The sequence below is a fragment of the Pelmatolapia mariae genome, linkage group LG12 (genome assembly GCF_036321145.2).
Source record: "Pelmatolapia mariae isolate MD_Pm_ZW linkage group LG12, Pm_UMD_F_2, whole genome shotgun sequence".
Taxonomy (NCBI): Eukaryota; Metazoa; Chordata; class Actinopteri; order Cichliformes; family Cichlidae; genus Pelmatolapia; species Pelmatolapia mariae.
The window spans coordinates 24,728,163-24,789,110 of record NC_086237.1 but is presented as its reverse complement, the minus strand read 5'-3'; the positions used below and the strand labels follow the sequence as shown (position 1 = coordinate 24,789,110).

General features: G+C 39.7%; 2 protein-coding genes across 5 annotated transcripts; both read right to left on the bottom strand.

Annotated features, from left to right (window-relative positions):
* Positions 1 to 947: 947 nt before the first annotated feature.
* vps13a (vacuolar protein sorting 13 homolog A) lies at positions 948 to 48,909 on the bottom strand. Of its 4 annotated transcripts, XM_063490447.1 has the most exons (76): positions 48,755 to 48,909; positions 47,946 to 47,989; positions 47,805 to 47,847; positions 47,609 to 47,704; positions 47,229 to 47,330; positions 45,907 to 46,016; positions 45,649 to 45,708; positions 45,501 to 45,560; positions 45,106 to 45,186; positions 44,755 to 44,800; positions 44,238 to 44,365; positions 43,941 to 44,047; positions 43,610 to 43,781; positions 42,872 to 42,934; positions 42,248 to 42,380; positions 42,035 to 42,129; positions 41,745 to 41,887; positions 41,437 to 41,638; positions 41,227 to 41,341; positions 40,739 to 40,875; positions 40,511 to 40,643; positions 40,001 to 40,118; positions 39,537 to 39,681; positions 38,743 to 38,851; positions 38,468 to 38,643; positions 37,963 to 38,119; positions 37,747 to 37,826; positions 37,582 to 37,641; positions 37,172 to 37,370; positions 36,854 to 36,970; positions 36,578 to 36,681; positions 36,212 to 36,379; positions 35,684 to 35,991; positions 35,421 to 35,568; positions 35,122 to 35,293; positions 34,708 to 34,835; positions 34,329 to 34,576; positions 33,928 to 34,184; positions 33,446 to 33,630; positions 33,133 to 33,276; positions 30,164 to 30,373; positions 29,923 to 30,066; positions 29,732 to 29,833; positions 29,479 to 29,631; positions 29,130 to 29,388; positions 28,718 to 28,878; positions 27,351 to 27,454; positions 26,889 to 27,201; positions 25,929 to 26,065; positions 24,845 to 25,139; positions 24,588 to 24,692; positions 23,994 to 24,140; positions 23,559 to 23,690; positions 23,265 to 23,398; positions 22,329 to 22,397; positions 20,291 to 20,423; positions 12,888 to 12,945; positions 12,388 to 12,559; positions 11,629 to 11,782; positions 11,301 to 11,447; positions 11,051 to 11,132; positions 10,881 to 10,950; positions 10,520 to 10,634; positions 10,272 to 10,385; positions 10,022 to 10,167; positions 9,811 to 9,892; positions 9,601 to 9,714; positions 9,423 to 9,498; positions 7,281 to 7,444; positions 7,033 to 7,078; positions 6,729 to 6,852; positions 6,468 to 6,582; positions 3,105 to 3,190; positions 2,090 to 2,213; positions 1,903 to 1,977; positions 948 to 1,802 (listed from the first exon to the last, which is right to left on the bottom strand). In XM_063490447.1, the coding sequence occupies exons 1-76, from the start codon at positions 48,852 to 48,854 to the stop codon at positions 1,752 to 1,754; spliced, it is 9,906 nt and encodes a 3,301-aa protein (XP_063346517.1). In that variant the 5' UTR covers positions 48,855 to 48,909; the 3' UTR covers positions 948 to 1,751. The 4 variants fall into 4 exon arrangements, with proteins under 4 accessions (XP_063346517.1, XP_063346518.1, XP_063346519.1 ...); XM_063490448.1 differs by lacking the exon at positions 22,329 to 22,397; XM_063490449.1 differs by lacking the exons at positions 948 to 1,802; positions 1,903 to 1,977; positions 2,090 to 2,213; positions 3,105 to 3,190 and adding exons at positions 3,210 to 4,202; positions 5,444 to 5,491.
* A 1,829-nt stretch (positions 48,910 to 50,738) lies between these two features.
* Positions 50,739 to 51,992, bottom strand: LOC134638293 (C2 calcium-dependent domain-containing protein 4C). The gene has a single exon (XM_063488807.1). It carries the CDS (start codon positions 51,990 to 51,992, stop codon positions 50,739 to 50,741), a length of 1,254 nt encoding a protein of 417 aa, XP_063344877.1.
* Positions 51,993 to 60,948: the final 8,956 nt, after the last annotated feature.

The following is a 60,948-nucleotide window of genomic DNA, read 5'->3' as shown; positions in this document are numbered from 1 at the left end:
AAATGTATCCCCATGTAATAGTTTGATAAGGATGCTCTTTAGTCTGGTTTTGTGATTTCATAATGTTTAGAAATGGTTGCTCTAACACTGAGACGCATGTAAGTGCCTTATTTACTCAGGACAGTCAGCAGAGCCACGGAGTTCATAGAGTGTCAGATGTAAATAGTCTGAGATGTGCTTTAGGAAAAAAAAATACACAACTGTTTCCTCTATTTATGGTTATTTTCAATAAAGAGATATAATTATTTAATAAAGAGTACAAGTCAAGTGCCTGACGTTTTCTTGGTGCGAGAAATAAATGAAGACCGCTTTGAATTCAAAAAAACTTTTTTATTGAAAACAGCATGAAAAAGAAAAAGCCACTGCAGTGAATATTTTGTTCCCCGAAAACAAAACGACGTAAATGGAATTGAGTGATATTATACCGTGATGCGCCCAAGACCAAAATCAAATCTTTGAAATATACATCAGAGTAAACAGCAGCTGATAATAATAATTAGCATTCCTTTATTTTCAATATATACCTTTTCTCTGTATAATTCATCAGCATGTTTGGCATTGCATATGTGTGGTATAAAAACATAAAAATCACGAAATTTCATACTGCAACCTCCTCATGAAGTCTGATGCGAGGATGGATATATACAGATAGGACATCATATTAGGTCATATACAGCAAACTGATGCATGTAAGTACAGTATAAAAATAGCATGCATCTCTGACTCACACACTCAACAGTCTTTATTCTGTAATGTATAAAAAATAAGAAAAAGAAGAACTTTAAGGATGCACATTTTTTGAATTATGTGTACTATAAAGCCATACTAATTCATATTAGCGTCCGTTTTATATAATCCAGTAAAAGAAACAGTGTGCAACATTAAATGTGCTACAACAATTACGGTTAATTTGGCCTCAGTGATACTCGAGTGATTTTTTTTTTCCCCTATCAGTCACTGTTAAGATTGACATTTCTACACCCAAATCCTCCTTTACATCCAGAAATGAAAGTTAAACTGAATCTCTAAAGCTATGGTAGGCAAAAATGTTTTTGGTGTCATTATAAGGGGGGGGGGGGACCGTTCAACAATAGCCTTTGAGAGGGAGTGGGACTCCTCCTCTACCTCCTCTTGGCTCTCTTGGGGAGTGAGAAAGAGGTGGAGGGTTAAGAAGGTTTTCACCCAATAGAGCCGGGGGTATCCACATGAAGCTCAAGGCCAGCAAAAATCCTTTTTTAACTGTGCGTAATGTGCAAAATCCTGCACTCATCTGGTGGGAAAGACTTAAAACAGAGGTACGAACTGCAGGTGGAGGCCCGCTCATTCTTTTCCCCTTTCAAAGTTCATCCAACAGCAGCTTTAACGTGTGTTTGATTAGAACAAGTACATCTAAGGAATCACAATCCTCCATTCGTACAATCCTTCAACCAGGCAATAACAGAACCTGTTTGTAAACTCCAGACTTAATGTTTTAATAAAGAAAACCATTATAAAAACAAAAAACATGATCAGGTGTAACATAATGAATGCAAAGCAAAGGTCACTGATCCTCTGTAGTAATAAGTGGATGGAAATCAGCAATCTGTCTACATGCACACTCTGTCTTTCAGCCCCGACACACACCGACAGTCCACATAGAGCATCGTTTATTCACTAGTCACACATGGAGGGAAAAAAAGTAGCATGCAGTAAAGAAAAAAGGCACTGGCACACACAGACCTCGTGTGTTTAGCATTTCTCAATCTTCAGAGTCAGTACTTAGGTAAACTCTCTCTTGCATCCTCCAATTTGGCAAGAACCCACTGAAAATAAATAATGACCAAAGTTAGAACTAATTATTTTCACTAGTCGTGTATCCCGACTGCAAGGAAATATCAGCTTGAGTCCAAATTGCAAACTTACTTTGGCTATCTCTGGAGTTTTGAAGTTTATTATCTTCCCAAACTCTTTGGCATGAAAGACTGACTTCACTCTCTCCTGCAGTGGAAGGCGAGGTTCAGAGCAGTAGTAATGATAATAACGATAATGATAATAATAAAGAAATATTTGGGTGGTAAACAAAGGTAACAGCTTTTTTGTTTGTTTTTACCTTGGCCTCAATGCGAAGTCGGCGGTCCTCTATAATGGTTGGATCCTTGGTGAACTCTTCAAATAGATACTGCCACTCACAGGTCAGCTGACCAAAAGTGCCTTTGGTCACAAAAAATATTCCCCTGGAAAAAAAAAGATGAGTGTGTAAAAGGAATGAATATCTTGTGGAAGAACAAAGAAAAATTTAAACTTTATATTTCAGTTTCTTTATCCCAAAACAATGATTTCCAGTCACAGGCATTAAAAAAGTAAAAAGACACGGATAAGCTGAAGCCAACATGGGAGTGCCTTAAACCTTAATCAGAATGCCACCAGATGGCGATAGCTGTGGTTGTAAAAAGACTTTGGGTCCTATCTTTGTGAAAACAGCTTCCTGTCTCGATTGTAAACATTTTCCAGCTCAGTTTGTGGGTCAGTCATTCATTTTGGTCTAACTGAATTAAAAAAATGGATTTTTAAATAAATCTTCAAAATGACTTCCCAGTCAGTAGACAGCTTACTGTCTCATTACATCCATGTTTTGGGCGGGATTTTTTGCTGTTTTTTGTTGGGGGGGGGGGGGGGGGGGGGGGGGGGGGGGTGTTAAACCAAGACAGCAGCAGTGGAAATGCTCATCTCCGGGATTCAAAACTGCAGCCCCCTGGTGGGCAATGAAGGTACTGCATGTCAGAAGTATGAACTCAAATCTTTACATTAGTTAGAATTTAATTTGAATGTAACGCTGTTAATAGAGAGTCAAGTACAAGAAGTACGTCAGAAGATTAAAACAAATGAATGAAAACAAAGGAGAGAATTTTCTTCACAGTTTATCTGAAAGCCTTGGTAGAAATACACAAATACTATATAAATTTTACAAAAATTTTAACATCCAAACTGATTAGAAAAGAAAAATTATGCATCATTTGAACCATATCTCAGCTCTTGGTCATTATCTCAAGTAAAACACTTTCTTGAACAGAAGAAAACAAACAATAAAGGGTAAAAACAAACAAACAAACAAAAAAAACACTCACCTCTTGGTGATCATGAGGAAGTCAGATTCATTGACTTTAGCATGAGCAAAGTACCTGTAGCTGGCAAAACGTCCATTCTCAATTTTCTAAAAAAGAAAGAGACTAGAAAAATATCTGACCAAACAACAACATTTAAAAATATGTCACTGTCTGTAAAAACCTGTATATAAAAGTAAAAGAAGCATGAGCTACCACAGCAAAAACAGTGAATCAGTATCTGCACAATAGCTTCCCTGTAACGAGACTGGAACATGTTGTGGGATGCAGATGCAGGACAGGATGAAACAAAGACGATGGCAGGTGGAAGTTTGAAATGCAAAGACTTTATTAAGAACAAAATATCAGTGAAAGGTTCCAAGTAATGACAAAAAAAACATAACAATGAAGGAAAAAAAGTGTGATTATGATGACTTAAAAATGAACACTAATAAGTAAACTAATGAGAATATAAAGCCTGGTCCACAACAATGGCTTTCTTTTAAAAATGCATAACCATTGCACTGTTAACACGTAGCTCTCAGATTGCATTTCAGGATATTTAATTGAGAGACCTTTACAAGTGTTAGGACTGTGTTTTAGTTTGGACAAGAGGACACAGAGACTTTCAGACTCTAGTTTTCTGATTAGATCATACGAGTCAGCATATGTGACCTTCACACAAACCTTCTCCAGCAGGAAACAAATGCATCAACCTTAATCATGAATGGTTAATGGTCATGTGATACGAGGTTTACAGCCAAGTTGGACTTGGCTGAGAAATGGTGGCTGGAGATCATTTTTATTTTGTTGTTGTGGAGCAGGGAAAAAAACAAAACAAACAAAAAAAAGGGTGATGAAAAATAAAAAACACAGTTAACAACAAAATAATAAAAAAAAATGAAATACTCCTAAACCAGTGACACCAGTAATGAAAGTCCCTACTTTGGTTCACTTTAATCTAACCAAACATGATCTCCAAACTTTGGGACAACCCTCCAGCACAGACTACACACAAAACACCAACTCTACAGTTTTCACTTCTGTCACTGCTAGCTGTTTTTACTCATCTCCCTTATCCTCTGAGCCAGATCTACGCCATTCACTGTACGCCACTTGCCTCTGTGGACATGACAGGAGAGAAGAGTGGAGGGTCAGATCAGACAGAGGGTGCGAATCTTTCTGCTGATAAGGCAACTTCAAGGTGAGAGCCAAGGAAAAGTCTGGGTGACCTATCAGCACTGTTCCAATCTGCTGTTTCAGACTTTAAAAGTATGGAGAGTAATACGTCTTAAAAGTGTTACAAATGCGTATGGTATGATCCACAAGTGTAAAGTAAGAAATCACACAGGAAGTAGAGATGTCCTAGTTTTCCAGTGGGACTTGAACACAGTGCAAAGTGCACTTAAGGCTTTGCAGGTAAGTTAAAGCTTTGTTGTGTGTAGTTTTAGACATTTGTACGGACAGAAAGTTTTTTTAAAAGAGAAAATGATCAGATTTGTGAAGCTGAACTTTAAAAAAAAAAAAGGTCTGTAAATTAAACTAATTTTACTTGAGGTCAAATTACTTTGTATGTGTGTGAACTGAAGCACGCATTTGTGAGTCATCAAAAGTTTCACACAATAGAAGTCATTTACAAACAATTTGAAAATATTATATCTGAGCTGAAAAGACTAACAAGAGCATTAAATGCTCTTGAATCTATAAAAATGTAAATGGCTGTAAACTGGATAGATCACAAACCCCTAATGCAATAGCTTAATTATTGTTTGAGCAGATAAGATAATTATGGTGGACCTAAAAAGATGAAATTTGCCAGACTATCAGTTTAAAGAGATCAGAATCCCTCCAAGCTTAGACTGTGATAAACATTCCCTCTTCTCTCAAAGACACAAGGAAACATTTGGGAACAATCAGGAACAATGGTGTTGAAGGCTTTTTAACAAAAGCATAAACATAAAACTGAAGAACTTACTCTGATTTATAGTACTATTACTCTACATGTCCTGGTCCTAATTTAAGCTGAAGGAACAACTCAGTTACTAACACATTACTACACACACGCAAACCTAAGCTGGTGAGACAGAAGGGTGACAAACTGAAGAAAGTCTTGAATGAAGATGAAGTTAGAAACACAACGATGAGACAGTCAACATGGAGCAGACTGGCAATGATGTGAATCATATGACAAGATTTAAAACCCTTTTTTTAGCTTTAAATTTTGCAGAATCTTTATAAAAGAGCACCAATTTGTTCCGCTGAAGTTCTCTGGCCTCTCTCGTAGGCTGCTTTAATTTATCACCTTTCCGTAAATTTTAGGGAAATTAGGATTTTTACTATTAAACACAATGTGCAGCTCACACCTGCTCGTCACAAGCTGAAACTTCAACCCACTCTATCCAGCTCGACAGCTAGACAACATCAACAAAAGGGTCGTTAAATATCAGACCTGAAACACATGTAAGCTGCTCTAAAATGTGAAAATATGGCAGACATGATATATTTGGATTATATGCAGACATTCTGTTGATTTCTGGTGTGAAATACAGCAAATATAATCTTTTTTTATTTCCTATACCCTTTTATTCTTCCTTGCAGATTACAAGATTTAACCAATGCCGCTTCCTTTTAACTATAACTTAGTGATATAAAAAAGAGACATTTTTAATTCTATCCATCTGTAGTGTTCACATTTGTAACAAAGTTGCTGATAAAGGTTCCTTCTGAAAACTTGCATGGACATCCTCATATGCATTAATGATGCACATGGACCAGCCTCAGTTTGTAAGCTATTCTGCAGTCTGGCAGCTTAACCATCGTGTTGAACAGATTTGTCTCTGATTGCTTTCCTGGTCGTCAGTCTTGCATTGACCTCTCATTTCTTAATGGCATCTGAACACTGGGAACACGGTAGCTGAAACCTTTCTACCATTAATGAAGTATCACTTAGCATCAATATCGCATCCTCTGCCAGAAGAAGAGTTTTTCTCAACACTGATGAATGACTCACTTAAGACATAAAAGAGAATCAAGTGGGAATGAGGGGGTGGGGGCTGCTCATTTTTTATCCATTGGATTGTATTGACTTCTTTTCCTTCAAAAATTAAACAAATATGTAATTTGTCCAGAGACTGCCAAACCTATTCCTACAGGAGTAGTAAAATTTCCCCAAACAACAAAGGCAACCATTTAGAGCATCCAACACAGCTAAGAAAATCAGTAAAATAAGTTTGAAATGTAAAGATAATGACACCACATCACAGCAAAGATAAAACGACTTTAAAAATTAAATGACATGAATGCAATATTGTTAACAGAGTTTTCCATCTTTGTAAAAAATGGGAATGACTATAAAAAGGTGACGATGGAGAGGGGTTTTTGCCTTACCTGAAGCATCTGACTGCCAAGGCCTTCCCGCTCCTTATATGGTCGTATGACACCATCCTCGTGGATGAAGCGAGGAGGACGTAGAGACTGAATATCTTGTGACGTCTCTGCTGCCCTATATCGAGACAAGGAAGAGAATTGCATTTGGAAACACACACCTACACACAACTCAGGGCATAAACAAATTCAAACAGGACCTATCTGATTACACACTGATGTGGCAAGCGCACAATCACATAGCACAGACAGAAATAACTGTACCTCTTGATCCCTTGGAAAGTACTGCTGGCCATGTCAATAATGCCTCCTGTTGGTCGGGCTACTGCACCAACCAAACCTTTTCCAACACCTTTAAAAAAGCCCGCTGCCCCCTCTTTCTGGGCCCCTGCATAATAACACAAACACTGCAGCTTGAGTTCAAAGATCTTCAGGGCCAAATGCCAGAGTCAAGTGTTCAATGGAAACACACTAACAGAACAGGTAGTTTTTTGATGTCCTTTTAAATATTTTATGCCCTTATTTTATTGGACTAACATGTTTATACTTGTGGTCAGACTCATCTTACCTTTAATAGGTTTGGTAACGATCCCTGTGATCCCACTGACAAATCCCTGTGGGAAAAGGAAGATAACGCTACAGAATAAATGACTCATTACAGCAGAATTTCCAGCAGTGCATTTTCTGTCAGACTAGTTTGCAGTGTTGTTGTTGTTAGTCTTACTAGTTCCTACATCCTGCATCAACTGTGTGTTTCCTGCTGATAAACAGAGAGGAGCAATTTAAAAAACCCAAAAAACCAAACATTTTACATACAGACACCAGTCCTTTTCCACCCCTGGTCAGCCCCTCTCTCAGACCGCTGGGCTGTTTGTTCATAGCTTCTCGTCTCTTCTGCTGGTACTCCTCATCCATTGTGATCGCTGCAACACCCTTTGCCATGGCACCTGTTATCCTGGAGGCTGCACCTGCAATACCGCCTGAACAACAAACATGATTCGTTACCTGAGACTATTTTTTAATATAATTTAAATGTTCATTTCAAAATTCAATTCACAATTGTGTCAGTGGAAATCTGAAATTTTAAGGGCTCCAACATGGTGCTAAAAAGTCTCCGATGTGTAATGAAACAGCCACAGTTCACTGTTAAAGGCAATATAATGCTGAAATTTAACAGATATAACACTATATTAAAAACACAAGAAGTAAACCGACAAATGCTCAGTTATTACACTGTTTGGTACGGAAGCTGCTCTGCTAGCAGCCGCAAATCACTACAGAGGGTGGTGAAGGCAGCAGAGCACATAACTGGCACGAGGCTTCCTGCCATTCAGGACATTTATCTTCAACGATGCCTCCGCAAAGCACACTGCATCATCAAGGACCACAGCCACCCAGCACATAAGCTCTTCTCCTTGTTACCATCTGGCAGACGTTACAGGAGTCTGTCTGCTCAGACTACAAGACTTAAAAACAGTTTCTACCATCAAACCATACGACACCTCAACCACAAAACTTAAACACACACAACACACTCCACAGGACGCACTCAGAAGCTACCCTGCAGCTTCACAAGTACACTGTATAATCTGCACTGGTCACTTCCCTTTATTGGTATTTATATTTATACTAATTATATTTGTAATAACTGCCACTAAAAAATTTTGTACTATTCACTTTGTACTGCTGCTCATTCGTGCCACTGTGCAATATCCCATTTGCCCCCCCGTCACATTCCTATTTAAGATTTTCTTTATTTAATCACTAGTGTGTACATATATTTATATATACATATATATATTTAGTCTGTTAACTGTTAATCTTTTTTCTTTTACTATATTTTATTAATATTTTGCTCTTTACTATTTTTTCTACTGTACCATTCTGCTGAGTGACTGTCTTCTGCTCATCAAATACATTTCATTGCAATGTTGACCCTGTGCTAACTTGCACATGACAAATAAAACTGAAAACTGCTCAAATTACAGCCCTATATAGCAGCCATGAACCCATCCCAGTCAATCAATGTGTATAATGACAGCAGATAAAGTGAGGACAGCGTGCAGGGCTGTACAAAAGTCTTTAACGACTTTTTCATTAATTTTTTTCATGTGGTGATGAGCAATAATTCTCTGAGCTTTATTAAGTTTTTTGTTGGACATTTGCTGCTTTTTAACTCATTTTCAATCTAGTTTCAGATTATTTTCACAGGATTGTTTTTAACATTTGATAAGCTTCTTAACACTGATGTCAAGCATATAATGACACCTAGCTAAAGGGATTAATCATTATTGTTTCTACACATAATGGACACTTTCAATTAAATTTTATTTTTGACCAGTTTGTTACCAGCAGCCTCTCAAAAGAAGCAAGTGATTTGAATCTATGAAACATGGCAATGATAAAACAGTTTAACAGGCATAAAATAGCTGCAAACAATTGAAGGAAACTGGACAGTTGGGAGGGACAAAGAAAGAAGTGGCAGGTCTAAAAGGCATGCCTCCGCTCAGGCTGGACCTCAACGTAAGTGAAGCAGTGTGGGATCATCTTTACAGAAAACAGAAGAAAAGGCAACCAACATCTAAGGAAGAGCTTTGAATGTCCTTCAAGAAGCCTGGAGAACTATTTCTGAAGACTACTTAAAGAAATGACAAGGAAGCTGAGTAAGAGAGTTCAGGATGTGATAAAGAATAAATGCAAGGAGGTCAAACAACTTTGACCTTCGAGCTTGATAGAATTGTACAAACTGTTTTTGCTGTACATACTGTATTTCAAAATACAAAGAAATGAGAGGGAGTGCAAAACCTTTGCACAACACTCTACATAAAATTAAAAATGAAAGATAAATTAAACATAATTAATCTTTGCATTAGAAATTCCAGTGATTATTTAGCAGTTTTGATTCTGTTGAGCTAAGGCTGACTCTGTATTACCCCTTTAACACTATTTCATGCTTACCTACAGCTCCTCCCACCAGCGCCTTAACCCCAAGAGCCATTCCTTCAACAAACTCCTCAGGGCCCTGGATGGCTCCCTAGAAAAAAAAAAGAACAGTTATTGTGAATGTTAACCTGAACGCACTTCAAAGCTAAAAGACCCAGTTGAACTTGTCAATTATTTTACTGGATATCATTACCTGATAGGGCTCATAGAAGAAAGCCTCCACCCCTTCTGACAATCCTCTGATCAGTCCAAATGGGTTTCCAAGAACATCGAGGCCCAGCACGAGCACATACATCTGCTTAATAGCCTTGAGATACACATAGGTGGAAAATCAAAATATCACAACAAGAGAAGACAAGACAAATTGCCACTTGTCTGGTTTCATTGTGCTTGTATGTATTACCTGCTTAGAATAATGTCTGAGGACCTCCCACTGGAGCTGCTGAGTGGTGTAGAACTGGTAGGTCAATTCAAAAAAGGCCAGCCTGAAATAAATGTCACATTCAGCCAAGAAGCAGGGTTGGAATCACCAAGAACAAGTCACATGGAAGTAATTTAATGCTAATGGATGGCACGTGCATGCTGTGTATTTGAGCCTTTTTCTGTATTCGTACTTGAAGACAACATCCTGCACATCAGTGAGCGTCGCGCCGATACTCTTTAGCAACAGATTTAGCGACTGGACAGGGATCAGTTCCGAATCTCTCTTCTTCTTCAAGCCATCCTCTCCGCCTGTGCTCAGAGAGAAACTCAGGTGCAGCTGACAAAAAGCAAAAACATTAGCAGGCGTTACTATGGCAACGGAGAAATTGCAGAGATCAGTTCAGACACTATTTGTTTGACAGAAACTGCATTCACACACACCTTAATGGGGGAAATGTGGAAGTACTCGTAGAGGCTGATGGGAGATTTGTCAGCAGCAGAGACATGGTTCAGTTCTGTCTTTATATTCGTTATGTCCTTTTCAAACAGTTCCACCTAGAGGATCAGGGGAAAGGCACAACAGCTGTTGAGTTAACTGAATTACTGACTAACTGAATAATTATAACGCATTCTGAACAGAAAGGTAACTTGTGTGTGTGTGTGTGTGTGTGTCAATGCGTGTAGCCGACCTCCTGTTCTGCGCTCGTGATGCTGTCGTTCTCTGGGGAGAACAGGTCCAGGATGGCGTACAGGAAGCCCAGATCAAGTTTTAGATCCATCTCCTGAATTAAAACCACAAAGTACCTGAGGCGAACAGAAATCAGGACTTAGACAAGTACAAATGAGAGCACATTTCAGGAGTTAAACTTTCAGGTAACAGAGGATTGTAAGATTTCAGCTCACCCAAATATATTATTTGTCTTAAAAATGACCTTTATCAGGTAGATTATGATCCTGCCCTCCATATAAAATAACAATGAATATCAGCTAGAAAAACGTAATTTGAGGAGAAAGTGAGAAAAGAAAAGAAAAGAAAAGAAAAACAATTACTTGATGCGTGAGATATCAGAGTGCCCCGCTGCTCGCGTAATAATGCTGATATCAGTTAGAGGTTTGGGTTCTGTGGAAAAAAATGTACAGAGTATGATAATAAAGACGAAAGAGCTAAAATAGTCTATTATTGTAAATAAACAGATAACAAAAAACCTGCATTAACAGACCTGTCTCCATGGCGACAGACTTTGGCAGTTTCACAGGGTAAAAAACGTAAGGGAAGATGGCCCCAGGTAGCTGATTCTGGATCTGTAGGAGGAAAGGATGCAGGTCTGTTTAGTGCACAGACCAAACAGAGCTACACAGCTACGAAAATGCAATTAATAAAAGCCTTTAGCTAACTTGCAGTTATGACATTTATCTTTTTCATCATCTTCTTTTTCAATAATTATTGTAATTTGAATAAAATGTTTTCACCTGTATCCGGTGAACTTGGATACGATAGGTGCTCTGTCGTGGTGAAATGCTGTACTCCACCTTCACACCCGGCAGGAAGTGCCTCCTAAGAGGAGCATCGCATGGCTTCATTATCTGCATGTCCTGGCCAGTGGGATTAAAGCACACCTGGGAGACAATGACAAAAAAATTCAACAATTATGATAATTATCCCATTATCATGTGCAATTTTAAATTCAGTTTTATGAACGAGTTTACATGCTATGTGGATAATCTAAAACCAACTACTTTCATTTGCTTTTATCCAACATTTTCATATGACAGAATAAAAATAATTGCAATATTTAACCTGAAAGCCGTTTTCCAGATCAAAAATTTCCTTGTCTACGGCCCCAGATTCCATGTAGTCTTTGAACTTGTCCTCCATAACTTCAGCTTCCTTAAAGCTCAGAGGCTTCCACCGACTCTTCTTCTTAGGTTTGAATTCCCACACAACATCAGAGCTAAAATAAAAGAGGAAAGAAATTAAAGTCTCAGATTAGTTAAGCAAGAAAACATAATTTATAGATAAAATTTATACACTCATTGGTCACTTTGTTAGGTACACCTGTTCAACTGCTCGTTAAACCAACTATCTAATGTGTAAATGAAAAGGTGCTTTTTAAAAAAATATATTTTTTTTAGGAGTGTAGAGATGGTCATGATGACCTGCTGCATTTCACACCTAGCATCAAAATAAAAAAACAACAAGGGATTTAAGTGATTATTGTTGTCAGATGGTGCCACACTTCTGAGCTACTTGGACTTTCCCACGAAACCATCTCTAGGTTTTTCAGAGAATGGTCTTGAAAAAAACAAACAAAACAAAAAACAACTGAAAATATAAAATGCCTTGTTAATCCCAGAGGCAAGAGCAGAATGACCGACTCCTTCCACCTCATAAAAAGGCAACAATAACTCCAATAAGCACTTGATTTAACCAAGATCTGCAGAAGAACATTTCTGAGTGCAGAACACGCAAGGCCTGAAGCAGATGGGCTACATGGCACCTGCAAATTAGAGTTTACTTCAGTTTACTATTTACTAAGCAAACACAAAAGCGCAGCACCTTGTGATCCCAATGAAGGCAACTTCTTGGCTGGTGCTGTTGTTCACCAGCGATAGGCCCACATGCCGTAGTGCCAGGAGGATTTCCTGTTGAGCAAGCTGCACCTTCTCATTGTCACAGAGCATCTTGAAGACCCGTCGCTCCTCAGTGAACAGCACAACACGCTGGAGACCTTAGAACAGATAAATAAATAAAAACAACACACATTTCTTTAGTAACCCAAAGGAAAGGTGTTGCTCATTACCATTACAAAATGAATCAGGGATCAATAAAACCTTAGAAATGATTCAGACTTGCAGTTCATAACTCCAACATCTTGCCAGTAAACTGGGTTTGTTTTTTAATACTTTTTTTTTTTTTTTTTTTACAGTTCTAGAGATTATATTATTACAATATGGCAACAATTAAGCACTGGCAATAAACTGTGGAAACTATTAAGATCATTTCAGTTTATTAAACTGCACAAAACAGCTGAGCATTTTAAGATCATTCAACTTTACCTTCATAAAAGGAAATCACAAAAAGTTTGCCCTCCTTGTTTACGTCCTCTCGCAGGTCCTAAAAGACAAAGCATATAAACTTCAGTATCTTTAATCTTTATTTAAATACTGATCCAGATTTACATGATCTGTATCTATACAGTGTTAAACTAAAGGTAGTCAAATTTATGAAAGACTCATCACCACCAATAACATATTTCCAGTTAATTAACAATGAATTTGCAATGGTGATACTACTTTACAGACCTCACACTTAAAATCAGAACGTCAGTGACGTAGTAACTTATCTGGCTAACAATTAGTGATAGTCATGGGTTCTTTTTCTAACTTCGCTTGGTGTTTCACTATGGGAATCGCCTCGGCGTGACCAACTATGGAAGCTCCAATGACACCATGTCTGTCTATGACAGACCTGTCGAGCCGTGCTCAGGGCTCCGCCCCCTCATTCTAACACAGCCGACCAGCTCCTCCTAACTCATTCTCGCTTTCTTCCTGTGAGAAATTACTTTGACCTCCCCCAGCGCATCCAGGCTAACTTGATTAGCTGCTTACCAGTTCTCAGGCGTCCTGTGTAGGCGTACGTCGCCGAACGCAGTTTTTCCGGTTCAAGTTTGGATCGTGCTGAGTAAGTCCTTCGAAAGAAGTGTACTTAGAGTTATACTGTGGAACAGCAATCGCGTCAGGCGAGCTGTCCCAGCGGTTCCTGGTTTTAGTTAGCGAGGTAGCCGACGTTGTGTAACTCGGGTTAACGCGTTACGGCGAGCTGTTCGTTCAGTGTCCGGCTAGCATTAACTTGTTAGCAGGCCACAAACCACATTAGCATCTCATTAGCATTAGCTTGTTAGTCGACCTAGGGTTCGGTTAGCATTAAGTTGCTAACGATATTGGCTAGCAGAGTGCAGCTAACGTGTCACGACAAGCTGACTCCCGCGGCGACTAGCTTGGATTTAACTCCCGCTGCTAATCCTAGCTACTTACGGGCTAACGTGTCGAGATGAGCCTGGTGTAGCCTAGTCTCACCCCTTTCCGCTAACCAAGTCTACAGCTCCTACCCCCGCCAAAAGGTCGGAGCCGAAGGCCAAAGAGGCTGTATCCCGTCCGTGCACCGCATCATGCGGTGCCACCATCTCGGGCAGGCACCCTCATCCAATGTGCATCGTCTGTATGTGCGCCAAGCATGCTCAGGTTTCACTGGCGGACCCTCAGGGATGCCCACACTGTGCTTTGATGCCAGAGAAAGTCCTGGAAAGGAGGCTGAGAGTATTTCTGGAAGTAATTCTGGAAGACATGGGCCATCAGCTTGACTCGGGTTCCCCGAACCCAGCCCTCTGGGATGAAATCTGCGTGGTTAATGATCTCATTCTTCGCTCCTCCAGGGGAGCAGTCCAAGGGTGTGGCCGTGTTATGGGCCTTGCAGTCTCGGGTGAGAGAGCCTTGTGGCTAAACCTGTCAGGCCTAGGTGATGCTCAGAAGGCTGAGCTCATGGATGCAGCCTATGACCAAACCAAGGGTCTCTTTGGCCCAGCCCTGGAGAGAATGAGAGAAACAAGCACCCGCAGAAAGCAGGAGGGAGAAGCATTCAACCTCTGCTTACCCAAAAATCCTAACCCTCAGCCCCAGCAGGTGCCAAGAGCTGGCTTTGCCGCAACAGCAGCAGCTGTGAGAGGGAGACAGAGTGGGGTCAGAATGCAGAGAGGAGCAGGAGGCCCGCAGTCTGCCCACCAGGCCAAGGTAGAGAACCAAAGACCTTGGGGCAAGCATTCCTTTGCAGCAGCTGCTGCAAAGAACAAGCCGTCACACCCCGGAGAAGGGAAAAAGAAGCGGTCAGCCTAGCACACCTGCAACATTCTGTGTCACCCCTCTCTTCTCCCCCAAAGAGAAGGAAGGTGTTAGAAGGGGTAACCAAATCACTCCAAGGTTCAGGGTCTCTGGAAGTTTCCAGTTCACCAGGAGCACCCTCTCAGTCTCCTCCTCCAGTTCAGGGAGGACAGACTTGTGGACAAATGGCGCAGTGTCACCAAGCACTCCTAAGCACTCTGTCTGTGTCACCAAGCACTGCCCAGAGTCACCAGACACTTCACTGTGTTTTGGGGGTAACAAAAGAAATAAAACGTGCATTTCTGCAGCCAGGCAGTTTGCCAAGGGCAGAATGTCCCCCCAGTTTCAAAATAAAAACAAAAGAAAATCACTACCATTTGTCTTTGTTCCCAGCGGTGAGAGCTTACGCTCTTCCCGAGGGAGAGAGCCCCAACTCCTTCCGGGAGACAGGGGTGACGTCACGCTACCGTGTCTTCAGGGGCCCGCTCGCAGCGCGGCTGGAGCGGTGGCGCGCATGCGCAGTTCATCCCTGGGTCTTGTCAACCATTTCCCATGGTTACAGACTACAGTTTGCGGTAGTGTTAGCTTCGGTGGCCAGTGGCGACTCAGCGAATGTGCTGGAGGAGGAAATATCCTCCCTGTTACACAAACAGGCGATCAGAGCGGTTCCGAGCGAAGAAGCTCAGCAGGGCTTTTACTCCCGCTATTTCCTCATCCCGAAAAAGGACGGAACATTGCTCCGTCCTATTCTGGATCTGCGTGTGTTAAACAAGCATTTGAGAAAGTACACGTTCAGAATGCTCACACACAAGACGCTTTGTCGCTCAATTCACACAGGCGATTGGTTTGTTACAATCGACCTATCAGACGCAAATTTTCACATCGCCATTTATCCTCCACACAGGAAATATCTCAGGTTCGCTTATCAGAGCGTAGCGTACGAGTTTCAAACTATCCCATTCGGGCTATCCTTAGCCCCAAGGGTGTTCAGCAAATGTGTGGAGGCAGCGCTGTCTCCGTTAAGGAACAGCGGCATCAGAATATTCTCTTACATAGACGATTATCTAATATGCTCACGATCACGCGAGCAGGCGATCAAAGACTCCGAGGTGGTAGTGAATCACCTCACGGAGCTCGGGTTCACAATCAACCTGGAAAAGAGCCACTTGGAACCCGCACAGTTTACAGAGCTCAGAATAGACTCCATCTCTTATCGTATCGCACTTCCAGAGCGGAGGATCGCATCCTTCACTCACTGTCTTTCCCGCTTTCAGCTGGGGAAAGTCGTGCGGTTCCAACTCTGTCTCCGCCTCCTCGGCCTCATGGCCTCGGTGATATCGGTGGTACATTTGGGGCTGCTTATGATGAGAGATTTTCAGCGGTGGGTCGCTTCTCTGCAGCTGTGCCCTCGCCGACATCTCAGTCGTGGTGTAAAATAACGCAGTCGTGTATCACGGCTCTCTGGCCTTGGAGGAGCCCAACAGCTCTCGCTGCGGGGGTACCTCTCGGAGCAGTATCATCCAGGGTGACACTGACCACAGATGCATCCCTGTCAGGTTGGGGTGCAACTATGATGGGCAGAGCAGTGAATGGCATTTGGTCACAGAGACTCGCTCTGAATCACATAATTGTGCTGGAGCTCCGTGCGGTTCTCCTAGCCTTACGGCATTTTCTGCCGTATCTCCGGGGATAACATGTTTTAGTGAAAACAGACAACTCCACTGTAGTTGCTTATATCAACCGCCAGGGCGGCACCCGTTCCCGGCAGCTACACAGGTTAGCCAGGGAAATAATTGTGTGGAGCAGCACTCGGCTCCTCTCCCTTCGAGCAACTCACGTGCCAGGAATTCTGAACAGGGGGACGGACCTCCTGTCCAGAGGAAATCCACTGTTTGGAGAATGGAGGCTTCACCCACAGGTGGTGGAGCAGATTTGGCAGAGATACGGCCGGGCTGCCGTAGATCTCTTCGCCTCGCGAGAAAACACACAGTGCCCTCTGTTTTTCTCCCTGTCCGACGCAGATGTGCCACTGGGCGTGGATGCGCTGGCCCATCCATGGCCAAAAACACTGCTGTATGTTTTTCCTCCCCTCAGCCTGATCTCCCCAACACTGATCAGAGTGAGGGATCAGGGGCTGTCACTGATTTTAATAGCTCCACGGTGGCCATCCAAACACTGGGTAGCAGAAATCATCCAGCTTCTGGTGGACGAGCCATGGCCACTCCCCATCCGCAGGGACCTTCTGTCTCAAGCGCGTGGGGAGATATACCATCCCCATCCAGACCAGGTTGCTCTCTGGGCCTGGCCCGTGAAAGGTGGAATTTGAAGGGGCAGGCATGCCTCCGAAGGTTATTGAAACCATTCAGAATGCCAGAGCCTCCTCCACTCGTTCCATTTACAGCAGTAAATGGCATGTTTTTGAAGAGTGGTGCTAGGGCTGCACGATTAATCGTTAGAAAATCGCGATCTCGATTCATACTTATGTGCGATCTCATTTCCAAATGACAACGATCTAAAAAAAAAAAAAAAAAGAAAGAAAGAAAGACGACGACGATTGTACCGCATTTTGATCCGGGACATAATCTGCATGAAAACAAGCGCTCACTCTTCCTGCTCAACAAATGACAAGGGCGGAGCCTTATACCACGTGATACAGAAGCTGTGCCGTGATGCTCAAATTGGCAGGAAAAAAACAACGGAGAACACGTCAGGGGTGACGAGAAAGTGACAGGAGAAAATTTGTCCCGGTCAACCACCCAAACATCAATAACGGGAACCTTATACAGCGCTTCCCTATACACGTCGAACTCCCGCAGGCACAAAGAAATTACTTACTTATCACCTGACCAAAGATATGGCTCCCATCAACACTGTGCAAAACGAAGGATTTAGGAAAATGATCAACACCCTAGACCAGGGGTCGGCAACCTGCGGCTCCGGAGCCGCATGCGGATCTTTAGTCCTTCTACGGCTCCGCATGGTTTGGGGAAATAAATAATTTTTTCTAAGTAATTAGCTAAAGTCTATTTTATTTATGTTAGTTCTTTTTTAACTCGTAGTTCTAAATTGGAAGATTATTGTGATATTGAAATATAAATATAAAATTATATTGTATTAGTTTTTGATCGATCAAAATAAGCGTCACACTTGCGGAAGCCGATATACCCGCCGAAACACCGTGCGAGACTTTCAACCCCAGGAAGGCCAATTATGGATCTTCGGATCCACATTATGTCAGCAGCTGTTCTCCAAAAACAAACACGTTCACGCCTCACAGACGACAGCTTACAGTCGTGCGTAAAGATGAAAGTGACCCCGATCGTACAGCAGACGCTGTGCGCAGAGGTTCAGGAGCGGAAGTCCCATTGTAAACATATCACGGGAGACCCGACTATGTTTCCATGAACACGCTTTTCAGCATCTTTTTATTGACCACTTTTCACACACGGTTGCCTTACGCATACAGCCGGTGTTAAAGCTCGCAGCCCGACACACACCAACACAACAGCATAGGTGGCACAGATGTTAAGGCGGCGAGGCGTGATTGCGGGTACCGCTAAGGTGCGTCCGCCTCCCCTGCAGCGGCGCTGCAGTCCACGCCCCGCCACACACATTAACCAGGTAAAATACATACTTAGGCGGAATTTTGCAAAGTTCAAAATGTGTTAATTACATAAATAAAATGTAATTTTCTCTGTAGCACTTCATGCATTTAGGCAACACACCTTAGTTGTTCACACAAAGCATAAAGGTAAAAAAAACAAACAATATATACAGTGTTATGTTCATTTTAGATGTCAAAAAGTATTTGCGGCTCCCAGAGTTTTCTTTTGCGTGGAAATCGCGTCCAAATGGCTCTTTGGGTGTTAAAGGTTGCTGACCCCTGCCCTAGACAAACGCTACACAGTGCCCTCCCGCAACTATTTTTCTATTGTTGCACTACCTGCTCTATGCACGCACTGTCGAGCAACGGTGGAGACGGAATTTCAAGCAGTACAACATTTTGAGGCAACAACAAAATGTGAGGCATTTATTGTTTTTATGTTTATTTATTGTTTTTATGTTCAGTTTCAACTGTTACGAAGTTGATGTGCAGTTAATAAGTGCAATAAATATTTATATTGGAAAAGAAAATCGTGAGAGAATCGTGATCTCAATTCTAAGAAAAAAAATCGTGATTCTCATTTTATGCAAAATCGTGCAGCCCTAAGTGGTGCCATGAAAAGCAGATAATCCCTTTTCAGTGTTCAGTGGTGGAGCTGTTGTGTTTTCTTCAAGACTTGCTGGACAAAAGGAGAGCTATTTCCACCATAAAGGTCTATTTGGCAGCTATTTCAGCCTGCCACGTGGGGTTTGGTGATAAACCTGCTGGTCAGCACCCCCTTGTATGTCGCTTCATAAGAGGGGCGCGTCGAACGCTCCCAGTCTCTAGACCACTGGTCCCTTTATGGGATCTGTCAGTCGTTTTAGACGCCCTCTCCCACCACCCCTTTGAGCCTGTTGGGGCAGTGGGATTGAAGTTTCTCTCTCTTAAAACCGCTCTGCTGTTGGCTCTAACCACAGGCAAGCGAGTTAGTGAATTACAGGCTCTGTCTATTCACCTCTCTTGTCTACAGCTGGCCCTGGGACTCACTAAAGCACGTCTGAGGCCTAACCCAGCCTTTGTCCCTAAAGTGTTGGAAACATCATATAGGTGCTCTACAGTAGAGCTCCTGGCTTTTCACCCCCCTCCATTCTCTTCAGAGACGGAGCAGAGGCTGAACAATTTGTGCCCTGTGCGGGACTTGGAGACTTATGTTTACAGAACAGCTGGATTCAGGAAGTCGGATCAGCTGTTTGTTTCCTGGGCTTCCCCTCACAAGGGCAGGCCCTTATCATGCCAGAGGCTAGCTCATTGGATTGTAGAGGCCATAGCTCTGGCTTATAGCTGTAAGGGCTTGCAGGCCCCCCTGGGACTCCAAGCTCACTCCACTAGGGGTGTGGCCACATCCTGGGCTTTGTTCAGAGGTGTATCAGTCCAGGATATTTGTGCGGCAGCAAGCTGGGCTACGCCACACACGTTTGTCCGGTTTTATCGGCTGGATGTTGCACAGTCATCCCTGGCTCAGGCAGGATTCTGGTGCCTCAGGTTCAACCTGAGATCCTGGAGTAGTACTGGAGCGTAGCTTCGGGAGCTGGCGCAATCTGGGAGTGGGCCATATCTCTCATAGTGAAACACCGAGCGAAGTTAGAAAAAGAACGTTGGGTTACTTAACGTAATCCCTGGTTCTTTGATAACAGAGTGAGGTGTTTCACCAACACTTCCCTCCTTGCTTAGGTACGGAAAGAAATCTGCTTGGAATGAGTTAGGAGGAGCTGGTCGGCCGTGTTAGAATGAGGGGGCGGAGCCCTGAGCACAGCAAATCTTTAAGTAAAGCCAGCCTAATTAAATTTATACTTAAGATAGCAAATACTACTTTTTTAAAGCACTTTCAGCAGAAACTGATTTTATTTTGGAAACGTAAGATATTAGTGTCTTTGGGGAGAAAAAGGATTACTGATAAACATTATTATTCAGGCAGTTATTATTCTGACTCGTGCAGTACCTCTTCACTCTTTAGTGTCCCAGAGTAAGTGCTGCATTTCCAGGAGAGCGCTCGTGACCCAGTGGGCTCAGTCCAGGTGTAATACACAGCTTTCCCAGCCTCCAGCTCCTCATGCTCTGCCTTTTTCTGAGAGCTGCATGTACACAAACCCACCAAGACAGACACATGCTGTATGTATCAGCAACATGAGTTAAAGCTACCAAAAATGACACAAATCAAAAAAAATTAAAGACTGTGAAAATACAACAGAGCCCCTCCACCAAAATCAAGGACCATGCCAGCAATCATATTCTCTGAGTTGTCTCTCAGCCTGCATCAGCAATTTTCATCAAAAGACAGAAATATGTCACCCAGAGGTCCCCAAATTTGCTCCTGGAAATAAAAGGCTGAAATATGCACGTTCACATATTAGTCAGGATTCTGATGAAACAAATATTCAATGGATAATAAAATGAAGACTGAAGGAAGAAGTGGCGAAGCTGGAATCTACAAAAGGGTATAAAAAGCACTAGTCGACAGTACAGCACTACAGGAAGAAGCAGATGGTGTGATTCCTTTGGAGGAATCCCATCCAGTCAGCAGCATTCATATTTTTCTATAAGAGCATAACAGAGATGAAAGCAACACTGAGTAAATGGCTTAAGATTTGTATTCTGCTCCTTCAGCTCTGTGTAAATTTCAGGTAGATCAGTAAAAAAGATAAGTGGGTAACGGGGTAGGTCTTTTATAAATAAAAAACTGAAACTGTGACACAGTCAGTGGCATTATCTTAAGTATTAAAAAACAGAGTTTGATAATGGCAGAAGTAGGCCATGATACACACTAAAAGGAAATATTGAAAGTACAGTGATTACTAAATACAGCTAATATAACTTTGGTTAAGGGAGCAGAGTACAGAGGCAAACTAGAATCAGAGCTCAAAGGATCTTTTTTATACTTAGGTTTAACTACACTCGTCCATCTGACCACACTCTGCACTCAAATGAACCCTTAATGTAACATCGAGACCAAACCATGATTAGCTGCTGCATCGTTTGCATATTTGGTTAACTCTGGTTAATGTTTGGAGACATCTTCATGATATACTTGATCCTTCCTCTTTGCCTCACCCACATTCCCTCTTTCATTTTTTTAATATACCCACTGTTTTACTTGCTATTTCAAGATAATTTGGGTCATTCCATCTTAAAAACATCAAATTTAAAAGCTACTACCTGATCATCTCAGATTTCCCTGAACAAATTTGAGGTGAAAAATACACTTTGGTGATTTGATACATGACATCCAAATGTGTTTGTTATTCTCCCCACATTTAAGCTCTATGATCTGTGAACCCATTCACCTGATTTGGGTTTGGTTTTAAAGAACATTATGTGAACTGTATATGCAAAACTGTAAAGAAATTTGAAGTCCCACACCTACAAAACTGTGGTTTCTATAGGTCTCGAAATCTGCTGCCACAGATCAGACACCTAAATATTTTTGGGACATCAGGTATTCATCATTATATGTTAACCTGAGCTATGCTACTAGGAGTCCACATGCAAAGAGCCATGGTACCAGATAATGAGTCTGAAATTTTTCAAAGACCTAGCTCAATTATTTTTCTAGACGATGGCATTTTAAATCGAGCCTTCAAAAATGATGTTAGAAAAATGTCTAAAAACACCCCTACCTTCTTGTTTTTTTAAAACTAATGACAGACTTGAAGTTTGCTAAACTCTTTCCACTGGAATTTTTTTTAGGCAAATCTTAGATGATCCTGTGGGAGGTATTTGATAAGCTAATATGAAACCACCCATGCGTTACTCATAGTGCAGTTTAAATAACCAAATGCACTGATGTGTGTTTAAATTGTTTTTCTTTTACCTTTGTCAAAGTTTACAAGACTGATTACTTCCTATAGGAAATAACTTTTCTCTGGTGATGACAATGTAACTACACTGATGGTTCTCTTTTGTAATTCCTGTTTCTCATTTCTATCTTTATTTTGAGTTCAGAGTTTGTCAGAGGAGTTTCCCTTTTTCATATTTTCTACCTGTCCTCCTCCCCTGAGAAGGAGAGGTCAAGTATCTCATCAGCCACCCACGAGGATTCTGTCCGGACACTGCATGACCCACAACACACAAACAAACTGCTATCAGCAAAAACAAACACAGGCAATTATTATTAACTTAACTGTTTGAGGCAGCTGGAACAGAAGAACAATATTGTTACTCAATAAATATGCAAAGACACATGTCAATAAAATATGGAAATGGAAATGTTTTGCGTGACGAAACCTGTAAAATTAATGGCTGCTGTTCATAAAATGGATAAAAACAAGAGACAGAAATAACTAGAAACACTAACAAAAGGTTTATAAGTACATTCGCCACAAAAACATCCTACTTCTGGATAGAGCACCTAATATTAGGGTGAATGTGGTACACACACAAAAAATCTAACTGAAAAGAAACATTTTGAAAGTATTTCAAAAACACCGTTACAGACAACACCAAAGATCTACACTAATGCTAACAAACAGTATGACAGAAATATATATATATATATATATATATATATATATATATATATATATATATATATATATATATATATATATATATATATATATATATATTTTTTTTTTTTTTTTTTAAACACTTTAACTAAATTTCAGAATTTAGACCTCAGTGACATGGGCCTAGAGGCCAGTTTGCAACCCTCCGGCAAACCCTAGTTGCTAAGGACAACCGGTTGGCAAATGGTTGATGGAGGTTTTTGGCTGTAGCTGAGTGAAATCAGTTGCAGAGATAGTGCTAAACCAATACCCACGTTGTGATTGCTTTGTTCACTAGTAAGCTGTTATGGTTGCAAATGGTCTGCATGGAAACACCAACTTTTTTGCAAACACTTGCTGTTAGTGAAACCTAAAAAAAGCCTAAAACAGTTTCTATATTTCCTTTGAACTGTGCCCCCTCGGTTCTCTCACCTCTGATGGAACTGAAGAGTCTGATTTTTAGTGTGGTTGATGATGAGGAAAGGGGCTGCGCCATCATGGTAGTCAGAAAATTGAATAGTGGCCGAGTGTTCCGACAGATTCATGTCTACTATAATCCCACCGGCCTACACAAAAGAAACAAGCAACAGTCTGAAAGCTGTAATACAAAAGGCATGTGTCTGAAAATCATGTTAATCACCTCAATTACATATTATGTAAAAAAAACAAACAAACAAACAAACTTATATGCACACACAAATATTATTAACTATGTGCATTTCTTACTTTGTTGTCCAGATGTAGCAATAAGCAGTTCTCTGGTCGTTTGAAGTCAATAGTCACTGGAGGCGATAAGGAAGCTTCTACTTTAATTTTAAGCTTCTTAGTGTCACTCTCAGGCCAGAAAGGGATGGCTGACTAAATGTGGGGGTAAAAAAAACAATATGATAAATGCTTCTTGTCAAATTATCAGTAGGTAAATACATTTTAAAACTTTATCAAGAATAGATCTTTAAATAAAGCATTTTTATGCACAAGAAACCTTTAGTCACATTAAATTTATAGAAATCAATCAGCACACATGTTCAGTTGTTACATCACATCTATTTATAAAGTTAAATGTAAGAATACCCAGGATCTTGTGTCTATGATATACTCAAACCAAAACCAAGACCTCAACCTGCATTGTTCAAAAAGAGAAAAACCAGAACAGGCTCTGACCTGTTCTGGTTTTGCCTCAGTCCAAGTTTCTTGCCCGTCTTCGCATATGAACACACTGTGCTTAGTTCTGTTGACCAGCATGTAGAAGGGCACAAAGGTCACAATGCGGGTCAGACTGAAACTGCTTGCATCGATCTTCACACCGACCTGAAATAAGACAGAGAATAAGACAGAAATATTACATAAATACAAAAAAAAGTACATATCCAATACACCTGCCTCTTTGGATGCTCTGCTTCCATCTCACCCTATCCCTCATCTACTTTCACTCTCAACATTTTCACCATTCCGCCTGTCTTCCTCTCATCCACACAAATGTATTTTGTCTTTCTCCTACTGACTATCATTCCTCTTCTCTCCATAGCATGCTACCACCTCTTCCCTACTCTCATTGTAGTTCAAAATGCCATCTGCAAACAGCAGAGTCCATGCTGACTCCTGCCTGACCTCATCTGTCAACCTGTCCATCTCAGGTGCAAACAAGAAGCGGCTCAGAGCCAATCCCTGACTATCCCACTTTTCTTCGCCAACCTCTTCCTTTACATATTTTTTTTGACATTTTTATATAAAACGAAATTTTTTTTTAAATCTTACCAGATAATCTTTGTATCTGCCTTTGCATTTCACATCCCCGTGGCTCCCAACTGTGTCCAGAGAGAATTCATCAGATAGTTCACTTTCTGAGATCATAAGACGAACCTGGGGGAGGAAATACTTTAATCAAATTGTCTAATAAAACTACAGATAAACCAACAGCAAATAAATGTACTGAACCACTGGGACCACTGTGAACAATAATCAAACATGTTTCTTTTAAAGAGCTTTCAGTAAGACTGACTTAAAATAAATACCTTATTGTTTCGCAAGAAGTACCGAGGCTTGAATGAAAAGAGCAACGGCATCTTGTAGTCCATGGGATGTTTGCGGTGAATATCATCAGCCTTGTACTGCAACAACCTGCCCGTCTTATTTATCATCCAGTACGGTGAATGGATAGCAACCACCATCTGTCCCAGATCATATTTAACATGAACCGCTATATCCAGCTCAGCCCTCTTCCTCTCCACTGCATCTCCATCTTCGTCTGCATCCTCTCTTAGAGACTTGAACACAATGAAGGTGATCTCTTCCTGATCACTGTTGAGTCTGTACAAGACAATAATTGTTTGTTTGTATCAGAAATGTGAAACAATTTAATACAGACTGCACGTCTCTCCTATAAATATAATATAACCATGCATAGGGCTGCTCAATTAATCGAATTTTAATCTAAATTACGATCTGAGCTTTCAACGATCATTAAAAAGGACTGAGCCGATTATTAGCACCTCCCTCGTGCTTTACTCTCGCGCTGCTCTGTGTGGCAAATCGAGCGCACCTCTCTGTGTTTCGAACACGGGTCACAACAATTAAGAGGAGCTAACAGACGGAAGCTCGGAAAGCTAAGCAGAAGTTATTTGGAGAGGAGAGTGACTGCCGTTGGTTGAAAAGAGAGGTAAAAAAACCCTTCAGTGGTGTGGAAACATTATGCGTTCGCGGAGTCAGACGTGGATCAAGTAGACATAGTGTGCAAACTTTGCTACGGTGTCGTAGCTGCACCACAGAGCAACACTGCAAAGTTCACTAAACATAGATGTTTACATTTTTCATTTATTTTTTATATTGCAAACATTTGCACTGTTATCAGTATTTGCACACTATTTTATACTATTTTTTGACAATCTTTAAAGCCATTATTCAATACATTGTTATTGTTAAATAAATATCGCCAAATAATCGAGATCTCAATTTCAGTGAAAATAATTGTGATTATCATTTTTGCCATTATCGAGTAGCCCTAACTATGCATCAACATTTTTTGTCATGTTATTTAAGATCAACATACAATAAATACAGAGAATGTGTCAATAACAAAAAAAAGAGATTAAGTCACACCTATATACAGAAGACCAATCCTGAGCCAAGTACTCAATCAAGCGAAGATCAAGACTTGACTGGTTGATGACTGCAGTGTGAAGCTGAGCAGAGTGACCAGGGTCCAAAGTAGCCTCAGGTGCAGAGATTCCACTGTTCTGTTGAGCAACAGGATGAAGAAAACAAAAGGTGTCTCTGCATTTGAAAACTTCTACCTTGCTGCTTTCAGTTCATGCCAACTTGTAAAGAAAATAAAATGACTGAAAAAAAAAGTCCCCAGTTACTTAAATTAAGATAACAGATAAGAGTTCCATATTAAACATTTTTGCTATATTTTTTCCTAGTTTAAAATGAGACATTTTAAATATCTAAATGTGGGTTAATTTTCTTATCTTTCAGTTAAAATTTCTTAACAGAAATGCCAGCATTGGACAAAAACTAGGTTTATTAACTATTGCTTGTTTTTTGTTTTTGCTGCATAGAGTCAACAGATTTTTTCCTATTTTGGATTAATGGAATGAATATATTTTCTTCAAATTACCATGTAGGAAGCTGAAAATTTCATATATAACTAGTCTTCTGCAGCTTAATGTTACAGAAATCTACAAATGAGGTGTTAAATACACACTACATATTTGCTGTTGTGTCTCGCCTTAATGTTTAAACAGTTACAAAATTAAGTAAAGTCATGCAGAGCAATCCCTGCTTTAAAAAAACCTAATGATAAAAGTACAAACATCCAACACATAAAGCAGTATTATCCACATATGCCTAAGTAATGTGAATGTGCTGGTCTCTGACTGAGGTCCTATGGTAGCATTACATAACAAAGAACACCTCCCACTTTTAAACAGAGCAAATACAGCTGTAAAATACACACACTATTATTTTATTGAACATCTACTCACATAAACCCACTTCGTATGTTACTTTTCAATGTTTAATGGACTACCTGAGTACAGATTATTACATGCATCCTACCTTTAGACTGTAGGTGATGGTGTAAGGCAGAAGGTTGCGTAGCAGGATGGAAGGCCACAAGTGAAGCACGAAGGGCACGTCAAAATTCTCCCCAACATCTCCGGTCTCTTTGCACATCACTGCATCTTTTAATGGCACAATGTTGATGGTCATCACACCACCTTGGTTTCCACGGCGACGGCAGATTTGCTGTAGGCGTTTCTCAGGCTCCAGGTTGTTAACGTCCTCGTAACTGAAGCCTTCTGAGCAATCATACTGCTCACCCTGACTATCATCTGTGCTCTCTATTACTGGCTGAAGGCTCAGCTCAGACCTGTTTGGAGGGTAAGGGCAGCAAAGGTTAGAGGTTATTGTTTTTTGTTGTTGAACAGAAACAGAAAAGATCTGGAAACATAAAACAGAGAGTGAGTGTGTTAAGTTGTGTGCGTAAATATGTGGGCCAATTTAAGCATTTGCTCCCACCTATACGAGTCCAGAGGCACACAGAACTCCTCGGCAGGGAGAGCAGTACCCAGAAGGGTTGATCCTTCAAAAACGTTGAATGGTATTGAGAAATGATTGATGAGCTGCGTAGTAAAAGACAAAAACAAATTACTGGTTACTGACACTTGAACTTAATCTGAGAGAGCTATCTGGGCATATTGGCTTATATACTAAACGCTACTTTTTAGGAATTCCCACAGTGGGTAGCTTCCTAGGCTTAATTTAGGAGATTTCTACACTGAATATGCTTCCTGATGCAACCCCAAAGGCATTTGTGTCTCCTCCTGGGATTGAACAGGGGATCTTTCGCTTGATAGTGAAAAACTGAGACAAAGACTTCACTGTGGAGCCACTAAATTGTTCAAAAATGCCATAAATTACATTTAATGATTAAATAAAGGATAGTTGAGTGTCTGGAACATTGATCTCTGAGGGTGCAATTCTAAACTCAAACACAATATATACCACTCCCTTCAGAGAGCAGTACAGGCTCTAAACAAAATACAAAGAGAAGTGGGAGGGCCCTTAATGCAACTAAATAATAACAAGGTTGGTTGGCCTTCAAAAGAGAGTTTCAAAGTCATATCTGGCATTGGTAAAAGGACAGTAAGAGGAAGAGACAGACAAAAAAAATTAAATAAAAAAAAAATTAAAAATCACTGACCTTGACCAGAACAAGATTATAACTTTTATAAATTTCAATTGTGAAATGTTGCCCACACAGCCATCTCTAGGGTTTACAGATGAGGTGTGGAAAAGAAAGTTCCCTGGGCAAAGATGCCTTGTTGATGTCAGAGGTCAGAGGAGAATGGTCAGACTGCTTCAAGTTGATAACAAGGCAACAGTAGCTCAGACAACTTGATACAGGTAAGATATGCAAAAGAGCATCTCTAAATGCAGCCACGCAGAACCTTGAAGCAGATGGGCCACAGCACCAGAAGACCACACTGGGTGCAGGTTCCAGCAGGATAATGTGCCATGTCACAAAGTTCAAATCATCTCAAATAATATGGACCAAAATTTTTGAGGAATCTTTCAAGCACCTTGTTGAATCTGTTCCAATATTAAGGCATTTATGAAGCGAAACAGGGGGACCAACCTGGTACTAGCATGGTGTACCTAATAAAATGTTTATTAACATGGATATCAGCAGCAGCTACCCCCAAACAAAAAGTTGTAGTGCATTTTGAAAAGAACGTTTTTTTTAAATGACTTTTATAGAAAAGGTAACTTTAATTACACTGAGTTAATTAATGTAATGTAATGTAATTAATGTAATTTGAGAGACAGCTCACTGTAATTACACAGGATGATATACACATGATGGGAATGATCATCCTACATACCTGGAAAGGAGAGCGGATCTTGATGTACTTGCTGCCTTCTACAGAGGAAATCTGACAGACCAGGAAACGAGTGACTCCTGAGTTGTTGTGCATTACACTGTACATTCCACGACCCACTTTGATCAAAGGGATCACACTGGCTGATGTGTGACCATCCGGAGCTGGAAAAAGAAAAGAAAATAGAAAGTACAGGTGTTTTCTGACTGGCATGAAGTTTAAAATTTGGTTACTGACAACAACAAACAACATCAGATATTCTTTTTTAGAGAATAGAGCACAAGCTAATTAGAAAATTTAAAGAAAACACATAAAACATATATTTTATGTTTTATCTTTGTGTAGTTGGAGATAACTGTAGATATATCATAGCTGTCTGTTTTCAGCATAACTGTGATAGTAAAGTATAACTCACTAGGCTGTATGTAATAGTCTTTTCCACTCAAAGAGGTCATTGCTGAGAAATGATCAGTGTCTGTTGTGGTTGAATAGTCCATTCCGAGGGATTCACCATTCTGCAGCTTCACAGTATTAGCGATACTCTGCTGTCCAACAGGACAAAACATCTCACTGTGGTGCACAGAAACTGGTAGGCCAAGACGGTTTTTGACTATAAATGGAGCTTCATCCTTTTGAAAACACTCTGCTGTCTGTTTGGCAGCTTCTGCAAATGCCTGGGGAAGGACAAAAACATGCATATCACACATCAATGCACACCTCTAGACAGGTATTTTCTGTCAAGCCTTTGAAAGCCTTTTTCTTACAGTGCCCAGGTTACTCAGCATGGCCAGTCCACATTTGGAAAGTGTGATGTTGAGCTGATCTTTACTGTGGATGGCAATGACTGTCTTATAGTCTGGGATATTGGAATCCACTTCATCTGACATGCCTGTGTACTTCACAGGTTTCTTTTTCATCTGGTTAGAGGACGTGAAAGTATTAGACACACCATGTGTATTTTTAAGTATTATTTTTAAGAATGCTATATGCATGCAGAATGCAAGTATACATGAGTACCTTCAGTTCCAGCACCCATGGTCTGAAACCATCTCTTGTCTCATCTTCTAAGGGCTCCAGCAGTGGCTCCCACACTCCCATCACTTCATTATAATAGTGAACCTAAAGATAAAATGCATTACTAAATAGAACAAAATTCTGAAAAGCAACCAATTTATTAAAAGAACCACATGTCTATAAGTTTGTGTTACCTCCAGGGTAAGCTGACTGTATAAGTTAATGAGCGTGGACCAGTTCTCCACATCTCCCTTGAAGGAGGACTTTGCCAGAAGCATGGGGATGGTGCGATGTCCCACTCCAGCCTCCAGAGTCACACAGATTGATCTGATGTTCACCTGCAATTATTTTGTAAATTCAAATCATAAGTTATTACATGGCAGCATACAGTCAGCTTTACCATATTATAATTTCAGCGAAAATGCTAATAATTACCTTTAGGGACTCTCCCTGTGGTATTAAGCAGGTCACTGATTTTGTGTCTTCATCGTCATCTTCTTCTAGGAACCAGAGTTTGAGCTCCTTCCAACTCCGCTTATCCCACAGGTTCACAGGAACAGGGCTGTCCAGCTTCTCAGGGGTCTCTGCTGTTGGAGTGAGTGCTGACTGGATAGTAATCACGGTGTTGATTATGACTGGAGATACCTGTGCATGAGTCATACACATGGGAGATAAAACTTAAGGTTACTTGCATAAGCCTGGCTCTCAGAGTAAACAAGACGTGGCAAGCAGCAACAGCAGCCAAGTCAATCAGGTCCTACAGTAATGACAAATCACACCAAACACATTGCTGCATGGCTAAGTGGCATGACATTGGACATGACATTGGACAGCTACAGGCAGAAGATGGAGAACCAGCTTGAACAAAACAACATTGGTGAAGTATTAGAGGCCTCAGAACCATCTCGGGCCACAAAGGTCAGAACTCTCTGCCTGGGAGGGATGTGAGGTGGGCAAATGAACTGAATCATTTCTTTAATAGGTTTGATTCAGCCATGTGGCAGTCTTCAACATCGGCTGCAGACTCACCCACCCCCACTACTGCTGTCTCACCTCTGACACTTCACATCTCCTCTACTCACCCTGCTCACTCCTCCCCACCCCCAACAACAGCATCCAATACACACTCAACACAAGGCTCCAGCCTGTCTCTCTCAACCACCCAGGTTAGGAGGGAACTGAGGAGGATTAAAGCCAAGAAGGCAGCGGGTCCAGATGGCATCAGCTCGAGGGTCGTCAGGTCCTGCGCGGACCAACTGTGTGGTGTGATGGAGCACCTCTTCAACCTGAGCCTGAGGCTGGGAAGAGTCCCACAGCTCTGGAAAACCTCCTGTGTTGTACCAGTGCCAAAGACTTCATGCCCCAAGGACCTCAACTGCTACAGGCCGGTGGCTCTGACATCCCACCTGATGAAGACCCCGGAGCGGCTGGTCCTGGCTCAGCTTCGGCGCCTGGTGAGCTCATCACTGGACCCACTTCAGTTTGCCTACCAGCCTGGCATTGGAGCGGATGATGCCGTCATCCACCTCCTACATCGTTCCCTCTCTCACCTGGAGACCGCTGGGAGCACTGTGAGAATCATGTTCTTTGATTTCTCCAGTGCCTTCAACACTATTCTTCCCTCGGTTCTGAAGGACAAGCTGGAGAACTCAGGAGTGGACCATCACCTCACTACCTGGATTTTAGACTACCTCACCGACCGACCACAGTATGTGAGGACTCAGGGCTGTGTGTCGGACAGGGTCGTCTGCAGTACGGGGGCCCCACAGGGAACGGTTCTGGCTCCGTTCCTCTTCACCATCTACACTGCAGACTTCTCCCACAACTCCACCCAGTGCTTCCTGCAGAAGTTCTCTGATGACTCTGCAATAGTCGGCCTCATCACTGATGGGGACGACAAGGAGTACAGAGAACTGACCCAAGACTTTGTGGACTGGTGCCAGCTGAACTACCTCCAGATCAACACTAGTAAAACCAAGGAGCTGGTGGTAGACTTCCACAGGCACAAACATCCTCCACTGCAACCACTGAACATCCAAGGTATGGACATCGAGGCTGTGGACAGCTACAGGTACCTTGGTGTTCATCTGAACAATAAACTGGACTGGACTCATAACTTAGACGCCCTCTACAGGAAAGGGCAGAGCAGGCTGTACCTGCTGCGGAGACTCAGGTCTTTTGGAGTGAAGGGCCCACTCCTGAAGACCTTCTATGACTCTGTGGTGGCCTCAACCATCTTTTATGGTGCGGTCTGCTGGGGCGGCAACATCTCTGCTGGGGACAGGAAGAGACTGAACAGGCTGATCAGAAGGGCCAGCTCTGTTCTAGGATGCCCTCTGGACCCAGTGGAGGTGGTGAGTGACAGGAGAATGGCGGCTAAGCTGTCATCCCTGTTGGACAACATCTCCCACCCCATGCAGGAGACTCTGACAGCACTGAGCAGCTCCTTCAGTGGCAGGCTGCGGCACCCACGATGTGGGACGGAGAGATTTCGCAGGTCTTTCCTCCCTGTCAGACTCTACAACAAAGACTTCTGCAGCTGATCAAACCCACACAAACCCACACATGTGCAATAAGACTGCTATATGTGCAATTCTTTTTCTGACAAAGTTGTACTTTGGTATTTTCTTACTCCGTTGTATATAGCATTTGTATTCTATTTTATTCTACTGTATATAGTATTTTATTTTATTCCATTCCAGTGTTTTCTAATTTCTGCTACATAACTTTGCACTTTTGCTGTAACGAAACAAATTTCCCACCTGTGGGACTAATAAAGGTCATCTTATCTTATCTTATTGTGGCCTATGATGAAGACTTGGGTTCAGGATTAGGCGAAAAAAACAAAAAAAACAAAACCAGCTTGCGCCAGTGATGGAGAAGTTAGCTAAACACTCCTGTCTATTGAGAATTAAGATAGCTAGTCTATACTGGATGTTGAGACATGCTGCTATGCCAGATATTTAACTAATGACTGCGTAGTAGGGCAAGCTACTTAAGGTTAAGCATTTCTGCATGACAGAAATAAATTTCTTGCTTTTAAAATTTGCTTTCATTTGATACAATTTTCATCAACAAGTGCAGATACAGTCCTGTTAGAGCAACAATAATATGCCTCCTTATTATATCCATTACAAGGAAACAAAAGTCTGAAACTTTTTTTTTATTAAAAAACTGTATTTCAAAGGTATCACACTGCCATAACCAGATGTAGGGACTGACTTTCTGTCTCATTTAATTAAGCATGCATACAAGGCAGTGGTTTAACCCCAAAAAGTTCAAATTTTAAAAAAAAAAGCTTTCATTTGCTAACAACAAAGAAGTTGGAACTACAACAAAAACACAATTATTTCAATTTGAAGAAGAAAATATGCAGCCACATGTAATAATAACAAAACAAATACCTTAAGTGAGAGAGCGTTGATGGTGACCTCCATAGCCTGAGGGGAGGTTGGAGACTGAGTACTTTCGAAGTACACCTGACATGGCTGAAGCACTGTAGTCACATTGTTTCTCCTCTTTTGTCTTAAGAATGGACAGGCAACAACCTACAACAAAAGTGACCAGTTTAAAAAAACAAAAAACAAAAAAACCCCAACCTAATCATATTTCATTTTAAATATGTGTTAAGGAATATTAACATTTTCCTCTGGATACATAATTTTGAATTCTTTGAACATGCAATTCTGACTACCACAATACAATCCAAATATAAACCTTGAGGTCCTTGATAACAGCAGTCATCCGTGATCCTTCTGCACCATTTTTCATTACTAGTTCACAATATGTGGTCATCACCAGAGCTGGGGCGTCATCACGAGTCAGGTCAGCTACAAATACAATCTCTGGGTTTCGCACCACAACATTCATTTCTGTCTTTGTTACCGTGGCTGTAGCTGTAGCTAGGAGGCACAGAGAGCATTAGAGTAAAACTTCACGTTAAATAATTAGAATAAGCCAGTTTAACTTGATAATCACAAAACTCATAATCTAGACTCACTATATACACGTATATAACATCTAAGTTATTATCTTAAAGCATCTATAAAAAGTTGTATTGTAATGAAATAGTCAAAAATGAAAGTTTTATAAACATAAGGCAAAACAAAGATGGGCATAATTTGGCAGTTTAAGCTTGTCGATTAAGAGAACTGACATGATTTCAGTTAACTAGATTAAAACTGATAAAGTCAACTCACCAGACTCTTTAGATGTGACCGATGAGTTAATGTTCTTCTTATCGCCAGCACCAGTACTGTTCTTGGGTTGTGGCACTTGGGCAAAACCCTGCTGGGTGGCCTTAAGGAAGATATCGGCCACCGTGAGCAGAAATTCCATGCTGGCACATAGATACACATCCTGCACCACTGTATCTAAAGTGGTGCTTTCACGGGTTTGACGATAGCTCACTTCCACCATGTTGTTCTGTTCTGCACCAGGACACATTGCCATCATCCTAGAGAAAATCAAAATAGGACTATTAGAAAAAAAGTGTGAACACAATAAAATGATTTACTATACACTGATCCGTCAAGATATGGCTTTTTTTTTTGTGTTTCGAGTCTAAATGTGTCACTAGCTTTATAAGTGGTAGCCGTACCTTGGGGTGATACTTTTGGCTTTTGGCCTCTTGTCGTCTAGAAGGCATTCAGCAAGTTGTACTGAGGCCTTCATGGAGCTGTCGGAGTACATGTGGACAGAGGTGTAGATTGTGCCCAAAGTAAATTCTGCCAGCTTCAGCTGCTCATCATGTGGATCTGACCGCTCATGTTGTGGGTCTGATCGCTCATGTTGTGGGTGTGACTGGTCATGATGTGGGCCTGACAGCTCACGTTGTGGTTCTAACTGCTATTAAAAACAGAAATTACACAGACTTTCTTTACTAAACGTGCCTCACAAAATACAGGCTGACAAGCCTAATTCTATGATGTAGTTATGACTTGTGTATGTTTGTACTTATGTAACAGACTTGGCATTACCTTATCTTCGTTGGAGCTGTACAGAACCACAGTCAATGAGTCAAACTTGAAGTTTAATTTCAGCGTGTTCTTTTTCAGCTTGCTGTTTTTCTGTGTCTCTACAACAGCAGCTGTCACCACTGTGTTACCTATTAACAGCATAATCAGAGCGCAGAGTTCAGATTAAAAGACAAGCTACTGGATTTTAGTCAGAATTGTGCACTATTGTGCACTAATCAAGGAGAACATGTTTCAGATTTCATTAGCTACATAGTTTTGTGTAAGTCTGCCCTGTCAAACAACAACTCATCTGTTTTTTGTTTTCTGTTGTTTTTTTTGGTAAAAACTTAGTTATCTGACCAGGCTGTTAAATCATATGTCTATATTTAAAGCTCTACCAAACACACATAACCATATACAACAACAACAACTTACTGCTGGGTGGTCCAGTGGTCCCAGACTCCTGGGAGTCTTTGTTGGATACAGAGTCAGAGGACGGGTCAGTGGCAGGCAGAGCAGCTGGAGGTGGACCAGCATCAGACTTCTCTGACAGGTTCTCGTTCAGAGTCCTCAGGACAATGATCATGTCATTCTGGCATAGGAGCAGCTGTTGGGAACAAAGAGAGATGATGTTGATAAAACTATTTTTAATTCTCAATATAAGCCTCTACACAATCGTGGGATTAAAAATCAGAAAAACCAAACAGGTAAGATATATGAATATATATACTTACACTCATGGGCTTTAGATGGACCCCAATATCTATGTCAGGTATTTCGTGGTACCAGCTGGAAGATAGATTTCTACGGATTTCCAAGTCTAGGCTCACTGGCTTCAGCAGTTGGATCTCTTCTTCAAAACGTTCATTTTTAAATTTGACTCTGAAAGCAACAAAAACATAGATTTACAAAGGTCTATCGGAATACTGCAAATTCCAATCAATCACAAACACAAGCATGCATATTTTTTTAAATAATACCTCCCACAGAAACTGACCTGTACATCTTAAGGTCAGTCAGTCTCACAGTCATTATATCCACAACAGGTGGGATGCTGGCATCTGATTTACAGGGTTGCTTGGCAAAACGATTTTTGATAGAAAGCAGACCAAGGTCAGCTACAATGACATTTGATGAAGAAGAGGACTGGGGGAGGAAGATGACGGGTGCATTGAAGTGGACATCAAGAGCGATCCGAGTGGTCCGTTCAGCCAGTTCTTTCACGCCTGACGCTGCTTTTTCCGCAGCCTGAACTGTTACCTCAGTTAGTGCCTCTTTAGCCTCCTGGAAGTTATTGACAAACTCCTGTAAGGAGATGGGGTGGGGAAAAATATGTATGGAGAAAAATTAATAAGATCAAGTTGGAATGCAGAAATATACAGAGGTAACGTAAATAATTATGCTTATGACTTATAATTTTATTATTACCTTATCTAACAAATTAAAATACCACTTTAGAGTTTTACATGTGAACAAAAATTGATAAGAGCAACAGATTAATTCTGCCCAGAAAAGTGATTCTTACCAGTATAGATGAGAGAAACTTGTTGAGGAAGATGACCTGAATGCAGCCCACACTCAGTGTAACAGTAGTGTCAACGTTAGACATGTCCAGATAGGCATCTCCTTCAGTCGCATCTGTATAGTTCACCATGTGGAAGTGAAACACTTCCTTATCCGCTATGGAAACAGCCTAGAAAAAAACAGAGTGGCACAGAAAAAGAAGTTAAAAAGTTGTTATTCAGATTTGCCTGTGCCACATGATCAGCAAGTAACACAAAAAAACATAACAAATGAAGACCAGAAATATCAATGCGGGAAACAATGACCATTTCTTTTGTATTTTTTTAAAGTACAATGGTAAATATTCATAAGCACTGGCATTTGATACCTTTTTGTAAAAAGCCTCTTTGTTACAGTCCAGAATCACAATGTTCTTCAATTTGGCCGAAACCTCCATCCCCTTCTTCCTCATCAGGACCTCGGAAACCAAACCTAGACAATTATGAAAGCCCCAAGTTGTACAATGAATTGAAGATTTGACCAGAAAAGGTTCATTAGAAAACTCTATATACAGTAGAGTATAGCAGAAACAATAAACACTTAATAAATCCTATTGAAAGCACTGCCAGAGTACCTAGTACACAGAAAACTCTTCCTTTCATACCTTCAATACTGATCTCTGAGATCCTGGCCTTCTGTCCTCGAATGAAAACTTTAAGGCAGCGGAGATCAGTTTTGATATGCAGATTAACCACATCTGCAAATTTCGACCTTTTTGAAGCTGGGGAAAAAAAGGTGAAGGACAAGAAATAAAGACATTACCTGTGAACAGCTGCAAAAAAGGAAAGGTATTTCCAGTGTAACATTTAACCTTTGATACTGCTCTGAAAATCAGTTTCATTAACTGTGAAATATCTGCTCTAGTAGTACAGTGTTCTCATAAACGGTGAGACAATAACAGCGTGCAGATAATATCAGTTACGTTTTTTCTTGGCTACAGCAGTTTCCTCCTTCTTCTCTCCCTCCTTCTCTGCTTCAGCATAGTCTTCCTCAGGGATAGTGGGAAGCTCCTCCTGCTGTCCTTCCTTCTTATTAGATTCAGGAAGGAGCTTACTGAGGAAGTTCATGGTATTGAGGAGAGCCTCCGTATGGAGGTGAACATCCAGTGATGAAAAGGTCACCTGATGAAGAAAATGAACCTTTTTGTGTCAAATGATATTGTGATTCTTCTACCCATTATTAATAATTACTGTAGAAGAAACACTGCTGTTAACTGTGGCATTTTCATCATCTCTCAGCGTGCCCTAAATAACAACATGCTATAAATAACACAATGGGAACATTAAGTAAATAAAAAAAATATTATTGCTAGGTTATTAACATTTCCCTCACCTTGATGAGCTGCTCAGTGTTATTATATTGAGACTTGAAGTCGGGACCATTCTTGTCAGCCTAGAAAAATTCATCCAATCTTTAATATTAAGGTGATTTACCACAGTTTTAAAATATTTATAGAAAATATTCTGAAATGTTTTCACGCAACGTATCCCATATTACTTTGATATACTCCAGCGTGAGCAGGTCGACTTCTTTGTTGTCCAGTGTGGTGATCAGCTGTACTTGCTTGTCTTCAGAATCTGTGCAAGGAAAAAACAAAGCATACCTAATAAAAAATTAAGCAAAGACTGCCCTGATGATTTGCACATTTTTATTAGGATAATTGTAATCATCAAATGTTTAACAAAAATTAAGGCATTGCTGGTATCTACTGACCCATGTATTCAGGACACTTGAGGCAGATCTCTCGCAAGTAGGTATTAGACGTCATGTCAAAGGTGCGCAGCTTCAGCTCAGTGCCCAGACCCTCTATGTCTAAGTGGAGCACCGTAACCTCCATATTTCCAGACAAACGACAGAGCTGAACAGAAAACTGGACAAAGAGGACAGAGAGACGATGGAAAAATGGGAAAGATGATGATAAAGGTGGTCACAAAAATAAAAGGAGGTGGAGAAATTTAACTAAGGAATGCTAAAGAGAAAAGGCAGAGTTTGAATTTTCTTTTTATCTCACACAGAAATAACTAAAATGACTGATAACAAGGTTAAATAAAAATAATTCTTACAGAATTTGATAATTATGTTTAATTGTGCAGGAAAACAGAAAGAAAGAAACTATTAGGCAATACAAATAAAGTGTCTCTGACACTGGATATCTACATCTGAAGTCAGTAAGGATTAAATATAATTAAAAAAAAACGGATAAAAAATCTTTTTGTACCTCACTGATCTCAAATGTCATAAAGAAGTCAGTCATGTTCTTTTGTGCATCTTCCTTGATGAGACTTTTTCTTTTGCTTGCATCGACATAGCGCAGCGGCATGGGATTGTCTGGAAAAAATGGTTTATCCCCGATGGGAGAGCTGGGCGCATCATAGAACAGATCCTCCTCTGACCCTGGGATATAATTAAAAAATAAACACAATCTGTGGTAGGAATACACACAGGATTTTTAAAGATATTTAGCAGTAGGACCAAAACAAAACTGTGTCTTACCTAATGAGGTGATGCTGATGGTCTCACATGACTCAAAAATGAGAGAAGAGCGCTGATCAAAGTTCAGAGGTTTTCTGGGAGTGAGATGAGGGGTGAAAGACTGCCTAGGCTAAAAAAAAAAAAAAAAAGAAAAAAAAGAAAAAAAAAGAAAGAAAAACAGTTGTATTACCAGAGTGTTAGTAATAAAATCTATCTTTATTTTTACTAGTCCGGCACTTCCACCTCAATATTCAACTATTTGTATATTCATTCAATGAAAACCCTCAAGCCTTCAAATTTGAGATGGTTTTTTTTTTTTTTTTTTTAAATTGGGGAAAAATGAACCATCTCAGCCGAGGCCTCCTTCTCATTCACAGCAGCGATCATCATAATTCAGTTCACCCAACTGTTGCCAACTGAATGCCTGTGCCGCGCGGTTTAGGGATTTCTACCCCATCTGAGTCAATGATGATAATAATAATAATAATAATAATAATAATAGTCATCACCTAATGAAAATACAGGTCTGCTTTACAGACTGGGCTCCTTCATCACAAAAGCTCAGCTCAGAGTGGTCAGAGCCCCAAAAATGTAATGCTTAAAATCCACTATAATTATCCATAGAATTTTCTATTTTGTTACGTCATTTTCTAACCACTGTAAAGGACAACAACAACAGTAATTACTAATAAGAGAATTGAAGGCTTAATTTGTTTGCAGCTGATGTGCACAACCTTCAAGACTCCCAAGATTCTAGTTTTTAGAGATTTTAGTGAAATCCGGAGAGGACCATCTCCATAACCCTCCGATCTTACCTTTGGAGTTGATGATGGAGCATTGCCACGTGCAGCAGGTTTGCTTTCAGGCAGCGGGATGCTGTCCACCAGCTCCAGAACACTTCGAAGTTTTACATCAGAAATACGAAGAGACAACAGTGGAAGCTCTCCAGACATCTTATATCTATAAGACACATACACAAAGATGCATACAAAACTTACAACCTGAAACTTTAGTTTACCTAATACTCTTAGCTCTGGTCCTTACAAGATAAATATTTTTAGTTGTGTATCTGAACCCGCACTATATTTATGAATATTTACTAGTGTTTGAATCATTCTTTAATACTGCATTTTTTTTTTTTTTTTAAAGTGAAACTCTTCAGGGGGAAAAAAAAGAAAAGTATTAATTTCTCCAAAGAAAAGGGTTAAGAGCAAGTTCAGATTTTCTTACAAAGATTTCATTTAACCATCAGTTGACTGTCAACCAGAAACATACTTACTTTGGCATGCGGGAGTCTTTGTTGACCATTGCCCTGCTAAAAACCACCTTTAGATCCACTGGCTCTAGGATGTGGAGGGGTGACCGTTTCTGTTTGCGGGCCTTTTTCCAGTTACCATCTATCACATCGAGATAAAGTTTTATATTTCTACTGAGTCCAAACAGAGGCAGAGTAAAAACAAGAAATATTTCTGTTGGATCAATGTGTAAGTTTAGCAATATCCCTTCCAGGACACAATACCTGAAATCAATGGAATATTTTTTTGCTAAACCATAGTAAAGCCATTAGAGCTACAAGTGCCAATCACTTTCATAAAGACATTTCCTCAATGCTGTCTGTATGACTTTTTTCGCTGTGTAAAACCTATCAATACAAACAAAGCTTAAGCTTAGTGATTTTTAAACAGCAGTTAGAATAAAAACAACACCTCATCAATCAACATTATGTCTATCAGTCAAAAACCTTCAATGTGTTACAAATGTGTTGGTGTGTCTGTGTGTGTGTGTGTACCTGGTTTGCTATAAAGAAACTGTAGGCTTTCAAGCTGTACATCAAAGCTATCGTAAGCTCTGGACATGATGTCCTCAATGTTGCTGGAACTCACACACAGCTGAGGTAGATGTTTCCTGCTTTGACTGGACATCTGTAAAAGCACAGAAACATGAAGGCATATATTGGTAAGTTACCTTGGATTTCCAGCCTGCTGTCAATCTTTATTCACATTTGACACTTCCCCACCTTGAAATGACCGAGATCCAACAGCAAGATGTTCTGAGTGCCATTGTAAAAACCGGTCTGTGGAATGATTACGTAGGAGGCCATCAAGTTCACCTTCAGGTCGAGAACCTTCTGTGTTTCAATCACATACAGTAAACCTGAAATACAAAATGTTAATAGGTCATCAATAGTAGCTTTGTCTCCAAAGGTGGGTGAATTTTATTGTTGTGGGATGCATAAAATTAACTAAATGTGTGGTTTTGTGTAATGAACTCTGAGATTCTATTAATTTAAGTAATGTTTAAATGCCAAATTCACCTAAAAGTTCTAATAAGGGGAAAACTTCAATAACAAAAAAAAAGACCAAAGCCCTCAGGAAACAATCACTTTCAAGAGCATAAACAGGAAGACTAAACAAGGAATGTAAACATTCGCCCATCAAAGAAGTCCTTAGAGATCCTAGAAGATTAACCATGATAGCAGATATCTGCAGTTCATCTTAAACTCACCAGTGGCTGTGCGGTCTCTAAACTGCTCCAGTTTCATCAGGGTTGCATTCGTGAGCTCATCCAGCTGCATGTCATCAGGAGGCCTGAAGAACGCCGATATGCTGTTCACAGTTATCTACACAGACACACAGACAGAGTCAAATATATATATGTACTGCTTTTGAGGGTTTTTATTTTTGCTGCTCATTCACACTCAGTGACACCACTCACAGCATCATAGATGATTTCCAAGGGTTGTGATTCTACGTGAAGCCGCTGGTTAGCGCTCTCGTCCAGGGGGTTGGTCTCAAACAGGATACAAAGCAGTGGGGTCCCTGCTCCTATGGCTGCCTTCCTTGATGAAAGGAGAATTGGTGGAGGTTGCTTATTGGCGAGGCCAGTGACCTCAAACAAAGTAAGCTTGGCTGTGATTCTGGGAAGAAAAAAACAAAACAAAACACACACACACACACACACACAACCTAGTGTTATCGACCAGCTACAAAGTTGTTATTTTGTTTTAGAAGGCTGGAACAAACTTGATGGCTTGTGCTCCAGGTCTCTGTGTGAGTGTGGAGTACAGCTCTCCCACAGTCAGCCTGATGATCTCGTTTTTGTCCTTGTCATCTTTAATAGACATGGACAGCTTCTCCATGTGGAAGTTGACCTTCATGTTCTCAAACTAAAAAATATGACACAAAAAGTATAAAGATAAAGTAACAGAATACTTGTTTTTTTACCTTTGTAATATTTGCTTCTGTGCGACAGATAACCAAGTGGAAGTGTATTATTAGTAATTGAGGGGGTGTCGTGGGGGAAAGTGACTCACATCCTTTGGCAGGTTGGGATTAGCAGCAGTCTCGCTGTATCCAATGGCAGTGTAGAGTTTGGCTTTCTCAGCAGGGGTTAACAGCTCATCAAACCCTGACACAGAGATGGTAAGAAGAATAAATGGAACGGACATAGGAGGAGTAAAAAAAGCTAATATTACAGGCTGTTACTACAAAGACATTCCACATGTACATGTCTATCTGTAACCTACCTCCAGTCTTAACTTCTTTTCTTTCTGTATCAGGCTGTGCCCCCCAGTTCCACATCCAGCTGATCCAACCCTGAGACTCTTCTTCCTCCATCTTCATCCCAGGACGGTAAATACGCAGGCCTGCTTTACTTGCCTAAAGAAGGAGACGAAACAAAATGTCAAATGCTTCCCCCTTTTCACTTTTTGAGGAAAGATGGCAAGGAAAAAAAACCTGACCAGCCCACAAATGATCTGTTAGCATCATATAAGAGAAATTGTGCAGAATGTGTAAATTTACAGTTAATGGCACAGTGCTGCACCTTGTGGAACCATGGCAGCCTAATCCTCAACCCCCTATATTCCTTTACTTAATGTATAATTATCGGTTATGTGCCTAATTTGGTCCTATGTGGCCTGCTGGAACAAACATACGCCAGCACCAAGCTGCTGAGAGGCACTGTACTGTGCATAGTTCCAATGAATCTCAAATTGTTGTCCTTTTTTATGGATTTGTGCAACAGCTTGAGATCACAAGACAAAGCGCAAAATGTGATGCAGCCATTACAGTTTGATCAATTCATAAATCAGACACAAGGTGTATAAGCTTAGTGAAGTTCTCTCAGTTATGTGATACAAAAAGCTTACCTCCACTTCAGCCTGCTGTCTGGCCAAAGTGATGTTAAAAATATCCAAAGTCTTCTCGGGCTTCTAAGAATAAACACAAAAGAAATCGATCAGAGCTTTCACTAGATTCTACAATTACTACAGTTCTATTTTTGGGAAAATACGATACTAATAAAAATAGAGAAGAACTTGGGAACACATTTAATTTCAAATGTTAAATTCAATTATTTTCAAGTCTATCTCAAAAACTCAACATCAACCTCTAATGCACTTCAATCAGTCCCTGTAGGCTTGAATACTAGATATCTTTGTGAGCAATTATGGCTAGAAATATGACAGACATCACTTTAGAAAGCAACTGAGAAGTAATACTATTGTAATCAATTACTTCCATATTATATTAGCTTTACTTTTGACATAGGCCTTCAATTATGATCACTACAGTCAAGTAAAGCAACTTTTGCAAGCATTTGTCTTACAACAGTGACAACAGGTATGACAATTATATTAAAACAGAATTACTGGTAATATTAGTATATAAAATTAAACTCAAAACTTGTACCTGTCTAAAATGTTTATATGCAGCAGGGAAATATAAAAAAAAAAAAAAAATAATAATAATGATAATAATTCAAATGTTTTAGTCTTAAGACAATAATGTGAAAACATAGACTAGAAAGGCAAACAGTCCCATAGGTCTCTCTGTCTATTTCCTTCTTCCCTTTTCCCTCTCCCCTGTTCAGTTTAGTTCCACCCCACCTCTAATTTTTTGAGAAGCTCATCGCTGGGTTTCTTGCTGGTGATCTTTATCTTGTAGAGCTCTCTGTAGTTTTTTACCATCTGCCGGTGCCGGCGAATGTGTTGCCATGACCACATGTGGAGACCTGGCTTCACATCTATCTCCAAGACGCCTGTGATCACATACTTCCACCTGGAAATCAGGGAATCAATGTAACAATTTGTAATACTAAGTGGACCGAATGTAATGTGGTAAATGACATGTACATATGGGATTTAGTTTTTGAAAAAAGATTACAGAAAGACAGGACAGAGGAAATGATGTGATAAACATGTGACAGTGTCTTCTGACCATGTTTTGGTGTTCTTGTGAACATGGACCTCAGGTCTGTACTTCCTGTATGGCAGATTACGTGACATCATATCCACTGAGCACAGCAGCTCCAAGATGCTAATGTACTGGAATAACAGGAAGTCAGCAATTACATCATCACAAAGTACTCTAGTGCAGTTATTATCTGACATTGTTTATGTAGTTTATCCTTTAGCTCTCTCTTTCTTAGAATATTCTATTTTAATGAAACTTTAACACATACAAGTTTAAACATCTCTCTCTCACACACACACACACACACACACACACACACACCTGGGCTTTGTTGAGTTCAATTGCCACCTCTCTGAGATTGACCATCAGGTCCACTTTAGGGGAGGAGAAATCCACATCTGACCTGGGATTCATCCGCAGTTTTGCATCAGCTGAAATGGGGCGAAAAACTGTGGAACAGCAAAAGGAATTAAGATGATTTAAGAATTGCAAATGTGAGCATTAAGATGGATTCACTACCTTTTGTGCTGCACATGGCAAATTTGCATCTATTTATAAAGAACTTAAAAAACTTTACCAATGTTATCAGTTCAAAAATATGTAAGCTGTTGCCTTAAAGTGAAACTGAAAACAAAATCTGTTGAGATGTGCTGAAAATCTGGTCTCGTGACTCAGTGGTGGTGAATCAAACTCTGTGAATCACCCAGGGTTTTTTTTTGGTGCTGCAGTGTCATTGCATATCATCACAAATCATTTCTTCATCACTTTCTGTCTGCAAAATTTTTCATGCATGTCATGTAATGTGTTTTGAACTTAGTTCCACAAGAATGACACTCACTGAAGTCGTGAGAGGAGTGGACGTCCATGCTGCTCTGGAGATGTTGCTGTAAGAACGCAGAGGAAGTGAAGATTTATTTACATATTGTTTTTTTCTCTTTGCTAATTTCTTGGCCTCCTAACATATTTGATTTCTTTTTTGTTTTGATTTAACTATAATGTATGGAAGAAAACCACTACTATATCATGTGTATGACATAGTGCTAAATGAAACACCTTTACATAACTCCTGTGTAACCAAAGATCTGTGCCCTGTGTGATCACAACATAACACTAACATCGTGTCTTCCAGGAAAATAGGAGATGGCTAATTCCAAGTACATATTAATACGTTAATAATACAGTGACTCACCAGGGCCCGATCTGAAGTGTGACTGGAGAAAAGTACTGAGTTAACATTCCAGTAGGCGAACAAGTTATCTAGTTGTACCAGCTGAGAAAACAAGAAACACAAAGCAATCAGTGATGAAGCTGTTTGCGATTACAAGGAAAAAAGCTGACAGTGTTTGACAAGGACTTCTTAAAGTTTTGATTATGCTCCAAAGTTATGAGGAAATAACACTGCTGAAAGAAAAATCAATGAAGTTTTCCAAGAGTTAGTCTTTAACTTCAGGAAACTACTTTAAAGCCAAAAACAAATGCTATTAAACGTGTATGTGGTATTTTTGATTAAAAACACCTACCTACCTTCCATACCACCTGTACAGTGGTGGTAAACAAGGTAGATAACATGGTTGGATTTCTTACCTTGAAGAAAAACTTGGAATTCTCATCTAAAAGACTGGGTCTCCACTTCTCGTCAGCTGTCTGTACGGTCAAACAAGCAGTGAGGTTCATGAAAAGCTTAATATCTAAATGTAAAATAGCATATAATTTGACAGGAAAGACACATCACCTGAAGGCTGAGGTTTTTCAGTGACACTCCAAATGACAAAGGGCAGTTTGGATTTGTTACCTGTCATTAACAAAAAAAAGGAGAAAAATAAAGAGCTAAGCCTTATGGTGTGGTTAAGACAAAAAAAAAAAATCAGTTCTTCTATTGTAACGTGCTCTAGAAACAGTGTTTAGTTCATTTAAAGTGGAAACATGTGTGAACTTGCAGGACCATAGATAAAATTGTACATTATTATGGTAACTCAGCTTGAATACTCACATGATCTTCATAGCGCACGTGGATGTTAGAGATCTTGACTTGCAGGTTTTTAATGACCTGAGTGACAAGCTTTTCCATAAAAGTGTCCTGTTTCTCAAGCTTGGGATTCTCTGTAAAATGCAAACAATTTAGGTTATGAGGCTCCAGCAGGTCCCAAAAATTCCTGAAGCTTTTCTCTAAAGGACCTTCGATACACATTCACTGTGTATTTCTGTATAACTGGAATGACATTCAGCTGGCCTTAGCTCTCATGACTGCCTGATGAACTTTACAGATAACTAAATTTTACTTTCAATATTTTAATGATTATTTCTGACCTTTCCTTTTTTAGCACGTAAGCAAATATTAGCTTACATAAGAATGTCAGTGAATCACATTGCTGTTAATAAAGCTGCATCTTAAAACGTTTTAAAAAAGAAAAAAAAAATAGTACACATTTTTATTTAAATTTAGAAATACAATACAAACCTAGACTGTATTTTCACCTACATGCTGTAAATTAAGAAATTAAGATACAACACTTTTCACCTTGAAAGAGGACATAGTCTTATAAAAAGAATAGCTTGTAGATAGGCACATACACTTGTGGTGAGGAGTTTACACACTCATCATAGGCATGGAATGAATGCCATTTCTTTTTAAACTCATCAAAGATGTATGTTGTACAAACCTGGAAAAATACCAGTTCAAAGACATCATTAAGAGCCCAAATATACCCTGATATTCATGTCCAAGATGAGTGGTCAATTATTAAGTCAATTATCAAGGATAGATTTTTTCTAGCTAATGGCAAGCGTATATTGTTGAAGTGACAAAACCAGGCTGTCCCAAAATACAGCAACACAGCAGTCTACCACTAGAAGGAAAGACAACTGCTGAAGTGGTGTGATACTCAAGTGCTAAACCACACATAACAGAAAAAGCGTGAAAAACGCTGGCTGCACAGGAACTCACAGCCATACAAACCATGACCATATGACATTAAATCTGTGTGTGTGACTATATGGCATATTTTATAAATTTTGATATTGCTTGTTTGTCTATGCAAAATTAACACCAAATGTTCTACTGCCCACTGGCTCACGCACTGGAGCGCATGACTTATGTTTACACAGCCAGAGAGCAGCAGATGAGAGCCAACAGGAAATATCAACATTTGTTGTTTTTTTTCTCTAAGAACCTGTTGACCATGACAAAGGCTGTTTTCATACAAAACCTACAGGGAACATTGCCATACAAACAGATACACACTCAGGAGCTTTGCTATAGTAACATGTTTACAAAAAAAGCTTAAAAAAAATAACATAAAGATGCACCCTGACCTTGCTCAGCAGCCTTCAGCTTTGTCTGCTCTATCCGCTGTAGTTCCCTCTGGCGAGCCTCCTGAAGCTGCTTCTCCTCCTTTTCCGCATCATACTTTATGCCTGAAAGAAATAGCACCAGAAAAAATGTGCATCTTTCTGTATTATTATATTTGATAAATACTTTTACTTTAATAGAATTAAATTATTTTAATGTATTTTTGAATCTTTAAAACATATTAACACAAGTGGCTTACTCAACTTATCAAAGATGTCCAACAATATTCAGCTACTGTGTGTCTACTAAATGTGGTATTTCATTCATTTTATACACTGTAATGTCTACTGTGAATACTTGGATCAAATTTGTTTATTTTGATGCACATATGAAATCATCTTACTTGCTGTGGGAACTATAAGCAGGTAGACACCATCCAACGTGGCCTCCACGGATTGTGTGTATAGGTTCTTCCATGGTATCTTCAGTTGGAGACGCCCTAATCACAAAAACAACCAAGTAAGAAAAGGTTCTTCTGTACAAAGGTACTAAACTAAACAATTATGGTCAGTAAGAGCCAGAGTAAGAGTAAGTCTTACCTATATGACCAGCCTTCACTTTAAAAGGAATATCAAGTTGGCTCTGCAACAAAGCACGATGAATAATAAATAAACACATATCTGTGAATGTCAGGATGTAATGACTAATGCTGTTTACTCACACACTTAACTGCAACTTACCAAGGCATTTTCCTTTATTTCAAGATTATTAAGCACAGCATCACCTAGAGGGCCAGGAAAACGTTGTTACTATGGTAACAGCATTATGGCTTACCATTTGGGTAAAGTGTAGCTCATATAGAAACTCAATCTAATTAAAGAGGTTTCAGGACTTTTGACTTAATGCAACTCGCACCATAGAGCTCCAATAATTCAAATCAATCGTAACACATTATTCATAGACATACTACTCATGTAAAACAGTCTATGAAAGACAACTCGTTTTTATACATTTGTTGATTAGAGAAGCTGGTATTAAGATAAAGTTTGGTAAAACAAAGTACTTAATGGTTTGACTTAGTTACTAGTTTTAAAAATTGATCCAGGTTCAGCGGCTAAAGCCAATTTTCAAATACTCATATTTGTGTACAGTGCCAAAGATTTCTTGGAACGAGTGGTTACTTAGTATGAAGCACAGTACCGAGTCATAACCTGGCTGTGTAAAAGGGTGTGACCTCGAAATGCATGATTCCCAGACGCTCGCATGCATGCAGTGCTCAAACAGACTTGCGGGAGCAAACAAGATAACAAAAGATAACTGGAGCAATCAGAAATAACGCTGTGTTTCAATATATCTCGCTGTCAACATTTGACTGCACTGTCTCGTTCACGGTGAACAGTTTAAACTGGTTTGGGGACGCATAAAGTGACACTAACAGCTTCCTCAGCTGTTAGTGTCATACGCCTGGTGGCTAGCGTACGTTAGCATTTAGCTAGCTAGCTTAGAGAGCGAGCTAACCAAGTAAAATGACAAACACAAGTTCAGTTACCTCCCCATATGCCGAGCTTTAGCTGCGAGCTGTCAAGGTTGACAACGTAGTCCCCTAAAAATCGGTTGAGGACATCTACAACCACGCTTTCGAAGACCATTGTGGCGTTTCTCTCATCTGTCTATCACCATGTTTACATCCCGATGAGGACTCGTTCAGGTTCAGCGTCAGATTAGGACGTCTTCCGGGGGTGGGCGGTGCTTGACGTCACCTGTAACAGCTACTTCAGGAAACAGTACTAAGAAATGTCAAAGCCGTTATTTAATGGGATAATAATAAACTACACCCATACTTGGGAAATTGGCTATGAGTAGCGTAGTCACTGCCCTGAGCTGCACAGCACAGTTGCCTTACACCTAGAAGGTCCTGGAGTCTGAATCCAACCAATCCAAGCCTTTCCATGGGATGCTTAGAGGTTTTTTCCAGGTATTTAGGCTTCCTTACACAATTCAAAGACATACACGGGATGAGGTTAACGCGTGAGCCTGAAATGGTTCTAATAAGTGTAAATGTGAGTGTAAATGGTTGTCTGTCTGTGTTAGCCTTGCCACAAAGTAGCAACCTGTGTAGGGTTTACCACTTGCAACCCTGATTTGGATAAGCGCAAGACAGTGGATGAATGGAAGGATGGATTACATCACACCCATTACATCTTCTTGCCTACGTTCTGCTACACAGACAGACTCCTCTACAAGAACAAAGCACCTAGCTCTGAAATTAACCTGTTAACCTGACCTAGGCACATCAGAGGATCATCCCAGCACACCAGAATAATGACATATAATGTCATTATTTTGATAATTGAAAAGTTTAAATGTGTCCAAACTCCTCTGTGCTTATACAACTATAATACCATTACCTTAGTTGTGTAGTCATGATAGTAGTGTGTTTAAAAGCATTAAAATCCACTGAGACATATGTGCTAGATTTTAAGAAAGAGTGTCAGTGTGGTATTTTGAAACGCTATGTCATAAGCCTGAAATTCCCTGGCTTCCTCAAAATGCTTCACTTATCTCACAGTCTCGCTGACTCCAACATGCAACAAAGTCTAATGCTGTTTCATGTTGGTGTTGTTGAGCTTTTGGATAAAACTGATACCACTCCAAATGAATGCTTGCAATAACGTTTAGTTGCTATTATATGAGCTCAGGCAACTGCTGCTTCAGTCTTTATTGCTGTTTCTGAAATTAAGGACAATGAGTTTCATAGTATTAACTTGTATTGGGTAATTCCAATAGATATTAACAAACAACCTTTATTTGTCACATACACAATCATACAGAGTACAACATGTAGTGAAATGCTTGTGTCCGCGCTACAGACAGGCTGCAGACGTGGCCTTGCCACTCCAGGGCTTGGTTTTAGCATGGGGATCTAGCCATACTACTCATGTTACTGGATACCGGAACTTACGACTCCCACTGCAAAGGTGTGTAGTCTTACCACTACACTATCCAGCTGCCACACATATTGTTATGGTTTTGAGTGGTTCTGGACTTTATGATGTACTCTTGAGTATCAGAGGTGTATTATATTCGGGTTCTATATGTAAATCTTTGTTTACGGTATTTCCTAGTGCTTCTGAGTTTTATTGTCTATGTTTCTTAGTTTTTAGTCTTTCTTTAGTTCAGCAGAGAAACAGAAGAGCTGACAGTTTTATGTTGAACATTACCAAACAGCTGCCTATTTGTATATCTTAAACAGCAACATTAACATTCAGTGTAGGCACATATTGTGACCATCTGATGAAAGTAAGTGTGCTCTAAACTTAAAGCTCTGCTGAGAGAAATATCTGCTTCTTTAGCAGCTACATGCCTTACTATGCTCAAGAGCTCATTGCTAACTAACATATTTTCTCACTGGTTGCCTCCCTTTTTAACATTTTCCTTTTTATACATTTTAACAGTTTTAAGACATCATAATTTTATCACATGTAATATACAACACATGCAGTTTTCATGCTGGCTTTAAGTGATGCAAAAAACTATTTTTCTGCCTGTTTATTTAAAATAAGCAGCTGAGACAGAGGTTTGGTGATCACTCCAATCACTTTCCCCCTCCTCAGAGTTCCAGCTGCAGCTTTATGCACTATTTTCAACCTAAGCTGCATTTCCATTAGATCTTTCTGACTCAGCTCTGTGAAGTAGAAATCTTCATTGAAAACTGGGCTCCGGCAGTTCCTGATGGTGGCACTCTCCTGCTGTTGCAGCTTCCCGGGAGTCAGACACAGACTCACTGCACAGTTCAGTGTCTGTCGGTCAGTATCACTCCACAGGCCTTCCACAGACACCACACGTACTCGGACTGTGGATAAGGATGATGACGTCCTGCCAGAGAATTTGGTGTGCTCAGCGGAAAGGCGCACTCTGCCATGGCCCTGCAATGGGAGGACATGCTCCCGCTGAAGTCTTTCCTGGCACTGCAGAGCATCCATCGGGAGGAGGGTTGGTGGAGTTAGGTTGGCTGAGTTTTCCTCTAAGCTTGATGGGCTGCTGAGTGAGGCTGTTAAATCCCCCCTCTTCCACTTCCTCCTGCCCGCCTTACTGTCAATTAATGAAGGGCAAGATACTGTACCTTTAAGGCGGCCACTGCTTGATGAGACATAAAGGGAGGATTTGACACAATAAGGTGAACTGAGGGGAGAAGAGTCACTGGAAGAAGGTGTCTCGCTTTCTGTCTCAGACATACTCTTGCATAAAAACACCGGAAGGAATCCAGATAAAGTTTTCTTGGGAAGATTTGTCTCTTTTGCCAGCCTTGGTGCTGCAGTAGGCATATTTCTATCAAGCAGGTAAACAGGGCGTTTTGAGTGGAACAAAGACTCTTTCCTCCGAGTGTTGGGGCTCTCATAAATTCCACCCAGGCCGTAGCTCTCTGCAGAGAATGGCAAAGGCTTCTTTGTAGCTTTCCAAGCCACTGATGTGTCACCATTTTTTGTCTTCACATCCTTTGTCTTTACATGAGGAGTGTCTGAAATTTGCCTATTCTTAGGAATCTCGTTCTGACCGAATACAAACAGTGGCTTTTCCTCAGCTTCTAGCAGTGGGCTTTGCCTGCAAAGCCGTGGAGGCAGACAGAACTCTGGGATCATGTCTGGGGTTAGGACATTGTTGTGCAGATTCCTTGAGAGACTAGCCTTTGAAGGGAAAAGTGTATCCTCCTCATTATTTCCAATGTAACGACTCAACTCCTGAGGAAGGCTCTCCATGCTCTCCCTGATCTTCTCAAGAACCCACATGGCTGTTTAATGTTGATTTAAGGATTTGAATGTAGATCCCTTTTCCCCACCTTTGGTGACAAGAGTAAAGTATTATTTAATCAAATATAGAAATCTTGGAACAGAATAGCACACTTTTCAGAAATAAAACAGTTTTGCCAAATGGTGAAATAATTTTTTTCTTCTCACCTGTGGGGTTGTGATGTGTCTTTCTCCAGAGAGAGACCTGCCTGTGTGTGTGACACATGTGTCAGTGAGGTTTTAAAGGTAAGGGTGAGGCTCTGTCTGACTGATCTGACGCCTCCGCCTGGATTAAGCAACATTTCCTAAGCAGACATACACAAGAGTACACATAACAAACACAGAGTGATGAGTGTTTCTGGGTGGGTGGCAAATCAGAGTGATGTGTATTTAGTTTTGCTGGAATGGTGTGACGTCAGCTTTGCATCAAGTTGAGACAATTTACATCATTACTCAAATGTCCATGTTTTAAACAATAAAAGAAGAATGGTTACAGTCAACAAAGACACACCCTGCTCTAAATTACACATGAACCTACAAACAAACATGTAAAGTGCAAATTTAAAATATACAGAAAATGCGTTCATGGCTCCTGCCCTGTCTTTGTGTTTTTAAACCGATCCAGATTTGCTACAAATTTTAATGGATTCTTAATTTGCTCATGCTCCACTTGTCCAAATGGATGACATTAAATACATCCAATAACTGCATGTAAACATGTAAGACATCTTGAGCACTCGGAATATTTATTAAAAGATGTCCCAAAACATAATGTATCAGTAGTAAAGTGCTGAAGAGAATGATGGTCATGTGATTAAAGCACATGATTGATCACTGAAACATGCTATTTTGATCATAATGACGTAAGCATAATCGACTTTTCACAGAGAGCTGACCTCTTGTTCAAAGCAGTTCAAAGACAGGAGCCACCACCTCAAAGGTCCTCTGACCTTTAAACAGCTGGTAATGCAGACACACAACTGACCTAAAGTCTATACAGGCTTCAGTCTCTATGTGTTGTCATGAAGGTGAAACTTAACTATTTAAATATGGATGATGATACCATTGTGTTCCGATCTGAATTTTAATGTTACATTCCAAATCAGCTCAAGATGAATTCATTCCTCATTTGATTCTATTCAGACATTTCCAGGATTTAAACGACCTGCTTCCTACATTTTTACTATCACATTCTTACACAATGAAACCAAAAACCAGATTTTCATTGACTAACACATTTTGTCTTGTCCATGTGCTTTTGTCACTTTCTGCCCGATGGTTAACATCAAGATTGTAATTTAATTTTTCTCCCGTTCCAGATAACAAGCACCAGATTTCCATTACCAAGCATTAATCTAGATTATATTGTTTCCTGGCTCGTAATTCCGCCCGGAGACAAGACAGTAACACGAGTCATGAGGAACGTGGTGAGTGTCAACTCTAAAATAGCACAATGGAGATCTAAATTTGAACAATCAGCAGCATTTTCCATAAAGTCTACTCATCTGTGGGACAAACCTCCAACTAAACTCAGATTAATTACAGGTATTAAATCTTTCACAGTAAAAGCAACTAAGAGCTCAATTATGCAAATTTCATAATTGTGCATACATCCTTTTTTTTTCTTTTTTTCTTTTTTTTTTTTTTTTTGCATTTTTTGACCTTTTAGGCCATGACTGTTTGTTTAGCACCCACTAAAATGTATTTTTATTATTTCTTATCTGTAACCTTTTTTGTTTGTTTGTTTTTTTTTCCAGTCCACCTTTTGTACTTTTTTTAATGTGTATTTTTCTTTTTAATATGCCCCATAAATAAATTTGAGTTTGAGAATTTTAGGAGCCATATCTTAATTAATTTTCCCTTAATATTATATTTCTTTATCTTTTTCCTAGTTAATGTGCACTTATTGTAGTTTTCTATCTGTAGGGTTTTGTGATTTTATACAATTGAAAAAACAAAAACAAAAAAACATTTGTATTGTGAATGTAAGACCAAGACCTGTAAATTAGCTACAGCTTTAAGTAGCAATTCAATTTCATGTCACCACTGGAACTATGTTAAACTACATCGATCCTATTTAATAAAAAAATTAATAATTAAAAAATATATATGAACATACAGGCTTTTGTGCAGTTAATTATTTGACCACAAGAGGGCATACATGGATTAAATATATTTTTTGTACCTCAAACCTCTCTTTGGTAAATGCATGACTTATAGTTAATATTTTTGTATAGCCTCATTATTATTATAACATCTATAAAACAACTGCAAAACTAAATGGTAGTCAGATTTGTCCATATAGACAAGCACATACGCAAAACATAGATACACCTTAATTACTTAATTAAAATGATTGTATATTATTGTTCTGGGTAAAGATTACAGTAACAAACATTGTCCGACCCTGTGTGCCTGCCTCTATAAACAGAGCCTGTGACAAAGATGTTCAAAATAAAGATTCAGTTCAATTCAATTCAATATCAAGATGATGAATACAGTGAGTCTGGGGTCTCCACATCACCCAGGGGTCAGGAGGCTTTTTGTGGTAGTGAAGATCAACTTTATTACAGCAATAAAAACCCAGAGTGCTCTCTGTAATGGAGAGTTAAATGATTAGGAGTCAGAGGAGGACCTTGCCTTTAACTGCTGCCACAGCTCCAATTAACGTTAACGAGAGAACGGCACATTGTTGCCAAATGCACCATCGCTGTTGAGTGCATTAGTGTAAAAACCTTTTTGTTCTGGAGCCTAACATTTTTAAAATGATAATTCAATCATTTATATTTTGTAGGCTTCATTTTGTTAATTCAGTGTGTGGAATATTATGTTAACTAATCAACCATAATGCTTTAAAGGTCTTATCCTATATGCACCTTTCATTTTTGTGATTTGCAGACTTTAATGGTCTCAGACACCACGATGTCTCTCGTTTGTCCATCCATGCTTAAGTGTGTTACCAGACTTTCAAATAAAGAAAAAAATGTATCAAATAAATATCAGCTAAACTTAAACTAAGTGAATTACTCTTTTATTCAACAACCTCTCATTAAAGTTATTTGCAATGAGTTTAAAATTCACTTTATGCTACACAAGAAAGCTACACTTTATTGTTGTCTAAAGGCATTCCACATATAGTTCAATACATCATGAAAAAAACACAGTTTTATTCCTTTTATTATAGCTACAGAAGAACTAAGTGACTAGTTGCTGTTGGTTGATAATGACTGCTGTAGGGACAAATCAGCAGGTTCTTATCATCTGTCTTGCAAACCAGCCTAAAAATGGATAAAAAGAAAAGAGCCAATTTATTAAAAGTCATTCTGTGTTCTTGCACATCATCATCGTTATTGTTATTATTGATGCAGTGTATTTCTTCCCCTTCTGGAGGCTGTAACTTAACCCTGCTAACCACCTGCCCAGGGCTAAAAGTGACCTTTGTTGCCTTCCTTCTTCACAAGAAAGGAACAATGGAAACTTCGACTGTGTTTCATGGAAGCTGATTCTTTGGAACATGCTCAGTAAGAAAAATGGTTATAGTCTTGCTGATTCAGTTCAGTTGCTCAATGCGGCAGAAAAGACTTCTGGTGCCTGGTGATCAAAGATCAATCAGACAAGTCTTCGTGTTTGTTCTACCAGTTCTTCAAAGCAAGTCTTTTTCCTTTTTTTTAAAGAATAAATCAATTTAATGTCTTTGCAGCTGAACTGAGTTGTAATGATTCAGTAATTTTGCCTTATATTGTAAAGCTGTGTACCTAACAATGAATAAAATGTGTTACAAAGAGGAGAACTTTCCAATATGAAGTGAAACAAAGAAAGATTTTTTTCAATTACACTTGGTTTGAAAATTGAATTTGTAATTAAATGGATGTATTAATCGATTCATATACAAAATACAAAAAGAAATTGTTTAGGGACATACAGAAAAGACACATGACATTAGTCACAACACAAAAAAGGCAAAATCTGTAATATTTGTATCATATTTTATTTCTTTTAGTTTTAAAGGAACTCTATGAGAAACCATCAAATTACATCTTTGCTTATTTTCGCACCAATAAACTAATAATCGAGTCCTGGCAGTTTTATTAATTCAAACCTTTGTTATAGGGTTTTCACTGAAACACTGCCAGTCATCATGTTTTGACATTGTGTAATGAGATTGAAAATTTCAAGTACAAACTCAGCAGGGAGAGAGCTGATGACACACTTGTTCATTTCCATTTCACTTTAATCTCTATTACTGACGATTCAAATGGGCCCATACGAGCACTCATTTTCTTACAAAGCACTTAACCTCTGACAAACTGCTGAAGTTTTTTTGGCCACAGAACTTCTTTGTCCGAACTCTTTAGAGAAAGTGAAGAAGCGGGGAAGTCAGAGAGGAGAAACAATGGGAAGCAGGCCAGAGAAGGTGAACCACTGACCTATTTTGAATTGATAATTAAGAGTAATAATGGCTAATAAGCTGTAATAATTTGGGCCAATAAAGAAAGTTGGCAGATTGATGATGATGATATGAGCTGCGTCAGATGACCTTGCTCTGACGACAGAGCAGAGACAATACACTTCAACCACGGGGGTGGATTAAATTTGACCCTGGATCAGTGAATCATCGGGTAATTATTAAGGAGAAAGAGGAGTGGTGGGTTGTAGAGGCTGATGAATGATGGAGATATGGCTGGAGGATGACGTAGAAACTGTTTTTGATAAAAGAAAAAAAAACAAAGATTCTCTTTGGGTACATCACACCCGACATAATAGAGTGACAAAGAAGAATGATGGAGGACTCTGGTGCAGAGTAGTGAAGATGGAAAAAAAAAGAGAGACAGTAAAAGAGACAAGTTGGAGAGGGAATGCAATACATTACAGAGAAAGGACAAGAGTTATAGTAATGTGCAGCGGTCCAGAGTGACCTGTCGTTAGGACTATTTCCCCTGACAGCTTCTCTCTGTCTCCAGGCCTGATGCCAGTATGCTAATTCCCCTCAGATGGTCTTTTCATTGGTTCACGCTGACTCCTGTCGACACGTGCCAGATGACTGTCCCCTTGTCCCCCTATTAAACACCACAGCAATGAATATGGCAAGCCGATCGTTTGATTAAGATAAGAGCAGAAAAAATCCGTATGCCAGCTGCCTGATTGCAGTGAATCACATACACTGTTATACTGAGTTATCACACGGACCACAACTATACAGTACAGTCAATGTAGTAAACTTAAAAAAAAAAAAAAACTACTTCAGAGAACAGATCGTTTGCTCATTCTATTAAAGTAATACATAAAAAGCTTAATAGTAAATTATATAATCTTGTTGTCATACAAGAGAAAGTGACATAAAAAATAAAATAACATTTCTTAAATAGAAAATTATAAAGATTTAATTATGGTTTTATTCACGGCCCCTATTGATTCACTCACAGTTTACTCACAGTTGAGTTAATTACAAGAATTATGAATCAATCAATTAAGATTGAATCAAATTAAGCATCATCAATTACACCTGACATAATTTCTCGTGCTTTAAGAAGAGCTCTCTGGGTTGTTAGATGCTGACAGATCAGATCTACTTTTTTATGAATCCAAATTTTATATTTGTTAATGCAAAAGACAAGTTTAGCAGCTTCAATTTAATTGTGAAATTAATAACTTCATTTAATCATCCATAAGGAACTCCTTTGCAATTTACTTTACTTCAGTATATTTAATTTGAATATATTTTAATAAACAGTATGATGTGTTTACAAATTTATTACTCTGTGTGGAAATCTCATTTTTCTTATCACTGGTATGTTTCCTTTCTTGCAAGTGTTGAATATTATTTCATGTAGTGTCTATATGCTGACGAACATGTCTCACCCTACAGCAGTTGGAATATGCTCCAGCCTCCCTCCCGACCCTGAATTGGATAAGCTGGTATGACGAACAGTTGGACCTTGGTGATCATGATATTTGATAATCTTCTCTCCTGTGACAAAGCCTATGTGTTCACTCTCACAGCACAAATCAGAAATCAGTTTCGGGGAGGAAATAAGAGATACGATGAGATGCCACATAATGAGTTTGTTTCAGGTGAAAATCTCTTCCTTCTCTTTTGTAACAGTATTTAATCTTTTCTGTAATGAAAGAGTTAAAACTTCACTTTATAGTCTTTCTTGTGAAGATTGCAAGTGTGTGTGTGTGTGTGAGTGCTCTGTGCAGCCAGATTGATCTGTATGCGCATGTTAGTAGTGCAATAAATGCCTCCAAAGACACATACTCCTTGTACATTCCCATTGTTGTACCCTTATCTTTCAGTGGCATATACAGAATATATGTAATCCATATATTTTACCATTACCAATTATCAATTTATTTACAAAGCACTTTAAAAAACACACAAATTGGACAAAGTGTTATAGAAGGCACAAAACACCACACAACAAATGGGGAACGATAGCTGGAAAGGCTCGGTTGCCAATGGTTTTCAGTCGGGTTTTAGGGAATGCCAGGAGCAGCTGATTCATTTTCAGATACAGCTCTCTTCAGATTGCGTCAGAAGTCATACTGACAAGTTCAGTGTACATCTCTCATAGCCTTTCTTTCTTTCTTTCTTGTTTCCATTTACCATCAGGTAAAAGTGTAGTAAGAAAACGTAGCAGGCTTGAGACAATTTTGTCCCTATCATTGAAGCCCATTTCTGCAAACTCCGAAACAAATCAGTGAATTTTAACATTTAATAATAACATTTTCATGACATTTATGTGATTTCCTCTCTCTGTGATTAAAAAGACCTCTTTAACAAGGAGTTTGCTGTAATGTATTTTCATACCTCCATCTATAGTTTGAATGGCTCTGCTGATGTTTTTAATGGTCAGTCAAGCTGTGGATGAACAATGAATCCTTGTATGGCAATTATAGGTTTAAAGAAATTGGAGCAAATTTCTAAATCATCTGATGTTCTGGATATATTGAATAAAAGACTGCTGTCTGGAACAAAGAATAATATTTAAGGTTTGCGCGTGTGCCAGTGTGCATGAGTAAGAAATAGCACATCAGATCAGATGAATTAAGCTGCTCATCATGATGGCCTGTCCTCACTGATCATTAAGAAAAATGCATGTAGAATTTGTCACCCTGGCCCCTATCAAGTGCGGGTAATTACCACTAATGCATCATCTTCTATTCAAGATCGCAACGTTATGTTTCAGAGGGTTGACTGTGAACCACCTCTGACCTAAATGTTTTATTCATTCACAGGACTCATTTTATTCTTTTACACTCACATTTCACACGTCGAACCATTTGTCCCGAGTTAAGAGTTGGCCCATATTAATTCCAGGTATGTTTTTATCAGTGCTAAAATTAATTCATGTAGCGTCATACTGTGTTGTTCGAATTAAATCAAATTCCAAAAAAATAATAAAAATATACAGTGTATGAATATGGTCTTTGTCGTAAGTGATCAGTGTTTTAAGACATATTTATAAGTTGTTTTTCTTCTTTAATTGCCTTTTATGCCTTTTATTTATGCCTCAGCTTTTGGGAATCGCTGTGTTACACTGGAGCATGCACCTGTGCTGATTTAAGTGTCTCAAGAGTAAAAAGCTCCAGGTTTCAGCTCTTCCATATGTAGTTTTATTTGCAGAAGAGTCGTTAATTACAATTTTTCTATGCTTTTATAATTAGTTTATGTTTTTCCAAATGAAGTAAGTGGATTTGCACACAGCAGACAAATTTCTTTATTGCTCTCGGGAAACAGGAGACTCAGTGGTTATTATGTTTTAATTTTGGGGAAAGAGGTAAACCATATTCATTTTTAAAATGTATTTAATGAAATTACTCTGCAGTTTATTGACATTAAGCATCAGGTTCAAATTTATATCTGCTAAACCATCACAGCAGAGTGGAGAGAAATTTGCAGTGCACTTGCTTCTTTTGAGAAAACTAAGAAAGTCTATCAAAAATATGTTTTTTATTACCATATAAAACAAAAACACACAGCCAAAACAGATTTTTGTTTGTAATCTAAATTATAACCGGTATACATAATCAGCTGACATCCAAAGCATTTTGTTTCTCTGTTGTACTACCTGCTCTTGAGGATGGAAATCATTTAACATATTCTTTTAAATGCTTTGACAGAACCAGCACAGTTCCTACTCTTATAAGACCGAACAGCAAAAATACCACCTATTACCCCCGCACATAAACACATGTGCACATTAGGGGAGCTCATGTGATATTATGATTCCAGAGGCATCTAACTCCGGTGTTGTGAAGACAGAGGATCATGGAGGGTAGTAATGGCTGCATTATTACTCCTCTTATTGTGTCTTAATTAGTGGCATTTAATTATGCACTAATGCAGTGAGGACTATTAAAGACATTGAGGCCTGCTGATCAGGGAATTAAAGCAACACACATACACACACCCACCCACCCACACACACACACACACACACACACACACACACACACACACACACACACACACACACACACACACACACACACACACACACATACACACACACCTACAGGCACAGGCACACTTTTCACACAGACAGTTTGGGTGTGCTGTAGAAATCTCAGTTCCCTTTAACTAGAAATTACAGACACCCTGCAGAGAAAGTGTGTATGTGTGTGTGTAGATGGAACAGAAAGTAAAGAGGAGGTGGCATGGTAGAAAAAACTAAAGAGAAATGCTAAAGAAATAAAATAAAATAAATAAAAGTCAGGCATAACACAACAAAATGATGGTGATAAAATAACAATAAATAAAAAGGATTGAATGAGAAAGGAAAAGATAAGGGTCATCACTATTAGGGAGATTCTGCTCGTTAGCAATGACACCCGAATAGGTTTTAATTTTTTACTCCCACGCCTCTCCTCCACTGGTGCATCTCAATTATTTGTTCAGAGGCTGGTGTGACAATAGTGTCGGCTGTGAGAGCCTTTGGGATGCTAAACAGGG

Coding starts and splice junctions, on each gene's coding strand:
- vps13a (XM_063490447.1), bottom strand. CDS start 48,854: ATGGTCTTCGAAAGCGTGGTTGTAGATGTCCTCAACCGATTTTTAGGG. Junction 33,277..33,445: donor CTGTTATCAAGGACCTCAAG/GTTTATATTTGG, acceptor CTTTTGTTGTAG/GTTGTTGCCTGTCCATTCTT. Junction 29,834..29,922: donor ACAGTCAGCTTACCCTGGAG/GTAACACAAACT, acceptor TTTTATCTTTAG/GTTCACTATTATAATGAAGT.
- LOC134638293 (XM_063488807.1), bottom strand. CDS start 51,992: ATGTGGGTTCTTGAGAAGATCAGGGAGAGCATGGAGAGCCTTCCTCAG.